The sequence below is a fragment of the Mesoplodon mirus genome (genome assembly GCF_964341445.2).
Source record: "Mesoplodon mirus genome assembly, chromosome: 15".
Lineage (NCBI taxonomy): Eukaryota > Metazoa > Chordata > Mammalia > Artiodactyla > Ziphiidae > Mesoplodon > Mesoplodon mirus.
The window spans coordinates 54,030,547-54,102,635 of NC_138991.1; the positions used below are offsets into that span (position 1 = coordinate 54,030,547).

Here is a 72,089-nt window from a genome sequence, read left to right on the forward strand (position 1 = left end):
CATGCCTCTGTGTCACAGTTTGGTAATTCTGGCAATATTTCGAGATTTTTCATTATTATATTTGTTGTGGTGATCTGTGATCTTTGGTGTTACTGCCATGACTCACCGAAGGCTCAGATGATGGTAAGCATATTTTAGCAAAGTATTCTTTAACTAAAGTATGTACATTGTGTTTTAGACATAATGCTATTTGCACACTTAATAGATGACATTACAGTGTAAACATTACTTTTATAGGCACTGGGAGCCGCCAAAATTTGTGTGACTTGCTTTATTGTGATATTTGCTTTCTTGAGGTGGTCTGGAACCAAACCTGCAGTATCTCCAAGGTGTGCCTGTATAGCAAAAAACAGTCTAAAAAGAATGAATGCATTTATGGGGGGTATGTCAGGTAAATAGATGAAATTTGGGACTGTCTTTGGAAATTAAGGACACAGCTAGTATATGTGAGATCAGCCTCTGTGGCAAGGACATACCTTCAAAGTATATGTAGAATCCAGGGAGTCAGAAAACACACACACACATACACACAAGCACCTCCCCCCGCCACAGATTTAGTAACAGAGAGATGAGATTAAAACAAAGCTCTCCTATATTAATGACCTTGTAAAGATGACAAATTTTCCAAAATCACTTTGTTGTGTCCCTTGAAGTTGTTCACCAAAAGACAGCAGTCGACATACGGAACAATGAAAGAAATAATTAAAACCTTACCCACAAGGTTATCAGCCAGAAGCAGGTATTATCGAGAGAATCTCTCTAGGAGGAAGGAAAAGTCACTTTTCCTGTCCACCACGGGCATGTCATCTGAAAGCAGAAAAATATCACATACTTTTCAGACGAAGATCGTGAGCCAGCCCCTGCATAAACTCATATTCATATTTTCCCAATTGAGGTCGATCACATCTAAAAACAACTGGGCCGCTCCTCCCTTCATTGTGGCTCTTTCTCGATTAGCCCCACCTGCCAAAGCACTTGGTTTTTCTTTTTTTTTTTTGCCATCTAAGCACATATGTGTTCCTTTCCCCCTAAATTAACTTGCTTTCGGGTTTGCTGGCATCCAAGTGTTAAGTCATTTCACATGTGTGGGATCTGTCGGCACCGCCCATCGGCGAAGCTCCTGGGCGCAGTTATGCTGTTGGCTTGCTCTGACTTGTATTTGCTGAAATGGGAAGGCACCCAGGGCATAAACAGACGTCTCCAGTCTCGAGGCTGCTGGGGAGCAGGTGGAGGCAGGTGCATGGCAGGTCCTTCTTTTTGCCTTTGCTACCAAGCATCTACTCCCTCTCCAAATTTGTTGCCAGTCTGTACTTTACCTGTTCGTGCTGTCTTGAGTCAGTAAAAATAAATAACTCACCTACCAACACTACTCTGGGCGTGTGGGATCAGCACACCAGTGTTAGGTGGTATGACATCATCATCCTTTCATGCGTGTACACTTCCTCTGTGTTTGCATCCAAATACAAAGCAACAGATGGGTATGGATGGGGTAGTGAGGGCATACACGGAGAGCTTAAGGATAAATCACCATAAAAATGGGTTGGCCAGGTCTTTTCTTTTTACACCAAACTGTTAACTGTGTTTATTTCTTTAAAAAATCTTTGCGGTGTAATTTACATACAATAAACCGCACATAATTAAAGTGTATACTTTGAATGATAACTGGCATATGTATATGTTGTGACACTGTCACTGCAATATTCCAGACATTTCCATCAACTCCAAATGAGTTTCCTTGTGGAAATGGCCAGTTTTTATCTTCAATTTGGAAGGCTTTTTGGTTTTGAGGGAATCAGATCTCACCTAGGAGCCCAGGGCTTAGCATGGGGTCACTGATAGTATTGAAGAAATTAATAGCAAAAACACAGCACCCCCCCCCCGCCCCTCCACCTCCCCAAATCCACCACTTCCGCAGGGAAAACAATCCCTCTGACCAACAAAAGACTTGGGACTTCCAGTATGACTCACCCTCAGTCCTGGGGCGCATACTCAGGCTCTGATAAGAGGCAGTCAGTCTGTCCTCCGTTTGTTTATGAGTCATGCTGGAAATCAGGCAGCTCGTTTTTTTCTCTCTCCCATGTCACGGTTCTCTCCCATGTCACGGACAAGAATCAGAGGCAGATACACCCCATTCAAAGTGCAGTCCTCCTTAAAGTGTCCGGTGACTCAATGGGGACCCCTACCGGTGAAGACAGAGAGGGCCACGTCGTGGAGTGGAAGTCTGCCTTTCTCCCCACACTTCAAGGCCAGATCTTAGCGACCTGCAGATTTGCAAGAGACTTGGGAAATAGCAGCTGAGTTTTCTGTGCATCCTGTTCACCGATTATTAGTGACAGAGTGGGGCGTGAGTCACAGCTTGCAGCCGGTGCCCACACTGGAGCGATTAACCACATAATTGCTTCAGTGATGAACCTTCCCCCAGCTGCAACCCGCCTCCCCTGGTAGAGCTTTAGGCTGTAAGCCAACAAGTCTCAGTGGCAGGAATAGTGAAGGCCGGGGTTTAAAAAGCCCAAGTTGTGATTCCTTTAGCCAGCGCCTTCTTGGCCCCGATTTAAAATTCCGGCACACAGTCCTGATGGGAGCAGTGGGGATATTTCAACTAGAATTAATGTCATGATCAAGTCAACGTAAAGTAGATTGATCTGCTGTTTCAAGGTATTGCGGCAAAGTGCTCTGTTTGGAGAACAAATCACCATAGCAACTCAGCTGCCCCAGTTACAGTAGGCGCAGGACAACCAAAATAAAAATCCTTACCAAGTCACAGGATTGGCTAGTGAGAGCCGCTGAACAGAATATCAGTTTCCAGACGGCATGAGCCAGCACGTATTTTGGCTTCCTAAATCACTGAAAGGGACGCTTTAAATAATAATAAAACTATCCAGCCAGGTTACAAACAGAGGGGTTCTGGGCCATCCCCCCTCCAGCTTAAACACAAGCACACTTCACTGCCAAACAGCAGCATTTGTCCTTAAAACAGACTTCGGGAAAGGGTTCATTGTTACTTATTGTGGCTTGCCAGTTCCGTTCCGAGTTGGGAGTAGATGGTACTCTAAATGCTGGTTTTTAAGAAGAGCCAGATCTGTATGAAAACAGGTTTTATGTAGGTGTGAAAAGAAGAAAAGCAAAACCACTCTTTCTTCCCTCCACCCCCTGGACCCCCAGCACCGAGTTCTGGTTCCATTAATTATCTGTTCTCTCTCTAGCATCTTCCTTCTCTCACTTGGCTCTGTTCCTTCCTTCTGATCACCTACAAAATCACCTTGGTCGTGGGGCTTGCCCAACATTCTCTTCATCCGCACCGTCCAGGGCTTCCTTTGGCCCCTCGGTCTGGTGTGTGTCCCGGGATGCCCAGAGCTCTCTGCCTTGCTGCAAACTGAGGCCACCAGTGTTCCTACTGTTCCACTCCTGACCCTGTGGGTCACTCCCTTGAAATCCTCTCCTGCTTTTGATTCTGGTTGCTGCATGATTCAGAATCTTCTGTTTATAGCCTGTCTCCTCTATTGTCTCACTTCCTAAATTTAGGCATTTTCTAAAGTCCTGTCTGTTTCATACTTGCTTTAACCATTTATCTGATGTCTTCAATTCTCATTTCTAAGCAGTTGTCTACTATATCTTCAGCTGAGACTGTCCACCTATCGGTTATCTCAAAACCAACTTGGTCAAAACTGAGCTTAATCTCCCCAACACAATAGGATCCTTCTCCAGACTCTTTGTTTCTGTTAATGGCTTCATCATTTCCTGAGGCTTAAAGGCTACGTGTTATTTAGACTCTTCCTAGGCAGATATTTTCTTTGCTACGCTCCATAGACTGTCCTTTGATGCTTCTTCCATTTATGTCCTTCTTCCCATTTCCAAAGCTATCATCTGAGTTCTGGCCATCAGCACCTGTTGCTGAGGTTGTTACAACAGCTTCTGAAATGGTGTTTTCACCTCCAGCCCTTCCTTTGAGGTAGCAAGGTATGGTAGAAGGAAAGCAGGCTTTGAGTTGGAGTCCCATCTCAGCCATTTACTTCCACTGTGACTAATTTCTTAACCCCTGAGTCTTAGTCTTCTCACCAGTAAAGCAGGTATAATCCATATACTTCAGGGTGTGAGGATTTAATGGGGTAACATACGTAAAATACCTGGGGCACTTTAACTGCTCAACTGATGTTAGTTCCTTTCCATTTCAAACTCACTACTGCCAGACTGAAATCTTAAAACAGACTTCTTGGTCACGTCCTTCCCTTACTCAAGCATTCGTTTTTCTACTGAAATGAGGACCAACTCCTTGAGCCTAGCACATGAGAGGCTCCTGCGGTATGGCCTCCGTGTCTTGTTCCAACTCTGCTGTTCACGACTCTTTCTTTAAACACCATTCTATTTCCCATCTGCCTCTTTGCTAGTGCTCTGGACGGGGACTTAAGTGCACTGTCTGCATCTCCGTCTGATGAAATTCTAGCTGTTCTTTAAGAGTCATCTTGAATTCTATCTTCTCTCTGAGGCCATCCCTGCTCCCTACCATTGGATATGACATCTTCCTCTGGCCCCTGGAGCACCCTGTCTTGTGGCATTTTTATTATTCTACTTGCTCATGTTCTTCGTTTGACTTCTCTTTACTGCACGACTGAATGTCCTTGATGGCACGGACTGTTACAGCACTGAACCCAGAGAGTGCCCTCTGCCTTATGCAATACACGCTTTATGCCAAAAACAAACCTGCCTGGTCACGCTTCCCTTGGTCTACTGAGCTTTCTTCTTCCCTAAGCTTCTGCCGGGTGTCACTTTTCCCAGAAACAAAGTTGCACAGGGAAGCAAATCTCTTACTCAGTGAAAGCCATTCTCTCATTGACACCAAAATTATGGAGCTTATCATTACAGGAAAATTGTCCCCAAATATCATTTCAAATATACCGTGTCACCATTTCATCAGACCTAGTTTATTTACTATTTTCATGAACCCCAGGAAATTCCCTTGTTTGAAATCACAAGTTGATTTTGTTTACCTGTCTCCCAGGCCCTCAGGGAGCACTGTTCTTTCCATGTAGAAATACCTGCTTCATGCAAATGGATCCTTGGGAATATCTGAAACTTCTCTTTTTTCTCATTCATGAATCAAGTCTCTTTAACACTGATAATGTGACACAGAAAAGGAATTCAGATTAAAGATTCCATTGAGGTTTTATAAACCTCAATGAGAATGAGAAAGACAGGGCCACTGAACCAGCATCTTAAAATGTGTCTATAGTTCTTAAATATTTAATCAATTTATAGTTTTTAATATTAATGTCTTAGTTCCAAAGTACAGTTCTTAAATATATATATGTATATATATATGTAATAAAATCCACCTTCTAATTTACAAGGTTTCATTTTAGGATGAATGAGGCTGGAAATATGGATTCATCATTACATGGGAGCTCATGTTGGCAACACCATTTGCAAAGTACAATTTCAGAAGGTTAAAAACATGACTCTCATACAAATAGAAAAATAACAGAAGTCAAAGATTTTTTTCAATTCAATTAATGAGGAAACCAGTAAGATGTCAAGACTGATTCAAGAGAAAATTCAAGGACCTGGAAATTTGTAGTTGGTCAAAGGAATGCTGAATAAATTTGCTAGCAAATGCAAAACTGGTTAATGTCCCACCAGGCAATATTCTTTGTGGTGTTACTGTACAAGAATCATTTGTAATGTTATCAGTTTTCTGCAAATTAACCCCTATTCTTATAAGCTTGCAAAATAAGCCTTCCTAATCAGTCAGCAAAACGTTCCCAGCCCTAGAAAATCAGATAATCCCCGGGCAGCAGAGATCACTAGGCAACATCCAGGGCTACAGAGTAAGGGTACTCAGTACTCTCTTGGACCTCTTTCCAAGTTTTGCATACCTGCTCTTGACACTCTTCTCTGACAGGCATGGAAACAAACCAATCTGCTTTTTCTGTATTTGTCATTAGATTTATGAAAGGGGACACAAAGCACAGTCTCCCACTCTTCACCGGCCCTCCTTTGCCTCCGTTTTTCATCATGGGCTGTGGAGTCAAACTGCTTGAGTTCCAATCATGGTTCCACCATTTACTACTGGGTGACCTTGGAAAAATTACTTAACCTCTCTGTGCCTCAGTTTCATCATTGTAAAAGAGGATTTTAAGTAATAGTACCTTTATGGCTTTACCATGAGGATTAAATGAGATAAAGCACAAATGCTAATAAATGTGAGTTATATTACTACTGAGTAAGGGTTCATCATTCTACCAGAGTATTCAGACATTAAAACATTTTGAGAAATAAACTGTCTGACACCTTATGTTAAAGAGGGTTTCGGTTCTACATTTCAAAGCAGAAGCAAAATACTTAAATCATTGAAATGAGTCAATTAGTAAACTAATGATTAACTTGTTTAAGAGGCTACAATAAATTCGCAATGTGTTAAAAGAGTAATTTACTTCTTTTAACTTTAAAAGGAACGTTAAAGGAACAAAAATGTATGAGTCAGGGGTGGCAGGAAATTAATCTTTGTTGAGTTAAGGTGTCCCAGGCATTATACTTGCCGCATATTCATGACATTGACAACAAATGAGTATTTTCAGAAGGAGAATGGATTTCCCCCCGCCTTAAGGACACATGCTACAAAATGAAAAACGGTAAAGGAAAATAACCAAAAGAAAAATACTCCGATGCCTTAGAAACCGGGTTTACCAAGCAAGTCAAATGCCAAAGCAGTGGTTCAAAGCGCATTTCAGCTTTAATCGTTTACTCTGCGTAAAAAAAACCAATTAAATATTCTCTGAATTTTAAATTATATTTACCAACACACTGGTAACTATAATGTACTGGGAATATATTCCCTTTCACTATACATGGTTATTTTTATTTTGCCCACAGAATGCTGAGAATACTGAATAAATACACATTATTAAAACACACACAAACAACTCTGTTACAAATTGATGTAAATGGTTAGGTCTCCCTCCCATACAAATTTTGGCTTATATACCCTTACATCAAAAAAACAACAGTGGTGTAGGCCACCAAATACCCATGGATAAAGATGGTAACTTAAGCACTGAAGTCCAGAATCAGACAGGAAATAGCTATAAACCAAAATAGAAAGCAAAATAATGAAGAGAAGTGACAACTCATGTCAAAGTCTGGGTAAATTTTAATATGCCCAAGCCTGAGAAAAGAATTTTCCTAAAATGTTGGTTCTTAAGGGGACATTTGTAGGTTAAACTGAACAAAAAAGAAAAGGGAATTTCCCTAAAGAAGTTTTCTGAGCCAAAAGAATATCAAATTATGCTTGAAAAACTAAAGCAAAGACTAATAATTCCTGTCTTTCTCCCCTCACCCACTTCTCCAGATTCGCTTCAGTGTAGGTTTTCCTGCTGGAGGCCATTTATTAACTCTGTATTCTGTTATCTCAACACAACTGAATCTAGACTTAACCCTCTTCTGTCTCAGTGGGTTGATAAATGAGACAATTATTTTCAGTCCCTCATGAGCTGGGAAACTGCATTCTGGATGTGCCCAAACATACGTAGACATATAGACATACTAAGCCTCAGATTAAAGAAACAGTAACTACTGCCAAAAGGATATTATTTATGGTCACTATTAAAAATGATTTCTTCTTATATAACTTTAAGAAAGTATCAAGAGAGACACTGTGAGTTAACACTGAAAACGACTTCTCACAATATTTCATATGCTCAAAGTTTTATGCAAAAAACTTGTAACCTAGAGTAATGTTGGTCTCAAGTTTTTAAAAAAGGTTTTTAAAAAGCTAAGCTTGAGTTCATAAGTAAACTGGATGTTCGTGATTTTGAAAGAAAAAGGCAAAGTTAATAAAATGATGCTAGAAAATAAAGTGATATAGTTTTTCCAACTGCATGCATTTCTAGTTCTTTGCCAAATATTCTTAGATTGTAAAAATTTTAAAAGAATTTGGCAAAAGTAAATACATGATGGTTGTATTAAAGGGTTTCCACAACTGGAGACACTAAAATATATTTATTTAGTTGGGAGAGGAAGTGGCAGTGAGAGCCTTTCAACTATAATGACCATTTTAGAGTTCATTAGACACTATCATTCATAATTCAAACACACATGAGCTGGTGCACTGTCTTAAGATGCCTAGTAGGTACAACAGGAGGTAACAGAATTTGGGAGCCAGAAGACACTGGCTCTCTAAATACAACTAAGACTGTTTTCTATGTTGCAGCAGATAACAAGGACTGTTTAAGATGGTAGCTTTGAGAGCTTATTTTTGAAAACTTAACTTGGAGTGAAACCCTTATCAAAGAACGTGCTCTGTTAGGATTTTCCTCTTACGTAATGAAAGAACAATAAAAGGCAGGTGGAATTATACCAGGAGAAAAAAACAGAAATTACATCTCTCAAGCAGAAGTGCTAGGATAGAGTGAAGCAAAATTATAATAACCATTACTATTTGAGGTGGTGTCTATTTTAATGTACTTTTAACTATGACTGAATGCTTAAAGAAAGAAATGTATACAAAAGTGAAAGTTAACATATGAGCCTGACATTTTTGTTTTCCTATTCTCAAGGGTATATTTTTAACCCTGGGACAAAATTAGTAGCCCAAATCTTTATTCTGCCTTAAACTAATTTTTGTTTCTTGTCTTCTTCTCTCCTCTCCAAGTCACTCTACAGAGTTAGATGATAACAAATATGGTTCCTTGATACCCCTTAATTCATTCTTGTGGTATCCTTGTATAGAGTTCAAAAGCCATACACTTCAACATATGTCGACATACCAAGAAATCAAGATGAAAGGTTCGGTTTGGAGATGACAGTTGAAAGACTTCTGTTAAAGTTGAAGACCATTTTGCGTTACATGGTCCACTGTTGACTCTGAGTTCCAACAGTGTAACAAATAAAAACACGGCCGGGCTTCCCTGGTGGCGCAGTGGTTGAGAGTCTGCCTGCCGATGCAGGGGACGTGGGTTCGTGACCCGGTCTGGGAAGATCCCACATGCCGCGGAGCGGCTGGGCCCGTGGGCCATGGCCGCTGAGCCTGCGCGTCCGGAGCCTGTGCTCTGCAACGGAAGAGGCCACAACAGTGAGAGGCCCGCATACCACACACACACAAAAAAAAACACGGCCAACAAAATATGACCCTATGTGATGCGGCCAGCGAAACCGATGTCTACAGCAGCTCTTGAGGTAGAAAACTTACTACTCATCATTAAATATGTGAATAATACCTAAGTTAATAATGTTTCAATATAAAAGTTTAAAAATTGCACAAAGATGTTGTGAATGTCCTGTACGTATACTTCAGTAAGGACCAGAAGGTTTGGAATGAGACTGTTTTCTTTATGGATTTTCAAATATATATATATTTCTTTAGGATTTTTATATATGCTATGCATTGATCTTCCATCTCCTTACAACCCTTCTGACTCAACTCAAGGAAGGAAAATCAAACCTTAAAAGCTGTGGGTCCCTCCTTTGCTTGTGTGCCAGTCCCCACACAGAGGTGCAGGAGGCTGCTCTGGAACAGGGACGTGGGGGGGCGGAGACCCGGGAGAGGACCTGAGCTGGGGGTCCCAGGACAGGTGAGGAGAGGCTGGGAAGGAGGAAGTCTAAGAGACTCTGCTGGGACTTAGGAGGATAAACAGCTATAATAACGGAGCATTTTCAGGGCTCCTTCACCCACGCCATCCAATTCTGTAAATCGGTAATTCATTTTATGTTTTAAAAATACTGGTTTTGAACAATCCAGTTATAGTTATAGTACGTGCTACATATCTTCAGGTGATCAGAAGACCGATCGGCCGGTTTTAGAAGTGGCTGCCTTTCTTAAATTAGCAGTAGGAAGTCCCCATGAATTTATCCCCGAGGCAGACAGGTGGGAGAAGCATGCAGCTGAGGAAAACCTGGAGGGGAGAACAGGTCGGGAATGGCAGAGATGTTCCCTTCTCAGTGTCCTGGGAGCCCCTCTGTAGACAGAGGGTAAGAACACGATGGTGCGTTTTCAGTCTGTGGAGGAAACCTAAGTTTCTGCATGTTTCAGAAATGGCCTTCTATAAACACTGCAGACACTTTCCCTGATCCTGACAACACCTCATGTAAATGGAACATACTGGACCTGGCATGGATGGTGCAGGGAAGGAGGAGAGCAGGCGTGGGAAGTAAAAATGACTCCTGAACGCAAAGTTCAGAGCCCAGCCTTGGCCTCTGGTCCCCTGACCCAGGAAACAGCCTAATCATTCAGACTGGCAGAGAATAAGCTACTGGCCTAATAATTAATAAAGACCTGTGAGGGCAGGCAAGGAGCAGCTGAGAAGCATAGTCACGGGATAAGAAAACAGGCACCACCATTCATTTTCCCATTTTCCCTTTGGAGATGACCTCTGCGTAGGAGGTGTGAATGAAGTCATAGAGCTGCCTGGCGTTTGCCGCGTTCCCCAGCAAGAGCACCAGCTTGTCGAGGGACAGGCTTGCTAATTCGGCGATGTTCTTAATGTTGGTCATCAGGGAGCGACAGTTTTTGGCATTTACCCCTGGCATTTTTAACAAGAAGTCCTGGGGACCGGGATTATACTTCTCTGCCTCGGGGAGGGTCTCGGAATCGGCTGTCACGGCCATGGCCGTCGCCGCGTCCGGCTGTGGCTTGTTCTGCTTCAGCCCCTCAAACAGCTCCGCGGTGGCATGTGGGGAGGGGCACCAGAGGATCCGGAGCCTGGGGAAGTGCAGCGTAAGGAGCGTGAGCTTGGAGCTGATGTCATTGCCGGAGATCTCCTGATGGAAGGCACCTCGGGACATGAGAGAGAAAGGCTTAGTGGGGTCGAACTCGATCAGAAGCACCGGCCGCTTGTAGTAGCGGGACATGGAGATACACTGGCTGTAGAGGCGGCCATTGTTCAAAGAGCCGATCAAATCGCTGACGCTCTTGCGCTCCACGCACATTTCTGGAGTCAGAACGTAGTCTCCGACCTCTAAGGTCACTGGCTCAATGTCGATGCCCCGACGGTGGATCAGAGATGGGAGTTCGCTTCGAAACTCGCGCATGTCCACAACGATACTTTGCTGGGTACCATTCTGTTCCTGGCCGCCTATGAAGAAAAAGAAGCACTTTAAGTAATGTCACTGAGGAGTAACTCTCAAAGATGGAAGAGCACAAAGTTAAAAATCTATGTTTCTGCTGTTAATCTCCGATGCCTGGTTACACAGTATGACATGTTATTCCACACTTTTCCGTATTATAAAAAGGTTTATTTACAGTTTAAGGCTATTTCCCTTAAGCTAAATAGAGCTGGTAGGAAGTTGGGGTCTCTTGGTACTTAGAATTCACAAATACCAGCATTTGCCATCATCTTCCCTCTGTGGTTCCTCTATGGCAGCGGTCCCCAACCTTTCTGGCACCAGGGACTGGTTTCATGGAAGACAGTTTTTCCACGGATGGGGGTGGGGTGTGTGGGTGCTTGGCGGGGCTGGCTCAGGCGGTGATGCGAGCCACGGGGAGCCATGGGGAGCGGCAGAGGAAGCTCCACTCACCTGCCGCTCACCTCCTGCTGTGCGGCCCGGTTCCTAACAGGCTGCAGACCAGTATCGGTCCGTGGCCCAGGGGTTGGGGACCCCTGCTTTACGGTCCCTCACTGTTGCACTGACCACATTTTACTGATCATCGCCGTCCCAATTCCTAGGACATAGTAGATGCTTAGAAATGTTCTCTGAATAAACTGCCTGGTTGACTGCTGTGAAAAAATTTGGAGCTTTTAGTGCTTGTATCAACAAGTCCAGAGATGGGAAAATGGGAGAAGCTGGGAAAAACAAGTGCACAGAGCTTCTCCCACTAACGTGCATATGAATCACCTGGGATGGAGTTAAAGTACCTATTGTTTCTGTAGGTCTGGAATAGGGTCAAAAACCCTGCATTTCTAACAGGCTCCCACGTGATGCCAACACTGCTGGTTGAAGGACTCAAAAGTGCTGTTGTAGGCAGAATAGTGGCCCCCTGATGATGTCCATGTCCTAATCCTTGAAACCTGTAAATATGTTACTTTACACGGCAAAGGTGACTTTGGAAATGTGATTAAATTAAGGCTCTCAAGATTGGGAGATTATTCTGTATTATCCAGGTAGGCCCAAGGGTCCTTATAATGAAAGAGGGAAGCAGGAAGCTCAGAGTTGGAGCTGCTGACCTTGAAGTGGGAGGAAGGAGCCATGGGCCAAGGGATGTAGGTGGCCTGGATAACCTGGAAGAGGAAGGGGTTCTCCCCTGCAGCCTCCAGGGGGATCTCAGCCCTGCACACACCTTCATTTGAGCTCAGTGAAACCCATTTGGACTTTGGATTGTAAGATAATAATTGTTAGATAATAAATGTGTGTTGTTTCCAGACACTAAGTTTGTGGCAATTTGTTACAGCAGCAAAGGAAAGCTAACACAAGCGCTTAGAGGACTGAACTCGAAAGGGCAGATTTCTGTGAACAGCTTTCCGTGTGGTACCTACTTGCTCCAAACTACCTTATTCATATTGCCTGACATCCTGTTGTTCTGCATGACATGTCCCCAACCTATTTGAGTTAATAAGAATCTTCTTCAAAAGATACTCTGAGGCAGTGTTTCCCAATACGGTCCAAGGACCACGTCCATCAGACGCTGACCCCATTTCAGATCTATTGATTTGGAATTTCTATGGACTGGGGTCCGTGAATCTACAGTTTTAACAAGCATCAGAGGCTATTCTTAAGTACGCTAAATTCTGAGACCCACTGCTTTAACTGCGCTAGACCCCACCAAAGGAGAAAAGGGCTCAACTGTATTGTTTTTCCCACGCCTCTTGGCTGAAAGCAGCTGCTGACATGGGGAAACGGGGCCTGGGGCGTGGGACATGGCTAACCCTGTACCATGGTGCACGTGGCATCCAGCAGGTCTTGGTGGAAGCCACTGCTGGGACGCTGCATGGCAGTGAGAATACCACACACCTGGGACCTGGAAAAGCACCAAGAAGCAACCAACAAACACAGATATGGAAGTGGGAACGCACCCCAAACAATCCTGACTCTTTATCTATGGGCAAACTGGCCTCTTCAGGTAAAGGTAAGAACCTAATCACCACTTACAAAAGTTTCTTGGCAAAAGTACATTCTGAATCTCAACCAATGCTGGAGTGTAATTGATTTCCAATGCCGGTGCGTAGATCACAACCCCACTTATCTTACAGGTGAGGAGCCCGAGATCCAGGAAGGACACGTGGCTAGTAAACAGCCAGCTGAGACCAGGGTATGGGAGCAGACAGCCACGTTTAAGAGCTTATTGAGAAAAACCAAGCTTCTGCAGAGAAACTCTGGAATCTCACAGCCTCCTGCACAGGCAGCAGGAGTGTTCGGCAAAGGGCAGGACTCACCGGCTTTGCGTGTGTCGGTGGGAGCACCTGCAGATACACAGCCTCTTACGAGGTCGAGGTTCGATTCATCTCTGCCTTCTCTTTCTTCAGGGACAACCATGCTAGCCTTTTCCCTGTGGGTGGGAGAAAAACATCTTCAACATTTCTGAGCTAATTTCAAAATTCCAGATTTTAATCTCTTGTAAATTATAATATACAAAATGATCTATGTAACTGTAGTGGTAAAAGAGAATACAGGAAACATTAGAATATGCACAGTCAAGTGATGTGTAAAGGAAGCAGAAAGAGTTTCTTGGTTGGGCACTCCTGCTCATCTTCCAGAGTTAAAAAAATACTGTTATTTATTTTCTATTCTGTATGTCCTCTAAACACTTTGCAGCATGAAATAAGCATGTGAAAAATGCCACAGAGAGATTATTGAGACTTTTTATAAAAATGTGCTAGGGCTTCCCTGGTGGCGCAGTGGTTGAGAGTCCGCCTGCCGATGCAGGGGACACGGGTTCGTGCCCTGGTCCGGGAAGATCCCACATGCCGCAGAGCGGCTAGGCCCGTGAGCCATGGCTGCTGAGCCTGCACGTCCGGAGCCTGTGCTCCGCAACGGGAGAGGCCACAACAGTGAGAGGCCCGCGTACCGCAAAAAAAAAAAAAAAAAAAAAAAAAAGTGCTAAATGTGTTACTGAACATTGAAAAGGATTCAAATAATTTATATCCCAATATTTTCAGAGTAATCATAAATAGGATCGTTAAAAATCAATGATTAGGGACTTCCCTGGTGGCTCAGTGGTTAAGAATCTGCCTGCCAATGCAGGGAACACGGGTTTGAGCCCTGGTGCAGGAAGATCCCACATGCCGCAGAGCAACTAAGCCCGTGCACCACAACTACTGAGGCTGTGCTCTAGAGCCCATGAGCCACAACTACTGAGCCCATGTGCCACAACTACTGAAGCCCGTGTGCCTAGAGCCCGTGCTCCGCAACAAGAGAAGCCCCTGCTCGCGGCAACTAGAGAAAGCCCATGCACAGCAATGAAGACCCAACGCAGCCAAAAAAAAAATAATAATAATAATAAAAAAATCAATGATTAAAAAAATGAAAACAATACATGGTTAAGCTTTGATTTAAAAAACTCCAGGTGGGAGGCCCCATTAAACACCCGCGGTTTTAAAGGAAAATCAAGATTAATATTAGAAAGCAAATTCCCAACAAAAGATTTAAACAAAAAAATCAACATCTCAGGTTATGCAGTAGAGCAGCATCAATTCACTCACTTGTGCGTTTACTTAAAACATTTACAGAGGGCTCCCACATGCTATGCGAGGTATTTTGGATACAAATATGGTTACCCGATAATTCCTGTCTTCAAGGAAGCTCAGTATCTTAAACCCGGTAGATTGACAAGCCTGTACAATCCTAACTGAGATTAGTAATCAAGAACCAGAATCATGGCAAGATCCTCAATAACCACAGGAAGAGTAGGCCAGGTGTGCCGTAGTCTTATTTTTCAAAACCAGTAAAAGATGCTATAATCAGTTCAGGAAAGAGCAAGCACTGTGTGTTCCTCTGTGCCAGGCTGACAGAAAAGATGTATAAGGCTGGGTCTCTGCCCTCGCTGGGCTTGCAACTGAGTTTCACGGCAACATGAAAACCGTGGAACTGACTGACTGCAATAAAAGAGGCTGGGGAAGGTGAAACAAGAGGAATCTTCATCAGCAACTAATGATTTCAACAAGGGCTCAAACAAAAAGGATTTTCCAATGAAAGGAAATAAAATCAGATGGAGCAATTCCCCAACCACTCTGGATATGTGATGTTTTAGGGCAGGGTACCATGAAGAGATTCCACCAGAGAACAGAAACTCCAAGTTTAAATTCCTTACTATTTGAAACAACATACAAATGCAAAGTTATTATCAGTATAACATTTTATGGATAGACCGCAAGGAGGCAGGCAATAGTTCCAGTTCCGTGCTCCCTCGTCATTCTCAGTACCGGTGTCAACTGTTGCTGATGAAGGATTCTTTGCAGTGACAATGGCTCTGGCAGCCACTCATTACTGCCCCGTTACACCTACTAGACTCCAGCTGGGGGTAAGGGGCAAACCGTTCAAAAAACTTAATGCTCTTAAATTTCTTTTTCTTTTATATTTGGGATCAACATGGGGGATTTTTTTTCTTCATCTCCACTTAACTTACTGGCTAAGCTATCACACGTGAGGGCATCCTCATTTCCTGATTAAATTGTAACCATGGCTGTAGAGCACAGTGAGTTAGAATGCAGACTCTGGGCCCATGTTTCGTGAATTTGAAACCACTTGCTGGCTGTGTGACTTTAGGCAAGTTGTTTAATGGTTCTGTCCCTCAATTTCATCTGTAAAATGGGGATGATACTAAAATCTAACCTCAAAGAGACTGTTACAAGGATCACATAATATATGTAAGGCACTCAGAAGAGTGCCTGGCACATAGGAAGCACTATATAAATGTCAGCTGTTATTATAACCGTACTTTTCTTACATGTAGTAACCTCATCCCCTAATTATCCACGATTATGCTAAAAAACAGAAGATTTTCTTTCAAATGATTCCACAACTGTTTCAGTTAATACTGTTAAAAAACATCTAGTTTACTATGAAATGTTATAACTGCAAACTGAATCTGAGAAAAAAATATACTCCTGAAATGAAACCAGGGTTGTGAAGAAAATAGTTAAGTCTTCCTAATCAGTAACTCAGATTAATTTAACAGAAATTTGCCATACTTATATTCAGTCTCTTGCTTTCAACATTTGCATAATTTTTCAAGTTACTCTATGTGATAGACACAAAATAATAATTAAACAATTCAGGTCCCTATTTCCACTTCAAGTACTGTGGTTTCTTAATTTTGCTTTAACATCTTCAGTGATATTTGAATAGCTTGTACAACGTGATAACACAGGGAGGAGACACTGGACTAGAAGTCTCTTCAAATGGGCGTTTATTCAAGCCCTCATGCTAACCCATTTTGTGATCATATTTTCTAACTGTAAAACTTCAAATAAGCTAATAACCCTTTTCTTTGAAAGTGGTGACCTCTCCAAAACTATGTATACTCAGAATGTTATTACTAATTTTTTGACGCAAGGAGCATTTTATTAGCAATACTTACAAGTGTAACCTTTTTTCTCTTTACTTGTCATTTGTGATCTACTGATCTCCGGTTTAGTCAAACAGTCCTTTCACTGCCAGTTCGCCTGATTCATCCCTCTCTGGTTATTTTAAATAGTAGCATTGCTTTTGTTCTTACAACATCACTCATGGAGGTCCTGGCAAAAGCACATTCCCTCGGTCTCACATTAAATTTTTCTCTAAGTCCAGGCTTAGTGCAAATGCTCTTTCAGCCATGCACCTCACATATATTTTGCTTTTCAAAACAAACACTTCTCAAATTCCCCAAGTTTTCTGGGAATGTAAATATCTTAAGATTCTGAACGGCATAACTATCTGTGTAATATGGGAAGATCTAATATAATAAGTAGACAATCACCACTGAGAGTTTATAAAATTATGCCAGACCATAGATAAAATGACATCAAAACCTGGTATGGAAATTACTGTAGAGATTGAAACATAGGAGAAAGTCCATATCCCCGGTTCTGCTGAGTGAAGTTTCCAGTATGTGCCAGGCTTACCCGAGCCTTGTCACTGAGCCCTTCGAGTGTAAAATCACTTGTATAAGCCGGGAATGGCATGTGGTCCCCGATACCTGTCTACAGTCCACTGACGGCACTCTTTTTCTAGGCCAGGTTCTGATGCCCCGGAGAAGAGGCAGTCACGGGAAGGAGGCCTGGAGCATAGATCTCACCTACTCCGAGCCTACCAGACCCCCTTGGCTACAACACTGTGCAGGAAACGGTTAAGGGAGCAGGCCTGGGCTGCTCAAACCCTGCACATTCCCAAGAAAGGCCTGTCTCCTCAGCTTGTCTTCCCAGAAGCCCTTGGCCAGCTTCTGGGAGTTGAGGTCTGAGCTCTTGGAATACAACGCCTGATAAGAGGGTTTTTATATGCCTGGGGCGACATGGCACCAGTGTGATCAGATGGTTTATGCCAACAGTGTGATTTCTAGTGAATACCTGTTTTTGCTCCAGGTCTGTCACTTGAGTACTATGTCTATATGACTGACTCCCAATAAAAACGCTGGACGCCAAGTCTCGGGTAAGCCTTCCTGTGGACAACACTGAGCGAGTGCTGTCACACACTGCCACTGGGAGAAGTAAGCACGCTCCTGGGACTTCACTGGGAGAGGACACTCGGCAGCTTATGCTGGATTTTCCTGGACTTGGCCCCATGTGTTCTTTCCTTTTGCTGATTTTACTGTGTCCTTTTCCCTGTAATAAACCGTAACTGTGAGAATACCAGTTTTTCTGACTCCTGTGGGTCCATCTGGTGAATCACTGAGCCTGAGGGTGGTCTTGGGGGCCCTCAACATGAACGCCAACAACTTAATCTGAATATTTTAGCTCCATATGCTCTTTTGTGATTTAGAGACAGTTACTTTAATCAGAGAAGCCTTAGGCAAAGGATATTTTAAAAAGAGTGAAGGAGCAATTAGGAGGTACTGGCCCACATCCAGTAGCACCAATTCTTTGATGCCATTTCCTCAATATCTCTTAAATCTGTCCCCTTCTCTCCGTCAACCTAATCTTGGCTGCCACTGGTTCTTATCAGACAATTGCAACAGCTTTCCTGACTATTTCCCTGTTCCATCCATTCCTCAGTTTGATGCCAGAGACAGCCTTTAAAAAATACTCTATGTCACTTTCCTAATTAGAACTCTTCAGTGCTGTCTTACTGGCTACAGAGTCAAGTTCTAAATCCTTAACAGGCCTTGTGCACCTCGGAGCTTTCACACACACCCTTGTTCAACAGAACCCCTGGCCCACCTTGTCCACTTAGCAACCAGCACACATGCTCCACGGGTCAGCTTAAAGGTCATTCCTTCAGTGATGCCGTCCCAGACATCCCACACTGGGTCAGATCTCTTTGACAGACTCTTATAGGATACCCTTTTCTTTTACCTTGGCAGCCCACCGCCCTCTGCCCATGTCTATTTATGATATTATTCATAATCATTCAATCATTGTCTTTTCCACTAGGAGATAAGCTCTAGGAGGCAGGACAGAGTCTTTTTCTGCACCACTGTAACTCCAGCACTTTAACATTAGCACAGGGCTTGGCTCATAATAGATGCTCAAGAAATATGTTGACTGTTTGAGTCTTGGGAGATGAAGGTCTAGGAGACACAGAGAGGCGCTAAAAGCTCTAGACAAGAAGAGGTAGTCTGCATAACACCTGGTTTGTTATAACACTTTCTGGAATACTTTTTCAAAAAGCATATGTACACACATATAAACTATCCCACAGAACACATTAATAGAAAATACATATCTATGAAATGCAAACAGATTCCCAGACATAGAGAACAGACTTCACAAAGGGGAGGGGGCTAGGGGAGGGAAGGATGGGGAATTTGGGATTAGCAGATGCAAACTAGTATATATATAGGATGGATAAACAACAAAGTCCTACTGTATAGCACAGGGAACTATATTCAATATCCTGTGATAAACTATAATGGAAAAGAATATGAAAAAGAATGTACACATATGTATAACTGATTCACTTGGTGTACAGCAGAAATTAACACAACATTGTAAATCAACTATGCTTCAATCAAAATTGAAAAAAATATATACATATTTTCATAAGCTGAAAGGACTGACCAATAAATGCAGGACCAATAGCTATAAGAATCCATGGCTAAGGCATGCCACAATCACAGAGGATAGAAAGGGAAGGGAACTGCCCACGAACCGTGCTGAGTTTCTTCAAAGGGACTCAATGACACTGATTCAATAAGCACTCCTGTTTCTGGGAACGCATGCCCTGGATGAACTGGGGTATCTGCATATTTTAAGCATATACTGAGAGCCCACAGACAGTGTTGAAGGATGGCCGTCCATTTTGAAATTCTGTCTAGGTCCTGGCTGGCTAACTGCCACTAAAAATGGTTTCTGCCCTCTCGCTGTCACTGATATGTTACCAATGTCTGAGGCTTGAAAGACTGGTCTGGCCCAGTCACTGCCAGGCCAGGCCATGGTCTCCTCCCGTCTAGCCTTTTCTCTGGCTCGGATCAAGGATGCCCTGTCCAGCCCCCGCCCTGGCTTCTGGGGCTCCTTAGAGAGCTTCTGATCCATCTTCTCTCACCAAGCTGCCATTTCCTTGATAACATCCCTTGGGGGAGGCTATTAGATTTCTCAATTGCTTGCAGGAGTAAGATGTAGCCATGTAGTCTGTGAATATCTCAATTAGAAACATTTTCCCTACATTAAACCAAAAGCTTTTTCTATTTGGATTTGGAACATTAAAGGCTACTCATTCTCAAAAAACACACATCTGTTCAGACCAATGTCACACCTTTAAAAAAATATTTTTTCCCAGAGTGATTCTATGGATCTCAACTGACCAGGTCATAAAAATATTTCCCAGTAAACAGTAAAGCAGTCACCCACCCATGGACAATGGAAATTTTACAAGGGAAAAAAAAATCATGATTCCAAGGGAAGGGAGAAATCTTGTACATGGGGGAGGGGGAGAGAGTGTTTCAGTTCTATTGCTGGTGTTTTATGTTATATTTCTTTATTAACATAAAAGCAGTTTTCTTCACATTTCTAATATTCTATTAAACCCCTGAAAAGCACCTGAAGATGGTAGAGAAGCAGGGGAAGAGAAAAGGAAGTGTGGACCGATGTGCATAAACCCTGGAGTGAATCAGACTACAGGTGTATCTTGATGTGACCCTCCCCAGCAGCTTCCTCTCTCCATCTTTCCTGAGGGCTAGTAGATATTCCCCCACTCAGAGAAGCCTCTGGATCTTCAAAGGCCTTTGAGTCCTTCATACTGATCTTCTACGTATTTACCTTATGAGTTTTTCAAAAGCTTCCTTTTCTTTCCGCAAAGCAGTGAGATAGCGCTGTTCCTCGGTTGAACCTCCGTATATAAGAAAGTAAACCCTGCAAGTTAAGACAGAACTCTTTTAGGCTGCAAACACATAATTTTTAATCCCTGGAAGGAAGAGCATGGCATTTGAAATCAGCAACCTAGAGTGTTCAAATAATAAATATTTGACTGAGAAGAAAAGGTTCCATTAATCACACACTTATTAAAATTAAGCAGCCTAAACCCCACCTGTTAAAGCTCTCATTACCACATGGGTTTTTTTTTCCTTCTTCTTTCATCAAAAGGAGGAACAGAGTTTAGGTAAACACTGAAACATAACAAAGAGGGATAGAATAATTCTTTCTTCATAACTATAAACAAATCAGAAAACACAATCTTAGCGGCTTCTCTTTTTTCAATTTTTTCTTTGCATCTCTGCCAAACAATCGTTTAAAAAGTTGGATGGTGGTTATAAAGGCCAGCTTATGAAAGTTCATGTTAGTGAAAAATAAACAAATGAAATCTATATGACCTTTATCTTCCCAAGTAATTTCTCAGTTCCTTTTTATTCATGTCTTAACAGAACCGAGGCATCACACATTTTATATAAACACACACACAGAGAAGACATGGATTATATCAAGCTCCTCAAAAAATAATTTGACATATTCTCTTCTCTTAGAAAAGGCCAGCTTTCCTATCTTGTTGGTTGCTAAGAAGCTGAATGAAGCACCTCCTCTGCCCCTTTTCTTCACCTTCTATCAGAGACATTTTCCCTTTTTAGCCCTCGATTTTTCTTTTGGTCTTCATTTTCCTAGTTTATATTTCTTTGAAGTGCGGGCAGGGAAAAAACCATTGGCCAATGAGTCCAGAGACCTGAGCTCTTCCACGAATGTATCATGTGGCCAAGGGCAAGTCATTCACCATTTCTGGGCCTCAGTTTCCTATTGATGGATCAAGTGGTTGAACTCTGAGGTCCCTTCTTGTTCTGACCTTTTGTTTCTAAATATCACACTATTCCATATTCAGGCAACAGAGAACTTTTGTGCACACAAGCTATCTCCAATGTTGATCAACAGCAAAGTATGAAAAATTTATCAGCCTATAATTATTTCACCAGCTTTGTCTCATCTCTTCATCCTGCGTTATTTCTGGTCCACCTCCTCCATTCACCTCTACTCTGAAAGGTTGCATTCGTAAAACTGGCTAGAAAGGTTTCTTTTGGCTCTGCTTTTGGTTCAGGCTGAGTTCAGGATATTAACTTTGCCATTTATTTCCCTCAGATAATTGGAGAGCCAGAACACTATATTCTTTGGGAGGCATCATTTTCTCATCTGATATTTCTTGAAACTCAAGAATACGTGGTACAATAATTCCCCAAATACTTTAGTTTTATGTGGCTGTAACTTAGAGTCACTTTTTCGGATTTACAAGAAAGACGTTTTAGAATTATGAAATTTAGCTGAGTCATAATTACATTAACATTTGGTAGAAGTTAGGATATTGTAAATTTCCTAGGCTTGTTCAGAGACGGTGCCCCATAGGCTACAACCGATGCATAAAGAATATGGCACAGAACAGCAGAAGGGCAAGTAACAAGAAGGGGGGCATTCCCTCAGATTCCTGGATCCACTACAACATTCGACCTCCTTCCCATGCGTACTTCCCAGACTGATCAGAATGCCAAATAAGGTTTCATAAACTCAACCAACATCATAACAATGTAACGTTAAAGATAAGAAAGCCCATGGGCAACTGGTCTATCTGTGCTAAATCCTAAAGAACTGAAACTGAAGCCCAGAGATCGCAGTTCATATTCCTTACAACTTGCCTCAGGGGTTTCCCGGGCCGACTTGCCCTGTAAATTTCAAGCTGACGCACGAAGGTCAGCTCTGCGTCGTACAGGACCACGTATCTTGGCTCCACCTCATGGAGCACCCGTGTCAGAGCGTAGGGGTCACTGCAGCCCAGGAGTGGGTGGATAATGGTGAGGGGGTCTTTCATGATTCCGTACGCGGCATCTGAGGACACGTTTAAATCAAACTCCTCGTGTTTAATTTCTTCTAAGCAGCTTTCAGGGCTACTGCTTAGGTCTCTCGGACAGCCCTCCTCGACACCCCCCTCCTCCTCCAGTTCTTCCGATTGTTCCATCATCTGAGTTAAAGTCAGCCTTGGTTTCTTCTTTTTGAGAGCCCTCTCTTTGGCAGAAGCCCTGTCTTTGTTTCGGAGGCCTTTGGGCCTTCTGTTGGATTTCATAATTCTCTTTGAGCCATCCTCCTTCCTAAACCTCATCCACACGTCTTCGGCTTTGCTGTCCTTCTCAAAGGTTTTCCTGTAGAGCCTCAACAAGAAGGCCTCTGCTCCGACAGCGATGTACTCTCGCAGCTGGGAACAGGTCCTGTCGTCACTTGCGCAAATGAGAACATGTCCTAAAATTAGAAACAGCGTTATGTCCTGATTACCTCACTTGTCGCCCTACCTTATGCGCCCCCTCGTCCCTTCCCCCAAGAGACACAGCTCACCCCTTGGCGCTAAAGATACTTTACAGTTTGTTTAAAAAGGGTCTCGGATACTCATCAAAGGCTTTCGCCTCTATGGCAGGATTACTTAAATCTTCTGGGTAAAGGTGAAGCCAGAAATACTTAGAGTCTTAAGAAAGTATAGCTGTGGTATAATGGAGGCTTTAAAGAAGCTCTTTTTAATTAATAATTTTCCAGAGGATCTGGAAATAGATCTGGAAATACCAAAATAAATTCCAAATGGATTACAGTCAAATGTTAAATGATACATCATGAAAAAAAAGATGACTATTCTCCACCTCTCCATATGAGGATGATTTTCCAGGCTTACAAGCAATGGAAGAAATCTCAGAGAAGACTGATATCTGTGAGAAGATATCAACTGATCAATGAATTGACTGACTCTATGAGAATAAAAAACTGCATTAAAAAAAGCTAAAGACAGGCTGCTCCCAAGCCTTTTGAGATGGACCACATTTTGTCTATGGAATGTGCATCTCTAAATAAATCCACTTTTTCCTAAAAAAAAAAAAAGCTAAAGACAAAAAAACAACTTTATGTAACTATGATAAATGTTAATATCTTTAATATATAAAAAGCTGATACAAACTGAGGACATAGTCTAAACCAGCAAAGGAAACTAAGACAATTCACAAAAGAAGAAATGCATTGGAGAAAAAACTGAGCTCCCCAAGCATCAAAATTTGAAACAAGATAACATTTTTCTCCAATCAAATGAATAAGATTGTTATACATATGTAATATATGTAGACACACACACAAATATATACAGAATCTCCAGTCATTGCTAGCTGGGTGAAAAAAGATAAGCTCTTATACTTCCAAAAGAAATGAAAATTGATAAAAACTTTCTATAAATCAATGGGGTAATATGTCTTGAGAACTTTAAAAATGTCAGTATCATTTGGCTCATTAATTCTATATCCAGAAATTATATCTACACTATAACTTTAACAATGTGAAACAGAAAATACATGAAAGAAAACCAGGAAGGAAATATGCCAACGTTAACAGTGGCCGCTAGATGCAATTTTTTCCCCTTCTTTATTCTTTATGCTTTTTTTCTAAGTACACATGTATGACTTTGGGTCTTAAATCACAGCACCATAAGTTCTGGGATAATATCACAGCATAATTACTCATATAAGGATTATGTGCTTGCCTTTATTGCTTTAAAGGAGTTCAAAGTCTCAAAAGATTTTTTTTCTTAACATCTTCACTGGAGCACAATTGCCCCACAATAGTATGTCAGTTTCTGCTCCACAATAAAAGTGAATCAGCCACACACACTCACATCCCCTCCCTCCTGCGCCTCCCCACCACCCTCCCCATCCCACCCCTCCCTCCAGCTATCCATCCTACACTTGGTGGTGTGTATACATGTCCATGCCACTCTCTCACCTCGTCCCAGCCCACCCCTCCCCTTCCCCGTGTCCCCAAGTCCACTCTCCATGTCTGCGTCTCCACTCCTGTCCTGTCCCTAGGTTCCTCAGAACCACGCCTTTTTCTTTCTTTTTTCTATATTCCACACACATGCGCCAGCACACGGCACCTGCTCCTCTCCCTCCGACCCACTTCACCCCGCATGACAGACTCCAGGGCCATCCACCCACCACAAACAGCTCAACTTCGTCTCCTCCCGTGGCTGAGCGACACTCCATTGTGTATATGTGCCACATACTCCCCTCAATAGATACTTTTTAAAATTTAGTTTTATTTTCTATCTGGTTTTATTTTTAAAACTTAATTCAGGTTCAGTCTACAGTTCAGGTTCAGTCTACTAGTATACTTGTGTTTGAAGAGAGTAGCCCCAAAACTTGAAATATTTTTAGCACTAAGTCAATGTCATTCCATAATACAGTTGAGGCTTCTTTGAAAAGACACTTGCTAAGAACCTAAAACTTAAGCCCATTAGCTTTCTCCTTGAGGATTCCAAATTTAAAGCCTGGTGAATATATATGCAGAGATTTTGCTGCATCTTTTTTTTTTAATTGAAGTATAGTTGATTTACAATGTTCTGTGAATTTCTGCTGTACAGCAAAGTGATTCAGTTATACACACACACACACACACACACACACACACATATTTTTTTTATCTTCTTTTCCATTACGGTTTATCACAGGATATTGAATATAGTTCCCTGTGCTATACAGTAGGACCTTGTTGTTTTTATCCATTCTATACATAATAGTTGATTAGTTGCATCTTTAAATAGAAGTCCTGAGAACCCAACCAGTAAAACAACCTGCTTTCATGGATATACAGTGATTCAACCTGGAGAAAATCACATCAAATGAACAGATAGGCGCTTGTCACTAAGATTTCAGTGTTCATGTGGCACTTACTCTTCTACATTTGATAAAGAAGATAATAGTATAAATTATTTGTAAAGAGCTAATCAAAAAGACTCATTTGCTAGATTTTGAATGCAAATAGCATCATCTCCTTTTTTCCTACCTGGACCACCAAGGGCTTCACTCTCCTTATTCTCTGCCTCAATTTCTTTCAATACTTCCGAGAGTGCCTCCCATTTTGGGTTGCTTTCTAGGACCAGTTCCTTTCTTGTTTCTGTATAGAAATAAAAGACAACCTCATTCTATGTGATAATATTTATCTATAAAGTATTCCAAAGGCTTTTAAAACAACGGATAACACAGGCATCATTCCATAAACCCACTCCTTTGAGCTTCCTTCATAATACTCTATAGATAGAATCTGCTTCTTTGAGAAAGGTCTCCTTATGGTCTAAATGAAGACGCTTCAAACCAACATTAACACAGGTTCCATAATGCCTTGAGAAAAAGTGATATGAGTGGTCACTAATAAGAGATGATTATGTGTTAGTTGTCAACTATGACATTATATATAAACTGCTACATAAAATAAAGGACTTGGTATTTCTTATTTCTAAAATAACAGTATTTATTATTTCTAAAATCCCCAAGATTTTCACAATCCTGAACATGGGATATAAGCAGACAACAGTAAAACTTTTATTTTTGTAAGTACTCAAACATATTACTAATGTATTTAATTAAGTTTTGAAATAGACCTTTGAACTAGGCAGAAAGTAAACATTAACCCTATCCCATGCTTTAAAAAACCAACGATATTTATTATACCTACTAGATGAGTATGAAATAAAACCCATTATTTGCCTCATTCTAGTATTTATGTCCCTTAAAAGCTAAAAGGGGGCTTCCCTGGTGGCGCAGTGGTTGAGAGTCCGCCTGCCGATGTAGGGGACGCGGGTTCGTGCCCCGGTCCGGGAAGATCCCACATGCCGCGTTGCGGCTGGGCCTGTGAGCCATGGCCGCTGGGCCTGCGCGTCCGGAGCCTGTGCTCCGCAACGGGAGAGGCCACAGCAGTGAGAGGCCCGCGTACCGCAAAAAAAAAAAAAAAAAGCTAAAAGGGATGTTAAAATGACCCACTAAGACTTCAAGTGCCCAAATAGTAATTATTCCAAAGTTAAAAAAAAATCTATAATTCTTATGTAGTAGTAAGAATACTCTTTTTTGCGTTATGTCTTAGTTGTGGCATGCAGGATCTTTCGTTGCAGCACGCAGCTCTTCACAGTGGTGCGCGGGCTTCTCTCTAGTTGTGGTGTGGGGGTTTTCTCTCTCTAGTTGTGGCACATGGGCTCCAGAGCGCTTGGACTCTGTAGTTGGCGGCACACAGGCTCATTAGTTGAGGCGTGCGAGCTCAGTTGTGGCACGCAGGCTTAGTTGCCCCGCGGCATGTGGGAATCTTAGTTCCCTGACCAGGGACTGAACCCTCGTTCCCTGCATTGGAAGGGGGATTCTTTACCACTGGACCACCAGGGAAGTCCTAGCAAGAATACTCTTGATTGATATTTGGCATTTGTTATTTGGAATCCCCTGGCAATGAATCCATACCAAATACTTTTTCCATATGTTATATATGTTACATGTAACATATAATTAACATGCAGTTACACGTTCTTCACACAGCTGAAGGAGATTTAAAGCTATACTGTAACTTGATAAGCATTTCCACACCAAATACTTAAATAAAAGACATGTTTGAAGACTTAAGCATACAAGATACCTTGCTCTTCTTTAATCTCCAGTTTTTCAGGCAGTTTGTCTTTTTTACTCATTTTAGCATCTGGAACATGATAAACCCTTGCTCGAGCATTTACAAACATTGAGGTGCTGGAGTCAAGAAACAGCCAACCTAATAAAAAAAGTTTTAAAAAAAAGCCTTCAATTTACAGTTTACTTCAGAGAATCTCTGAAGGTCATATGACCTGTTTATCAACCGGTCACCAGCTTATTCATCTCCCAACCACACCTTCTCCCTTGTTATGGCCTCTGTCATTGTTTGGCTAGACAGTGGTTTTCAAAGTGCAGCCTATAGACCCCTGGGGGCCCCCAAGATGTTTTTTTGGGGGGATGGGGGTCTGTGACCTCAAAACTACTCTCATAATAATACTAACTCATTATTTGAATTTTTTCCACTGTGTTGACATTTCCAGTAATGGTGCAAAAGCACTGGCGGGTATCACTGCTGGTGTCTAAGCACAGATGAAGGCAGTGGAACCCAAAGCGTACTAGCAGTCAGTATGTTTCTCAATGCTACGCATTTGTAGTTTATTACTCAAGAATATTACTGGTGAAGCCGTTAAGAAACATTATTTGTATTAAATCTTGGCCCCAGGGTCCCTGGACCACACTTTAGAAAACACTGGTTTAGCCAGACAGTAAGAAAGATCACGGTAGTGGGGGAAGGATGTGACTGGTAAAAAAACAAGACGGTGGACAGCCGCGTATGTATGTTTCCCTACAAACCTCTTCTTCTCATTCATCACCACTTCAGCTGATGAAACTCCATATTCCCTTCCTGTTTCTTCAGGGAATATTAATTTTAAGTTCATAACAACTAAACTTCCAGAACACAACCTATTTCTAAGTTGGGGACTGCCTGTGATATATACAGTCTTTTCTAGAAATAAAATTGCTTGGAATGGATATGAATATTTATTATTATACAGAACAGAAGTAGGTAGAAACATTAGCTATCCATAAAACCTACATCCTTGTGCTATGAACATAAAACGTAATTTGAAATCTTAGTATACCATGTAGCTGAATATAGCACTCCTCACACCTGATTCCCCCCAAAAATCCAGTACTTTATTCAAATGAGCTCTTAGGATAAATATTAGTATTTTTATCTCCCACCTGAATTCTGACCAAATGCCTTCTCTGTTGCTCTGAGAGATTCCAGAAGATTAAGAAATGTGATGCAATCATACTGAGAGAGATATTGCAGCAAAGTTCGCAATATCTTCAAATCCTGAACCAAGGATTTAGTCTTGGCTCCAAGCTGGTGCCACAAAGGATCCAGATAATGGCGGATTGTCTAAAACAAGAAAAAAAATAGGACTGCTAAAAGATGTTCAATATAGCTATAATTAATACAAATTATACTTTCAACAAACATTATCCTTTGTATACATAAAAATGGTTAAAATGGTAAACTTTGTTATGTATATTTTGCCACAATAATAAAACATTATCTCCCGAGGAAGTGGATAGAAAATTTAAGTTCATAAGATTCTAATAATAATGTTTAATTTTTCAAGTATAAAGCAGAGTGTCATCACTAGAATCTTTATGATGAGATAGAGTCAATTCATAGTTACCCATATTTAATTAGGAGAAAAAAGGCCTGATAAACATCAGATGATCATTTATTTGCTTTTATGAAGAAGGAAAGCATGTAGCTCAGATACATTCAATTTCTGCCAAGTTTGGTAAAGACCCCATCCTGGGTGGATAGAGATGTGAGATCCAGCTGCACGAGGAAGCAGAGCACATAAACTAGGGAAACTACATGGAATCAAATTAAATAACAGTGGACCCTAGTCTGTTGGTATAATAAAATATTTAGTTTTTTTCTTTAAGTTTGATTCATGTATGGGAAAATATTTGTTAAATTAACAACTAACTAAATTTGAATACTTTTTAAGATCCTGAAAAGTTGCCTAAAACACAGAACAGCTTTATGTATATACTATGTAGGTATCTACATATCCACAGTTATATATATGCACGTTTCCTTCACAAGCTGATTCTGTAACTAAAAGGGATAATGTAGCATGATTTGGAAGCAGTTTTACTACATGGCATCTTATCTAACATATTTAATACTGAGCAGGAGTAATATATATTTGGATGACCAAATAATCTATTGTCCAAACTGGAACTCTTGTGAAAATGAAATTGATACTATTAATAATTACTCCAGGATAACAGGCAGATACTGGGACTGTCCTAGATAAACTGGGACATATAACTCTTTTGTATATCATCTTTTGTAAAAATCATCTACATGCCCCTTTTGTAAAATCATCTACAAATTTTCTAACAAGTGCAAATTATGTCTATATTTTATTTTGGTTACTAAAAGAACACCTAAAACAATACTTTGACTTTCACTGGCCAGGTGATGATAAACAGAAGTTTAGTGCAAAACATATCTGGTTATATTTTGGTTTTCTAGGGACATATACATTCTACTAAAAGAATGTGAGAGATATTTTTTTTGGTATACCATGCACTAAATTATAATAAACTCTACTTTAAAAACAGAGGCACACAACACATGGAATTACTTTCATGTATCATTATTTCACAGTAAAATGACTTTGGAAGAATCAGAAAAATGAGGACTTAAATTTTCCTTTTTAAAAATCAATATGCATTACTTCCAGTGACAAAGAGGTTGATTCAGAGTTTGAAAGAAAAGAACTTGTTCTACCAAAATATGAAAAAAAAGCTGCCTGGAATTTTTTAAAAGTCAGCATTTTCTGTACGTACAATTCAATCTTAGACATTTACATATCGGAATTAATATTGATCTATGATGAAAAAATTAGTTAGATAAAAATTCCTTGCACTAAAGTCTTACCATTTTCTCAATTCAGAATGTAATTTTAAGACAGAGCAAGTTTCACATTCCTCAGTAATCAAAACTCATCCAAATTATTTTTATTCCAAATAAGAGATCATAAATTTTGAAGGATTCTTGTGTAAACTCTTCTATCTGTAGCTATCCAAATGTTGCCGTTTCAGAGCAAAAGGTTATTCATCATCCTCTTACATATACTTAAAATAAGAGATAATCACCATATAACTGCAAAAATCAGAGTTGTGCTTATATGCCAATCAATGTATTCTACTACAAATTACTTTCCAGTAAACCAAAGAAACTATACTTTAAATCACCTCCAATTTAATTTTAAAATAACAGCAAATTCCTATTAAGAACATTGTAAATATTAAAATAACTTGCATTCTTAAAAATTACAACATAACAAATGGTGCTTAAAAAGGAAAAGAAATAAGAGTACCTTGTCAAAAGGTTTTCCAATAGCATTTTCTAAAGATAAATCTTCAACTTCAAGTGACGGGTTATGGCATTTCAGTTCCTTTAGACATGCATTTAGAATGTCCAGAACAGCAGTCTGTATAGCAAGCATGGCAGGTGTCATAGAAACATGAATTTCTACGACTTCGGGTTTATGCTGTTCTAAAAATGAGTTTACTGCTACATGGAACCTAAAGAGACAAACATTTTTCAAATATTTTCTAGAGTTGCAAGAGCTATGTGTTTCTGGTCTCAGCTTAATACTCTAATAGCTTTTTGTAACTGCAATTAAGAAACAAAACGGAAAGCCAAATGACAGTGTTTTCAGGAATACTTTCAACCTCTATGAATGGGAAGTATTACTCAAATAAGGCAGGGATCAGCAAATAAAGGTCTGCGCTAAACCCAGTGCCTGTTTCTACAAATAGTCTTATTGGCACGTAGCCACGCCCATTGTTTATGTATTGTCTATGGCTGCTTTCACACTGTCACAGCAGAGTTGAATAACTGTGACAGGTGCATGGCCTGCAAAGCCTAAAATATTTACTCTCTGGCCCTTTACAGGAAAAGTATGTCAATCCCTGAAGTAAGGTATAATCAAAAAAGGAAAAACACTGCAATAACTACTCTCAAATACCATACAGTATAACCAAAATACATATTAGCATAGGTTGCAAAATGTTTTGAAAATTGATACCTTATGTTTTTCCTAGAAATTTACATAATTTTTTCAAAATCTTGGTGCTTTATTTCCCTCAAAGTGGAAGTTGGAATCTTAGCCAGTAAATCTGCAGTTCACCTAAAGCTGTTGTGTATGTGAGCCTCTAGATCCCTGGGCGGTTTCACTAAATGTACAAGAAAGTGATAGCCCTGGGCTACCAGAAAAATAACTATCAAACCTCTCTCTCCTGTTAAAAGAATCACAAATGTGGTGACCATTTATTTTTATTTGGATGTACTTGTTATGAACCTGACTAGCGTGTATCAAGTGCAATGACAGTAAATTTTACATTATAGTGCAAAATTAAATTATGGCAGGTTCTCTCGCAGAAACTGGTCACATAATGCTATTTACCTTGGCCACAGATACAGCTTCCTTACGAAAAGATTTCTCATCACTCTCTCCACATGACAAAAGCCGGTGTCAAAGGCAACAGCGTTGTCTGTGAAAGCTTTAATAAAACCACGTTTGTTTTTCTGTCGGAAGAGGCGCAAGATGAATGCTTCTTGACAAGACTCGATTATTCTGTGAGCTCTGTACACCAAGATGCCTGGGCAGGGGGTGGGTGGGGAGGAGGGCGGGAATCAAAATTTAAAGTACAGAAAAGACATGTCATTTTCATGCTCGCTTTCATTGATTCATCACAGTTTTCTTGAATGCCTACTTGAGCATGGGCAAGCTCTGTTCGAGGTTGGGGATACAACCATGAACAAAACACGTAAAGCTGTCCTGTGGCATTTACAATAAACAATACAAATAAGTAAAATATTTAGTAGGTTAGAAGGGATAAGTGCTGAGGAGAAAAAACGATCAGAGGAAGAAGAGAGGGAGTATGTGCGAGGGGTGGTAGTTTGCAATTTTCTTATTTAATCTTTTTAAAAATTGAAGTACAGTTGACGTACAATATAAGTTACAGATGTACGATATAGTGATTCACAATTTTTAAAGGTTATACTTCATTTATAGTTATTATAAAATATTGGCTATACTCCCCGTGTTGTACAATATAGCCTTGCGGCTTATAATAGTTTGTACCTCTTACTTCCCTACTCCTATCTGGCCCCTCCCCTTCCCTCTCCCCACTGGTAACCACTCATTTGTTCTCTGTATCTGTGGGTCTGCTTCTTTTTTGTTATATTCACTAGTTTGTTGTATTTTTTAGGGTTTGCAATTTTAGATAGGGTGACCTCACTGAGGTCTTAAGTGAGTAAAGCCTGGATGGAGACGAGGAGGTGAGCCTTGTGACCATGTGGGCCAAGGGAGTTCCAGGCAACGGAATGTTAAGAGCAAAGGCCCTGGGGTGGGGCATGTCTGGCCTGGTGGAGGAAGAATTTCTGAAAGCAAAGCAGGTCACTCATTCTTTTAATATATGAATCAGATGTGAACTATGCAAAATAGCTGCCTTTCAGAAGTTTGGGCAACATCTCCATCACTTATTAGAAGAATTGAACTTTCAGAATCAGAGTATACTCAATTGAAAGGTAAATTAGTCCATCTGAAATAAAAATCTTTAATGAATATGCTTAAACATCTGTTTTGTGGGGTGGATGTGATAATGACACCCCTGAACCACAAAAACAAGGACAATCATACGTCTTTCCTTAATTATAAAATTAGAGTACTGGACCAGACGATCTCTCATACGTATGTATGATATACACATGCCATTGTGGTGCAGTGGGATTCATGGAAAATTAGGGAGAGACATGAGATAACGTAAGAGTGCACAGGTGTCATTTCTGGATCAAAACCTCAATTATTCTATGACAACTCTCAGTCTTTTAGACCTAAACCACGCCAGTTACCATATACATTTGCTATAAATGCACTCACATGTTTTTGCTCCCATGCTCGTCGCTCCTAGGATCTGGAAAATGACACCAATAGTGACCCAAGACTCCTAGTAGTTCAATAGACTCAATTCAGATTCTACTACTTTGGTGTTTAAATTTTAGATTGAGGTGGATGGAGCTAAAATTTATTCTAGCTAAGCAAAATTGTTTTTCAAATATGGTAAAAATTAACAGTGCTGTTTAGGACTTTGTAGACAAAAGATTTTCAATAACACCAGTATGGGTACATAACTAATCTACTGCTCATAAAATATTCCGTACCTAGCAGGTAGGTTTTTCCAAGTACTCTATTGGGCCAGAGTTCCTGGACTGAAATACGACAAAGTTAGAAATAATAAAAATGGACTTCTAAAGAAAAGGTGAATCTCAAGTTAAGAAAATGGTGTGCTCCAAAAGGTTGTCATTTCTTTTGGAATCTAGAAGAAGGAGGAGAAGAGAACTAACATTCTATCCCGGGCACTGGGGTTAGGTACTTTTATAGACTTTTATTTCATTGAATCCTCACAATAACTCCATGGGATAGGTATTACTATGAGACCAGGAAAGGGAAGCAACTTGACCAAGGTCACTTCGCAAGTAAATGGCAGACCAAAGGTTCCAAATCATGAGTGTCTGAGAACAAAGCCATGTCCTTCCTGTTAAGTGACATCATCCGAGGACCACACTGCCCCCTTTAAAAAAATACAAGCAGGTTAGGTTTCTGGGGCAATTCTAGTCCCACATTTTTATGCTCCCACCACACTTTGTATCTCATGCTGCACTGTAATTACTTCTTTACACCTGTCTCCTCCACTAAATTGCTTGAGGACCAGAACATAAGTAGTCATCAGAGAATGTTTACTATGTGCCATGCGTGATGCTAAGAATTTTACATACATTATCTCAGTTCATCCTCACAATAGTCCTAGGAGGAAGGTACTATTACTGTCTCCAATTTCACAGGTGTGAAAACCGAGTCATACAGAAATGAAGGAACTTGCCCAAGGTCACACAGCTGGTAGCTGGTGAAGGTGAGCTCAAACCCAGAAGTCACCTAACTCAGGAGAGCACCCTACCGTCCTGTCATCTTTCTGTCTTCAGCACCTACCTCATTCCTGCCAAATAAGGGACGGTTAGTAAACGAAATGTTTACTAACATTTAATGTTAATAATGTTGAATGAATATAAAGCTGAATTACAGCACTGGGTACACAAATCTAACATGTAACTTTTTTTTTAAAGTTTCCCATGGAAAGTGTGTTCTGAGTTCTATTTAGAGATGTCAGGATCTGTTCTAACAATGAAAGCATCCTCCTGCCCCATTCTTTTGAAAGTACAATCTGGGGAGATATTTTCACAGTTCTCCCACTATTGAGGAGTTGTGTTGGCAGGGACGCCTAGGGTGGGGTATGGTAGTGACATTGGGTAGTGACAGGGGAACAAGTTAGGGCTGGTACATTCAAGATTTTCTAGAGGGTTACATGCTTCTGGGACACTCTGGTCCATAAGAGCTACGGTGAAAGTTCCTACAGGGGCTGGGGGGTTGAGGGGATAGAGGATGATCCCAGGGGGTGTAGCATTTGAAGAAATTCCTTTCTGCCACTCATTTACATTCCATTCAGCCAAGCAGAAATAACAGCTCCAGCTTCATTACTGGCTGGGACTTGATCAGAAACAGGAATGGCATTTTGCACTTTTTAATTAGGAACTACCTATAAACTATACTTCGGATATTTCTTTGATTCAGATTGCTCTCTGCCTAATTAGGTTGAAGTGTTACTGGGGGACACAGAGTAATACTGACATCTAGTGGTCATTTCAATACTTTTTTTCATTTTATCAACTGAAAAAATAAGGAAACATAAAGCTAAATTTATAAGAAAGCAGTCAACAGTAAAAGACTTTACAATGTATTAAGATTTCTGGTTATAAAGAGCCAATTTTTTGCTATTATTTATGATTTACTATGTACCAGGCAGTATACTAAGCAATTATTTATTTTACCTCATTTAATCCTTGATAACTTTACAAGGCACTATTTTCTCAATTTAAGCAATGAGAAAACTGAGGTTTGTGAAAATTAAGTACAGTAGCTTGCTTGTAAGCAGTGGCATTATCCTTCAAAGTCAAGGGAGTCTGACCTCAGCTGTACAGCCCTGCCAGTGCTTATAACAATGATAAATACAAAAGTATAACAAAACTTTCCAATTATCAGTTCACCATGAACCATATAAAACATTCATTCACACATTTATGCATTAAATATTTCTTGAGGGTCTTCTAGGTTCAGGGCAATGTGATAGATATGGTAGGAAGGACAATTATGAATTCCAGAACCTCTCTGCCCTTCGAAAGTTCATTAAAAATTGTCGTACATACATGCATCACTCACCCAATATATATGTGTTTGGTACCTACTACGTACCAGTTAATTGTCCTGGGATGAACAAGTTGTTCCTTACTCTTAGGAAGCTTGTCATCTCATGAGCGAGACAGACAAATAAATAGGCAAATACAGTGTGGTGTTCTGAAGTGCTCTGACTGGGGAGAAGCATGGGGAAATCAGAAAAGGTTTCCAAAAGGACAAATAATAATGAAATATGACTCCTTTTCTTTATTAATTCTGGCTAAAATTAAATCATTCTTCTCAAAATAATTAAGCAACTAATTGGTTTAATTTCAATCATGGGAGAGAGGGGGGATCAAGATGGTGGAGCAGGAAGACCCTGAGCTCACCACCCCCCACGAACACATCAAAACTACAACCACATACGGAGTAACTCTCTCCAAGAACGACCTGAAGCCTAGTAGAATGGCTCTTTTACAACAAAGGCTGTGAAGAAAGAACCCCATGGAGTCTGGTAGGAGGGGAGGAAAAGAGATCTAGTTGGGACCCACGCCCCTGGTGGGCGACCCAGTAAAGGAAGGGGATGTCACAAGCTCAGGATCCTCCCTAAAGAGTGAGGGGTTTGAGCCCCACATCGATACCCCAGCCTGGGGTCCAGCACTGGGAAGACAGGCCCCCTTGGCTGGTTTGGAAGCCAGTGGGGCTAACCAGTGGGCTGTAGGAAACCAAGATTCCACTCTTGAAGAGAGTGAGTAAGCACAGACTTGTTTGCTCCCAGTCTCAGCAGAGGCAGCAGACTGAAAACTGCCTGGTGCTCTGGCGGCCCTGCCTGACCACCCCAGCCTGCACCAAGCTCTTGCTCCAGCCCTATCCCCCACCAAGGAAGCTCTGCCAGTGGACCCTGGGAGAAGACGCGGCCTGTGCCCTCTTCAGATTCAGCTCTCCCACCAAAACCACTGGGCACACGCAGACTGCACAGGGACACTCCCACACAGGGACATGGATTCAAGACTGGGATAGGTAACTGTTTTGCCTAACTTCATAGGGACAAACAGAGAAAGTCAAATAAGATGAGAAGACAGAAGAATATGTTCCAAACAAAAGAACAAGATAAAATCCTGAGAAAAAACCCTAATGAACAGACATAAGTAATTTACATGATAAAGAGTTTAAAGCAAGAGTCATAAAAATGCTCACTGAACTTGGGAAAATAGAGGGATATAGTGAGAGCTTCAACAAAGAACTAGAAAAATTAAAAAAAAAAACAATCAGAACTGAAGAATACAATAACTAAAATGAAAAATACACTAGAAAGACTTAAGTCCTTACTTAAGTAAATTTAAGAACACTGCAATTATATCAAGGATATTTTCCAACCACAACAGTATGAAATTACAAATCAATTTTGGGAAGAAAAATGGAAAAATACAAACACATGAAGACTAAATAAGATGCTACTAAAAAGCCAATGGGTCAACAAATAAATCAAATAGGAAATTAAAAGATACATTGAGAGGAATGAAAACATAAACATAACTTTCCAGAATCTATCTGATGCAGTAAAAGCAGTTCTAAGAGGGAAGTTTACAGTGATACAGGCCTACCTCAAGAAACAAGAAAAAACTCAAATAAACAACCTAATTTTCTATTTAAAGGAATTGATCCTTTAGCCAGACTCATCAAGAAAAAAAGAGGAAGGGCCCAAATAAATAAATCAGAATTGAAAGAGACAAACTTACAACTGATATCACAGAAATACAAATAATCATAAGAGAATATACTAAGAGTTATATGCCAACGAATTGGACAACCTATAAGCAATGTATAAACCCCTATAAACACACAATCTTCTAATACTGAATCAGGAAGAAATAAAATATCTAAAGAGACCAATTACTAGTAATAAATTGAATCACTAACAAAAAATCCCAACAAAGAAAAGTCCAGGACCAGATGACTTCACAGGAGAATTCCACCAAACACTTTTTAGGAGAGTTAATACCTATCCTTCTCAAACTATCCAAAAAATTGAAGAGGATAGAACACTTCCCAACTCATTCTATGAGCCCAGCATTATCCTGATACCAAAACCAGACAAAGATACTACAAAAAAAAGAAAATTAAGGGCCAATATCCCTGATGAACATAGATGTAAAATCCTCAACAAAATATTAGCAAACTGAATTCAACAATATATAAAAGGATCATACATCATGACCAAGTGGGATTTATTCCAGGGATGCAAGGATAGTTCAATATTGAACCTTGATTTGTGGATATTGAACCATTAACAAAATGAAGGATATAAATCACATAATCATTTCAACAGATACAGAAAAAGCATTTGACAAAATTCAACATCCATTCATGATAAAAACTCTCAACAAAGTTGGTATAGAGGGAACATATCTCAACATAATAAAAGCCATTTATGACAAACCCACAGCTAATGTTATACTCAATGGTGAAAGCTAAAACCTTTTCCTCTAAGATCAGGGACACAACAAGGATGTCCACTCTCACCACTTCTATTTAACATAATATTGAAAGGCCTAGCCTCAGCAATCAGACAAGAAAAAGAAATAAAAGGCATCCAAATTGGAAGTGAAGAAGTAAAACTCACTGTTTGCAGATGACATACTATATATAGAAAACCCTTAAGACTCCGCCAAAAAACGATTAGAATATATAAATTCAGTAAACTCAGTAAAGTTGTAGAATATAAGATTAATATAGAAATCTGCTGTATTTCTATACACTAAGAATGAGGTATCAGAAACAGAAATCAAGAAACAATCCCATTTACAACTGAATGAAAAAGAATAAAATACCTAAGAATAAATTTAGGTATTAAATTAAATAAATTAAACTATTTATAAATTTAATAAGGAGGTGAAAGATCTGTACTCTGAAAACTATAAGACATTGATCAAAGAAATTGAGGACAATACAAATAAATGGAAATATATCCCTTGTTCATGAATTGGAAGAATATTGTTAAAATGTCCATATTACCCAAAGCAATCTACAGATTTAAGGCAATCCTCATCAAAATAACTATGACATTTTTCATAGAACTAGAACAAATAATCCTAAATTTTGATTGGAATCACAAAAGACTCTAAATAGCCAAAGCAATCTTGAGAAAAAAGAACAACACTGCAGGTATCATGTTCCCTGACTTGAGACTATACTACAAAGTTACAGTAATCAAAACAGCATGTATTGCCCCCAAACCAGACACAGAGATCAATGGAACAGAATAGAAAGCTCCCAAATAAACTCATGCACATGATCAATTAATCTACGACAGAGTAGTCAAGAATATACAATGGGGACTTCCCTGGTGGCACAGTGGTTGCGAGTCCGCCTGCCGATGCAGGGGACGCGGGTTCATGCCCCGGTCTGGGAAGATCCCACATGCCGCGGAGCGGCTGGGCCCGTGAGCCATGGCCGCTGAGCCTGCGCGTCCGGAGCCTGTGCTCCACAATGGGAGAGGCCACAGCAGTGAGAAGCCCGCGTACCGCAAAAAAAAAAAAAAAAAAAAAAAAAAAAAGAATATACAATGGGGAAAAGACAGTCTCTTCAATAACTGGTGTTGGGAAATCTGGACAACTACATGTACAAGAAAGAAATTAAAACATTTTTCTCACACAATATACAAAAATAAAGTCAAAATGGATTAGAGACCTAACTGTAAGACTTGAAACCGTAAAACTCCTAGGAGAAAACATAGGCAGTATGCTCTCTGACATCTGTCTTAGCAATAATTTTTGGATCTGTCTCCTTAGGCAAGGGAAACAAAAACAAAAATAATCAAACTAAAAAGCTTTTGCACAGCGAAGGAAACCAACCAACAAAATGAAATAGCAACCTACTGAATGGGAGAAGATATTTGCAAACAATGTGTTCAATAAGAGATTAATATCTAAAATATACCAAAAACTCATACAACTCAACATCAAAAAACCAAAGAACCTGATTAAAACATGGGCAGAGGATCTGAATAGGCATTTTTCCAAAGAAGACACACAGATGGCCAACAGACACGGACAATGAGATATCACCTCGCACCTCTCAGAATGTCTCTCATGAAAAAGACAAGAGATAACAAGTGTTTTTGGAGGGTGTGGAGAAAAAGGAACCCTCGTGTACTCTTGGTGGGAATGTAAATTGGTGTAGCCACTATGGAAGACAGTATGGAGGTTCCTCAGAAAACTAAAAAGAGAAGTACCATATGATTCAGCAATTCCACTCCTGGGTATTTATTTGAAGAAAACAAAAACATTAACTTAAAAAGATATATGCACCCCAATGTTCACAGAAGCATTATTTATAACAGCCAAGATATGGAAGCAACTAAAGTATCCATGGATAGATGAATGGATAAAGAAGATGTGGAATATATATACAATGGAACATCACTCAGCCATAAAAAAGAATGAAATTTTGCCATGTGCCACAACATGGACGGACCTGGAGGGTATTTTGCTAAATGAAGTAGTCAGACAGAGAAAGACAAATACTGTGTTTTCACTTTTATGTGGAATCTAAAAAATAAAACAAAGGAAGAAATACAACAAAACAGAAACAGACAACGAACTAGTGGTTACCAGTGAGGAGAGGGATGGGGCGAGAGGCAAAAGAGGTGAAGGGGAGTAAGAGGTACAAACTATTAGGTATAAAATAAACAAGTTAAGGATGTAATGTACAGCACAGGGAATATAGTCAATATTTATAATAAATTTGTATGGCGCATAATCCATAAAAATACTGAATTACTATACACCTGAAACCAATATAATATTGTATGTTAACTATACTGAAAAAAATTGTTTTGAAAATTTCAAATCATGGGAAAAAATATTCTTTAAAGAGGAAAACCAAACTCTTTTAGGAAATATATAAAGAATATTTATAAACATTTCAAATCTGAGTAGTTTCTAAAAGCAAATGCCTGTCAATTACTAAGTATTGACTGAATATGAGCTTAGAAAACAAGGAAACGTCAATCTTACATTTAGTTTCTTACTCAGGCCATAAATATTTACTCAGCATCCAAAATGTGTCAGGTATTGTGTTAACATCTGGAAGCACAATGTTGAACAAAAACATCCAATGCTGTTCATAAGAAGGTTCTAGTTTAGAGTTTAGCAGAGGGAACAGACACATACAGAAAAAAAGAAAGTGCAAACGTATATACAAATAACAATAAGGCTTCAAATTCTTACCGGTAATTAAATCTGAAGGTATTCTATCAGTCAAGAAATCAACCACAAGTATTCGGCTCGTTGCAAATATCACACCGCCTTGTGTGTACACCTCATAGCGATTGCTACTTGTGATTTCATTTGTTACTCGGCGAGGGAGATGTTCAACTCCTTCTAACTTCAGCTGATTGATAAAATATTCCTAAATTAAATCAAACTTGATTAGTAGACCGTTTAATAGAGGGCAGTTTTTATTAGGTTACCAGTATTTGTATTTAAAATGATATGCTGCCTTTTTCAGAGATCATGAACTTAATAATGAACATACAAACTAAATTACTACGTTACGCTGATCAACCAAACAATCGACATTTATCTAGGGTTTTGTTTTTGTTTTGGGGTTTGCACTAAGGACTCATTGCACTTGAGATGTTATTAGCAGTTTAACGACAACAAAAGACTTTTAAAATCCTGAGTTAAAAGACTTCTGCTACCTAGAAAATACTGCCCACCAGAGGCAACTCTGCAAGCAAGTGTAAATACCATGTGAGAAGATAATAAGGGAATCCTTTCCCCAGGTGGTGCTTTAGACTATTAGTTCTGTCCTGGTCCACCCTAGAGGGGATTTCATCATGTCAATGGGACCCTTGGTCCTTTAAGTTTGATACCACCTTTCCTGGGGGGCCCCGTGTTGTGCTAAGCTCTAGTCAAGCACTAGGGATACCTAGATGTATCAGTCAAGGAGTGTGTGGTCACTCTTCTCAGCTGGCATTTTCCTTCTGGCCATCTGCTCTAGATATCTAAGGGCTCATCAGAGTTGTCAGATCAAGCTGTGTCGCCTGTCACTACCCCTCAGCAAAGGTGTATCCCCCTTCTATCTTCCTCAGTGTTTTCCACTCTCCCTAACCCAGGTACCCTTCCCCAATACTCTCAGCTTCCAGCTCTCTTCCCTTCTGACCCTATGCCCCTCTTCCCACAGCCTGGGTGAACCCCCAGTCCCTCCTCTTCCCTTCAGGGTTCTCCCCAGCCTCAGCGTCTCCTTTCAGAAACGTCTCCCCATTCCCTTCAGAGATTCCTCCATCCCCATCACTGTTCCCTTTTAGGGACCTCACTCCTCTACCTCCAGCCAGTCCCTTAGTACCCAACTTTAGGACTGCCTCGTTATTCCCTTCCACATCCTCCACCAGACAACTCCCCACCCTCTTCAGAGGCCTCCAATCCTTCCCACCTCCACGCTTCTCAAATGACTCCCCTACTCCTCTGAGACCCTCCAACCCTTTCAGGTCCTCGAACCCTTGTCAGGGTCCTGCCTCCTCCGTGGGACCCCGCCCACCGTCTCAGCGTCCCCGCACCCGCGTCAGGGGCCTGCATCTGTCTCAGGGACCCCTATTCAACGCCTTCCAGCCCGCGTCAGGGACCCGCATCGCCCTCAGAAGCCTGGCCTCCGCGCCGAGGCCTGCGTCTGCTCCGGAGGCCCCCAGCGTTCCCAGGGTCCCCTCCCCCAGCGCGGGCGGCCGCACCTCCTCGGCTGGCTGCGTGTTGAGCACCAGCACCAGGCACGCCGGGTGGCAGTGCAGCCGGAGGAAGTGGTAGAGGAGCCGGTCCGCGCCGAGCCCGCGGGCGCACACCACCAGCCCGTCCGCCTCCAGTAGTTCCAGCACCAGCTGCCGCTCATACTCCAGCAGCGGCGCCATAGCTGTCTCTCGAGCCGGCAAGCCCGGTTCCATGGGCGCCCTTCAGGGCCGCGGCCGAACGTAGCCGAAGAGAGCCGAGTCCGAGACGAGAGCGGGCAGAACGCGGCCGAAGAGAGCCGAGCCCGAGAGGACGAGAGCCGGCCGAACGCAGCCGAAGAGAGCTGAGCCATAGAAGACGAGCGAGACCGAACTTTGCCGAAGAGGAGCCGAGATGAGCCGAGAGGAACCGAAGATTCGTAGAGTCGCGGGGAGGTGCTAGCGCTCCCAGCAGGTGTCTCTTCCAGGCTTCAGGCTGCGCCCCAGAGTCTTCAGTTATTTCACCTTGTCTGTACCTTCGATTTGAGAGTCAGGCGGCCTAGACCTAGACCTAGACCTGGACCTAGAACACAAGCTACCACAAAGCGAGAGAGGAGAATTAAACCCAAGGAGCTTGGTTCCCCGACCTTGACAATTGAAAAAGTTAATTGTCAATCTAAGGATTGCGCCTAGAATTGGTAGCACCTGCTTCCCAGGGTGAGGTTTGCTCCTTTCTTTTGCAATGGGCACCTCTTTTTAAAAAATTTTGAATAAGCAGCATAGCTTACTAACTTTAGGCTCTTGTTTCTCTCGGAAAGTCTTGAATACAATTAGCTATGTGAAAAGTCGTAATCAGGTATTCCAGCGGCCGCCGCGTCCCGTCTTCCACTAGGGGGACACCTTCGGTAGTATCGGTTCTATACCTAGAAACGCATGTTAATTTCACTAGAGGAATTGTTCTGCGTCGACGTCCCTTTTCCCCAATCCTCATTGTTAGAAAATTAAAAATACTGTATAAGTAAGCAAAAATAAAAACCACTTCTTATTCCATTACCCAGAAATAACCACTGTAACATCATGATATCTACACTTTTAGACTTTTTTTTTTTTTTTTGGTATATAAAATCTCTTCCACCACACAGAATTCTTATGCTGATGTAATAAGCAACCCTGACTTAAATCCCGGGTTTGTCACTCATTTGACAAGCCTCTGAACATGGTATTTAATATTCTTTTACAAAATCCTTTTATATGGCTGATGAGATTTCTGCAATGAGGATGTACCATACTTATTTACCCAGCTCCTTATTAGTGGACATTTAGTCTGTTTCCGTTCCCCCTGTCATATTATAAGTATTTCACTGAGTATCTTTGGACACAAATTCAACCATGCCCCTAAGATGCACTTTAGAAGTGGATACTTACTAAGATAAAGAGAACAAACATATATAAGGCTTTTCATTATATTCATAGTGCCACATTACCCTCTAGAAAGCCTGTACCAATTTGCATTCACATCAGAAGTTTACAAGAAGATCTGTTTCTCTACCTCTTACTGCTTAATCCAGTGTTTTACATTTACATTTTGTCAAGATTAAAACAATATATAGTAATTCCTAAATGCTGGTCAAACGGAAAACACTGTCTGGAGACATTCTCCATACAGCAGTTCCTATGAGACAGATATGAATCCCTCCACTTTTGCAACTGAGAAATGGAGGCTCAGGGAGGTTATGTGACTTGGGCAAGACCACCGAGCTAGTTAGTGTATTTCTTAGATTTAGTTCAGGACATGATAACATACATAGGGTATGCATGTTGAAGTGACAACGCTGAAATTCAAACATGATTCCGCAGCTGTGATATGCAAAGTAATGGCTCTCCAACGGTGTCCATGTCCTAATCCCTGGAACCTGTGAATATATTACCTTATGTGGCAAACAGGACCTTGCAGATGTGATTAAGTTAGAGATTTCAAGATGGGGAGATTATCTTGGATTATCAAGGTGGGCCCAATGTAATTACAACCGTCCATATAAGGGAAGAAGAGAGACAAGAGCGTCAGAGTCAGAGAAGGAGATGTGACAAGAAGCAGTGGTTGGAATGATGTGGAAGAGGCCACAAGCCAAAGAATGCAGCCTTTAGTAGCTGAAAAAGGCAAGGAAATGAATTCTCCTGTAAAGCCCCCAGAAGGAACACATCCCTGCCAACCCATTTGGGACTTCTGACCCCCAGAATTGGAAGATAATGAACTGTTTTAAGCCACGACATTTGTGGTAATTTGTTACAGCAGCAACAGGAAACTAATACACAAACATTCACTATTTCTACTACACTGAGCTCTAAAGATGAAGTTCCCAGCTGGTGAAAACAAAACAAAACAAAGGAAAATAAAACAAAGCATATGGGAGTATATAATGAAACAATAATTTTGGAGGGTGCTTGGTCAATATTCATAGAAATTAAAATATCTATATAGATCCATATACACATGATATTTACCCCACAAATATTTATTTGGCACCCACTATGTGTCACTAAACAAAACAGGTAAAATCTGTGCCACCATAGAACTTATATTCTAATGGGGAACTTGTGTATGAAGGTGTTTATTCATCATATAATTTTGTGAACTATCATTATTTCTCAGGCATTTCTCCTGAATTTCCAATACTAGGAGACTAGTCAGAACTTCTTCCTGCATCCCATAAGTGGGATATCATACAACAATTATAAGCTGTAGGTGACAAGATACCCAATCCATGCTATTACATACTAAAAAAGTAATTTCAAAACAATGATGTATAGGATGGTCCCATTTGTTTAAAAAAAACAGCCAACAAACATTATTTCCTTATGACTGCATAGAAAAACTCTTAACAAAAGGAATTGCTTCTGGGGAGTTGAAATGGGTGGTTTGTGTAGGGTGAGACCTTTACATTTCAGTTTAATCCCTTCCGCTCTGTTTGACTTTCTTACCATGAACTTATATTGCTTTTATAATGAAAACAAAAGAAAAAACTTCCCAGGTACTAAATAAATACTTCATCAGCACTGCATAGTATTACCTCGTGAATTCTAGATTTAATATGTGTGTGCTGGCCCACAATGTCAAAAGTTGGTATCTGGGGAAACAGACTTTTGTAAATTCTAACAGGTATCTAGACATTGTAGTTTTGTCTGTGGGCAAAAGTTTTCCACTTAAGGTAAAGGGTTCTTTTTTTTTCCCTATGTCACTGTCACAACAATTCTTCAAACATTTCCTTATTTTTAGATTGTTCTGATCATCAGAGCCATCTCCCCTCCAGATCACTTCGCAAGTTTCAGTTTTGCCCACAAGGACACACAGCTCAGGCAGCGGTCCTTTGGTCTTTGGCACTGGGCTGGGAGTGAGATTAAGCATCATTTTCCTCCTGACCGGAGGTAGAAACCAACACACCTCAGTTAACCCTATCTTGACTGCTGTACGTAGGCCACTGTAATTTCTCTTAGCAACCTGAGTCTTTCACATACATATGGGGAATGCCTACTAAATCTAGAGGCTGGGGAAAAGATAAAGAGAACTTTTCCTAGATTTAGTTCCTCTGCTAGGCCCAGATCACCACTGGGCCTCTTAGAGCTTACTTGTGTGGTCTAAGCGTTCAGGCTGTAAGTCAGAAATGAGACAGGCCTGGGACCTTGTCCCAGGTGCCTTTGCTGCAGTGTTGCAATGCTTGCACCTGGACATACCTCTCCTCCAGCAACAAAATACAAAGAAACTATATGGGACTAAAAATAACTGCATGTATGCACAGTTGGGGCAAATTCTGAACAAAGGATACAAAGAGACCAAAAAACCCAACTGCCACTTCTGAAGAGCCTGGAGCAAAAACAGGGTGTTGGGAGCAAAAGTAGGGTACTGAGCATGCCCCCTGCACTCAGCATCACCAGAGGGGTGGGCAAAACACCTAAGGCAGCCCTCCTGCCCAATCCCTGGACACACCCCCACCCTCACCTCATATAAGGATCCAGCTCCCCCCACCCCCTTGGGGAGCAGCAAGTAAGGGAACCCGTTGCTTGTTCTTGCTCCCCGCTGTTGCAGCAGGGGCCCCAGTAAAGCCTTGCCTGAATTTCTTGTCTGGCCTCTGGTCAATTTCTATTGATTGGGGAAGGCCAAGAACCCTGGTCTGGATCAGAAAGACCTGGGCTTGAAAACCAGCACAGCTACCTACCAGCTGTGTGAACTATGTAAGTTATTTAACCTCTCTGTGCCTGAGTTGCCTCATCTTTAAAATGGGGCTGATGTAAAAAAGAATGAAATAATGCTATTTGCAGCAACATGATGGACCTAGAGATTATTATACTAAGTGAAGTAACTCAGACAGAGAAATATAAATACCATACGATATTACTTATATGTGGAATCTAAAATATGACACAAATGAAGTTATTTACAAGACAGAAGCAGACTCACAGACATAGAAAACAAACATGGTTATCAAAGGGGAAAGAGGGTAAGGGATAAATTAGGAGTTTGGGATTAGCAGATACAAACCACTATATATAAAATAGATAAGCAACAAGGCCCTACTGTACAGCATGGGGACCTATTGGGTTGGCCAAAAAGTTCATTTGGGATTTTCTGTAAGATGTTATGAAAACGAACTTTTTGGTCAACCCAATATATTCAATATCCTGTAATAAACCATAATGGAAAATAATCTGAAAAAGAATATCTATATCTATATCTGAATCACTTTGCTGTATACCAGCAACTAACATAACATTGTAATCATTGTAAATCAACTATACAAAAAATAAATAAATAAAATAAAATAAAATGGGGCTGATAATACAACCTACCTCATGGGGTTGTTGTAGAAATTAATTGAGCCAAAGAATATAACAGGATATGAATATTCAACCAATTTAAAATCAGAAACTTAATGACAACTGCTTTAAGTGATCCAACCCATCTTAGGACCTGAGGCACATGTACTCTAAGGATGGAAACCAAACGTTCTGAGGCTCCTCCCTGCCCTTCAATAAGGGGAAAGTAACTTGTGGTTGCTAATCTTTTGGGTTCTGGCTTTAAAACACCTTAAGGGCTTCCCTGGTGGCGCAGTGGTTGAGAGTCCACCTGCCGATGCAGGGGACACGGGTTCGTGCCCCGGTCTGGGAAGATCCCACATGCCGCGGAGTGGCTGGGCCCGTGAGCCATGGTCGCTGAGCCTGTGTGTCCGGAGCCTGTGCTCCACAACGGGAGAGGCCACAACAGTGAGAGGCCCGCGTACCACACACACACACACAAACACCTTAAGGATGATTGTGAGAGGAAAAGAAGATATTTACATGGAGGAATGAAGAGGGTGCAGGCTCAGAACTTGAGGGAAGACTGACTGGGGGTGTGGGGAATGAGGGACAATCAAGGAGGTTTCTAGGTGGGGCCTGAAATCCTGGGACTGACTCTCAGAAAAGATGTCCAGCCCACTGCCTGGAAGGACAGGACTAAAGGAAAAGGCCCACGAGGCCATGAGTCACAGGAACCTCCCACCCAGAGCCTACAGCCTTCCACTCACCACTCAGTCTATATGTCAAGGATGGGGTTTGCAATCCCAGCATCCTGTCCATGGCTCAGCCAAGCTGGCTCATGAAATTAATCCTCATAAATAGAATTACAATATATCTGTGGTATTAAAATATCATGGGGAAGTCAATTAGGAAAAGTAATGTCTTAAAAGGTAATGAACAAAAAGATTGAGAATCACTGCTCTAGAAGGTGCTTTTAATCATCACACAGGTTAGGACAGCCAATCAGCTAGAGAAGGCAGGCAAGTGACTTAACCATTGTAAAAATAACTAAGTGACACTTATTGTAGGCTTGCTACATGCAGACACTATGGTCAGACTATTACATGCCTGTGCAGGGCATATCACTAAGCACCGTCCCAGCCCCAACTCGCTCTGTTCTGCTCCTTCCTCCCCTTAGATGGGAGTGGGGGCTCCCTCCACCAACACGATCCCCCCCCTTTGAGATCAAGGTGTCCTGGGGTGGTGTCCACTGAGATAACAAGGTAGGTACTGCTATGTTCACCTTATTTTACAGGTGAGGAGAAGAAGACATAGAAGTTAACTAGCTTGTCCAAGGCTACCCAGCTAATCGTGGAGCATGGAACACAGTCCACCTGACTTCTAAACCTGTGTTCTTCACACCTACTGCCTCCTTAGATGCTTGACACTGGAAGGCCTTGAATGCCGTCCTGAGTTGTTTAGATTTGAACACATGGCTCAGATGGTTCCCATCCTTTCCACACTTAAGCATCCCTTTAACATAAACTCAAAATACTCTTGGATCGAACCTTCAGGAAGGCAGTCAGATTTTTTATGTCTGTTGCTTGGGACAATGCATTTAAAAAGTTACTATGAATTCAGCAATGCTTTCATATGACATTATTTCATATAGATTTTTGACTTATTAATTCCAACAGCATCTACAAACATTTGAAAAACTTTAGTATATGACCTCTATTACTGATTCTGTCTGTGGGCAATTGTTGGTACACACAGGACTGGGGAAGCAGTTGCAAAACCTGTAGAGTTCTGCTCACGACTTAAGGTCCGTGGGAGATCCATTGGTGTGTATCACACATATCAATTGTCTGAAAATGAAGTCACCTGCATACTAATGCTGTATTGTTAAGTCCACTAAAAGAAGACAGTATTTGGTTGACTAATTTTTACTCATAGAAGCAGAGGGAGTTTAATCATTAAACTAATCTTTTCTCTTGGAAATAAGGACTTTCAATGGCTTGTAATTAAAATAAAAATATTATTGCTGCTTTGACAAGCCATTCATCATTAACAGAAAAGGAAAAAAAAAAAGTAAGAATGATGTGGAACACAAAAAGCAATTTCCTGCCCCTCTTTGCAACAAGTAGCCTTTTGTGAAAATGATAGTGGTTCCTATGGATTAGCAATTAACCTTTTGTAGGGATTTAGGAGGAACCCCATGGAGGCTTTCCCACAGGGAGAATAATACTTAAATCCTGCAAGTTTTGTGGAGTGTGTTTTTCCTTATTTTTGGAGACATTCTTTTTCCCTTACTGCACCCTCTGTCTTAGAATGCATTCTGAGAAGAAGCAGAGGACAGTGCAAAATAAAAATTCAGGGCATCTTGTTAAAAAATTGAGAATTTCAGGGTGGTGACAACAGAGCATTCCACCAAGCATGGGGCCTTCCTGAGCCTGTGTGACTGTACAGGCCTTGGAACTGGCTCTGGCAAAGAGGTTTGACCTTGCAAATGACAATATTCTAAGAGTTATCTGGCTTTGTTAGTAGGCACTGATGACTCTGCTGTTGTAATTCGTTTGCCTGATTTGGAGTTAGTCTTGTAGGGAAAAGTTGGGCTAGTGATGGGAGGGGCCATTTCCCTGGGGACCTATTCACAAGGGTCTTAAATGTAGACTTTTGATTTTTTTTCTCCAAATGTGGTTCTACCTGCAGTCTTGTAGAAGAGGGCAAGGATGATAGAAGAAGACATTACATTTGGGTCTGATTATTGGACCACATTGCTTGTAGCGACCTTTGACTTAATATTAAAAGGAAATAAATCATGTAATTTTATTGTAGGATCTTGCCATTGGGGTGAGACATGTATACAGACTTAATTTTGTAATTTATAAGTAATACATAGCTATCATTTTAAGCATACTTGCAAAAACACTATGATTATCCAAAAATCCCAAATAATAATATTTTACTGTAAAACATCCCCCCCAAACCCTGTGGTTTTTTATTAATCAAAAACAATTGATTTTGTTGAGTGTAAAAAGCAAGGTGCAGAACAATGTATAAAATATGCTACCTTTTGTGTAAGATAATTTTTGTGAATATAGATTTATGCTTGAATATACATAAAAAAATCTGGCAAGATATAAGAAACTAAGGTAGTTGGTTTTCTGTTAAAGGAAATTGGACAGATTGGATTCAGGATGAGAGGAAGATTTTTGTTTTTCATTGTTTATCTTTTAATTCTTTTTGCTATTTTGAACCATATAGTTTAAAAAAGTATAAAAAATAAATAAAATTAACAAATAAAAATGTAATTCAATAAAAGATAAATCAGTTATTATACTTTGAACTAAAGTTTGGGGTTAAAAGCATTAATTTAGTAAATAAATGAATCTAAATTATAGCCATTTGAAAAAAATCCCATTTTGTCATTTCTTCATGGCCTGGTCCTTTCTTGACCTCTGAGATGCTTGATTTGGAGTTTGCTTCTTATATTTTTCTAAGAAATGCCATCGGGTGAAGGTACTTTCCCAATAAAAAATAGGTTTAGGGAATTCAAAGCTGGCTCATTTCAAAAGTAGAATTGATTGTTATTTAACATAAATCTAATCAGGCCTAGTTTTGCCTCCACAGGGAGATATGATATACAGCATTGACATTTGGAGTGAGAATGATGTTTAGAAGTCAAGACAAGTGCTTGGAATAACAGAAAGGAGGAAATAGTATGATAGTTTGTGTATCATTTTGGTGGGAGAAATGAGATTGTGAATAGCTTATTCATGGAGATTATTCTTTAGGACTAATAAATCAAAAGGTTGGTTCTTTACCCAATCTTGAAAAAAGAATAAATGGCATTCTTTCTCTTTCCTCTCCTATGCCACTTCCAGATAAATCCTTGAATTTTTTAACCATATCAAAGTTTATCATACACTATAGTCGGTGCAGTGGATGCTGTGGTGTGCTTCCTCATACTCCATTCAAAGTAGAAATATTTATTTCCTCATCTGCTGGAAATGTTGGAGGCCAACAGTTCTCATCTGAGTCTCTAAGTCTTGCTCTCAGCTGAAGTGAGCTGCCTCATCCCTTCTCCTTCCTGGGGTTAGCCAGGTATGATTGGAATGGATATATTAGGTGTTTGCAAGAGCCCCACATTGGTTCCCTGGCCTGTGGAGTAAAAGCTACCATAGTGGGAGCAGGCCAACAGCAAGTGTCTAAAATGACCCTTCTCTCTCACTTCAGCCAGAATAGTATATAAAAAACAATATTGCAAGGATAGCAATCCCCATCATATCTTCATTTAATTCACTGGTCTCTCCCCTACAAAAGTCAGATGAATCCTGTTAGGCGAGAGTGGATACTGCAAACTCAACAAAGTAGCAGCCCCAGTTGCAGTGTGGGATGTTTTTGAAACCTACCTGCAAATTCTTTGACACTCTTCCATCAAGAGGTGCTGTTCAGATCCCCTTTCCTTGAATCTAGAGGGGGCTTTGTGACTATCTTGATGATTAAAATGTGGCAGAAGTGATTCTGCTGCTTGACTTCCAAGGTTAGTTTAGTAAAGGCCATGTTGGTTTCTTTTGGGACACTCACTCTGGGAGCCTTCAGTTGTCATGTAACCAGTCTGGCTACCCTTGAGTCCACCATGTCAAAACACTACTTCGAGAGATGAGTGAGAGAGAGGGAGGAGAGGGGAAGAGAGAGAGAGAGAGAAGAGAGAGAGAGAGAGAGAGAGAGAAGAGAGGAGAGAGAGAGAGAGAGAGAGATTGAGACTTGCCTGAGCAACCTTGGATGTTTCAACCTGTAGCTATTTGAGTTATCCCAGCCCAGGGACCAGACATATGAGTGAAAAAGGCTTTGTGATGACCTTGACCCCAGGCACTGACTAACTGTAACCACATGAGAGACCCTGATTGAGAACTGCCCTCCTGAGCTGAGCTGATCTCCAGAATTAGAGCAAAATAAATGCTTGTTATTGTTTTAAGGCATTGAATGGTTTGTTACAAGTAGGTAACTAGAACATAGCTGCTGTGCCAGATATGTTATCTTTTGCTGGAGGAGATCAATATGCCCTCAGGTACATGGCATGTGACTACTGATGGAAGAAATGTGCTGATTTTCACCCCTATTAGAAAGGAGGACCAGAAACAGTTTGTATTTACTTAGGATGGACAACAGTATACATTTATTTTCTTGCCCCAGTCTTATTAACTTTCCTTCTCTTTGTCAAAATATAGTCCCAAAGGTCCTTGGTCATCTGGACATCCCATAGAACATCTTATTGGCTCACTCTACTGATGACGTCATTGACATACCAAATGGGCAAGAAGTGGCAAGTACTTTGGAGGTGGTGGTATGATATCTATGTGTTGTAGCCTGTTTGGGCTGCTATAACGAGATACCACAGATTTGGTAGCTTATAAACAACAGAAATGTATTTCTCACTGAAGAAATCCTTGGGTGTCTTTTGATACTCATTGGCCCAATTTTGATGGCAATTTTGGTTGGCCTGAGAAACACATGTGACCAGGTGCTCAGACTCCTCAGATAAGAGGGTCTAGATTGCTCCACCAGATAAGCCACCTTGACCTGCAGAGCTGCTAGCCATGGGTGAGGGGAATCTAGAATGGCTGGTTGGAGGAGGGGGCATAAAGAGAAGCAGTTTTGGCACTGGGACCTGCTTTAGTGTTGGGGGCTATAGTTCATCACATTAATTATCCTGTGGAAATTTGCCCCAGGAAAAGAGACCCAACAGAATCCTGGAGAAGCTGCTCACAGACTTAATAATGTGAAACACATGGATCTGACAAGGGGTAGACTGTAGTGGATACTTTAATGTGCTGACCAGATCACTCCCTTCCAGGACTGAAACATTCATTCTCTCAGCTGCTGGGAATATTGGCAGTTGTAAGTTCTTGGCCGAGTTCCTTTCTAAGAATTGCCTTCAGCTAAAAAGAGGTGCTTTGCTCAAGATTACTCCATGGCTCTTTACAGGGGTGGCCACAACTAAGGACTGGTTGATGCAAGGGTCGCAAGTTCTCTTGCCCCAATTCAGGCCAACCCAGCTCCAGAACACCTTATAGGATCAGCTGAGGGTTTTGATGTGACCGCATCACAATTCAACTTCTCCTTTTGATCAGTCTTGCTTTCTTTACTTCCTTATAGGTGTTGAGAACACCCCAATGAATTTCCTGTATGGAAATCTTTTTCTCAAAGTCTGCTTCCTGGAGAACCTGACTTGTGACAGACAGGAAATGCATTTACCAATTATTAAGCACATTTTAACATTATTATACATATGTTTAGTGTACAAAAATGGGAAAATACAGAACAGTAAAAGGAAGAAGAGAAAAATTAACCATAACTATCTTTTTGTAGATAGCTTTTGCTTTTATTTAAATGATATTATACTTATCATATTGCTTTTCACCTAACAATATAATTTGGAGATCAGTGCTTGATCAGTGCTTAAGATAGGTGCTTGAGGGTGAGCAATTGAAATTGATTCTGTTTATTAAAAAGCAGAAAGCTTTTTGTTGAAAGCTATTCCGTGGTTCACAGAATTGCCAAGAAGGCTAGAGAATCAGGTTACTAAGAACAGAAACCAGGGAAATTAGGGACCAAGACCATAGGTAGAGCTACTCCCCAGGAGGAGTATGAGCCACTGTGTCCACCACTGGATGGTGGACACACTCTCCTCTGTCTCTGTTTCTTTGTATCACTTGTTTCACATCCAAAGCCCAAAATGGAGATGTCTGTCCATATCCCCAGCTGCTAGGATGTGGCAAAAGTGTGTAAATGGCCTTTTCATGGTCTGTAAAGAGATGTGACAGCCAGTCTCTGTCTCCTAGAAGTTCCTTTTCCTGCTTCCATCCTGTCTGTTAGAGGCTGTCCTCACGTGCTTGGTGATCACTGGCTCGCTGTTAATATTAAAGAGTGGGGCACCAAAGGGATGACTGAAAGCTCTGTGTGTGTGAGTGGGGCTGGTGGACTAATTGGTTTCATTGAGGGATCTCCGTACTTCACCTTCTCTAGGTCTTTCCTCTTGGGAAGTGTTGTTTCTTGGGAGAAGAATCCACCAGGTTTCTACCTGGGGACACATGAGTCTGGTTTCCAGAGCTCTGGGACTTGGCTGGGAGATTTCTGCAGAACAAAGTTTAATAATGGTCATGCCTTGCCTTTGGCTTTAGTGGAACTGTTTGTTTCCATTTTTTTCTTTTCTGTTTTTTTTTTTTTTTTTTTTTCCTTGCTCTACGCGGGCCACTCACTGTTGTGGCCTCTCCCGCTGCGGAGCACAGGCTCCAGACAGGCAGGCCCCGCGGCCATGGCTCACAAGCCCAGCCGCTCCGCGGCATGTGGGATCCCCCCAGACCGGGGCACGAACCCGCGTCCCCTGCATCGGCAGGCGGACTCTCAACCACTGCGCCACCAGGGAAGCCCTGTTTGTTTCCATTTTAAGATGTTTCTTCTGGTCTGGGGTAGTTTTCATATATGTTATTTCTCCTTTTTAGTAGTTTATTTAAATTCTGGAATGGACGTTGGATTTTATCAAATATTCTTAAGCGTCTATTGATATGATCATATAATTTTTTTCCTTGATTTATTGAAAAATGTTGAAATTTATATTTCCTAGTAACAATCCATTCTTGATTTCCATAAGCATTTTAGCTAACTGGATAACAGCACTTTTGGAAAGTCTATAACAATGTATCTGTGTAACCATGGTAGCCAAAAAGAAGCCTCATTCCAGGAGGTTCAGCCCAATGTACTGGCAAAAGCACAGGCCCTGGAACCAGACAGCCGTATCTTTGAGTCCTGCTTCTGCATCTTACTAATTATATGGCTGTGGCAAATTTCTGATCCTCAGACTTTTCACCTGTGAAATGGGTATACAGAAATGAAAGTTAACTCATGGAAATGTTTTGAGGATTAACTGAGTTAATCTGCTACATAGACAGAGCTCAGTAAATATTAGGGAAAAGACATTTTTGAATGAAGTGTATACCTGCAAGAACAGAGCAACTTGGTAACCATAGATGTCAAAAGACACTATGGAGGTAGTTTTGTTAGTGTGAGCTGAAGCTTCAAAGAGCTATATTTCATATCAAATTGTTAGCACTCTGAGAAAATACACATTTCTCCCCCAATCATTTTATTCACCACACATTTTATTCCTAACACCAGTTGCATATTAGAATATATTATTAAAATTAAATAAAGAAATTATATTTAGATGAAACTTTTCCTTGTGTCTTCCTCCAGAAAAATTACTATCATTCCAAGAAAGAAGATTTCAAATAAATGGAAATTGAATATTAACTTTTTGGGTGAATTTATTTTGAGTAAGCATTAAATCCAAGGGAAGGAACTGAAAAACAGACTTATGGATTCAATTCAGTTTAAATATAGATGCATTTTAGATTATATGTGTATGTATGTATATATATTGTATTGATCTATATGTAATATAGATTATGTATTATATATATTACAGATCTATATAGATCAATATATAATATCTATATAATATATACTGTAGATCAATGAGTTTGAGCTTTGTCAATATGTAGCACATACAGCATGTGTGAATATAGCTACAAAAACTTATTCTTGATCTGTGTGCATATAATAATTAGTATGCTTTATTATTTTTGTTCTAATTGACTTGTGTAAATACAGATTTCCACCTTGATGAAATCAACAATAAGTTACGCAGGCTTTCTCATCTTTTCATATCCTATTCCCAAATATAACTCTACAAATATAGATAGTGTTTACTATCTTTTGGGATGTGAGCAATTGCTTGTCTATTTTGATGAAGGAAATAAATTACCTTCCCATAATATTAGTGTGAGTCCCTAATCTCATTAGGTAAAGAATTTAAAAGACTCCAAAATGATTCAAGACTAGTTAATAGCATCTTAATTATCTCACATCATTTTAGGAAATACAAAATGTCCCTCTGGGGTGTACTTTGCCTTGGTAGGAATAATGACGGATGAGGGTTTAGAGAATGGCTGTGCAGTTATGTAGCAAATTCTTCAAAAAGAAATACATGTGACGACTAAAGTCAGATCTGTTGACTGGACCCTGGAAAAGTGGCTTGTTGGAGGCGAGAGGGGAAAACCCTGGTTACCAGGAGGAAGAGGGATAGATGTTAGGGACAGGGTGGAGAGGGCCAGATGAACTGGCTTTCTCTTTAATAAAGCCACATTGGCCAGTTCCATTCTCTGGGAGGAATTTCGCTTACAGGATGAGGAGAAGGAAGAGTGGGGGAAAGGCTGCCTAAAGTTGAATGTGGCGGAGGTGAACCATGTTTTACTCAAACTCTGAGCCAGACAGACACACCACTGACACCAGACACAATGGCTTTGACATCGCTGCTCATCACCACAGATGTGCAAGCACATAAGAAAAACCAACTGGTATATGAAAGAATATCAGATTTCAAAAGAGGGGGATCAAACTCAACAATCAGAACAAAAATTGCCTGGTGAGCTAGAGGTGCTGCAAGAAATGGGAGAATACTCAATTTTTAGAATTTTTCTAAATTATGTTTTAACACAATTCTTTGGAGCATTGCATTGTAAACATTATATTTGCGGGTGATCTTACAGAGGAAAGAGGTGGAGATTGGGAAGGGTTGTATGGAGAAAACATACACAATGGATAAATTAAAATCTGTGATGACAGAATCATGTATTTATAGGTTGTCTGTTGCAGAAAATGGAATCAGTGAAGGGGGAGACATGCTCTAAAATTTCTCCCAAAACTCAGAAGAAGAAGATAAAGACATGGACATTGACTTAAGAAAAGATAAAGGAAATGTAGGACAGAGGGAGAAGAATGAGAAGAATTCCAGAAGGAACAAACAGTAAATAGAGAAGGAATATTTTAAATAAATAATAGAAGATACTTTGATTTTTAGCTGAATAAAGATTTAGGTATTAAATTTATGGTTTACTAAGCATGGGCAAAAATTGACTAATGAAAATAGACTAACAAAGAGTATAACCCATACAGTATTCAGTCTAAGAGGGTTTCATGCTTGATATTTTTCAGAGGTGTTGATAGAAGGGTTTGCAGAATGATGACACTACTGCCATATGGTAGACAGAAACTGTAAGGTGTATCTTGATTCCAGAGGGTATAAAAATGCAAAAAAAATCATCTTTAATCAATGAAATAAGCTAACCTAGTGAAATGTTTGCATTTTAAGGAGAAGAAAAAGAATATGAAGAGCACTACTTATTAAGGAAAAAAGATAAGGTTAAGATTTTTCTTATCTGCAAACCAATGATCAAAGACAATGGAGCAACTTGCACAGAACTTGGAGAGGATAAGATATTGCATTAAGATCGTGATACCTGCCTCCTCTGCTGTTCATGTGAGAATGCAACAGAAAGACATTCTCAGACATGCTCAAGATGTATACCCTTAACATACACTTCCTGAAAATAATTACCTGACATCATATTTCAGACAACCAAAAAATGAATCAAATTAAAGAAACCAAATATGTGGAATTCATGGTATAAAACAATTGGTGGCAAATAATTAAATTACTAATGCTTACGTTAAATCTAAATAATTATTGCCCATATTACAACACAAATATTTTTTAAAAATCTTTAAAGTGAAGCATGTAATGTATAAGTGTATTAATCAGAGCTCTTCAGAGAAACAGAACCAATAGGATATGTGTGTGTATGGGTGTGTATATATATATATTTATTTATTATAATGAATTGGCTCACCTGATTATGGATTCTGGCCAGGTTCAAATCTGTAGTGTGGGCCAGCAGGCTGAAGATCCAGGAAAACGAATGGTGCAGTTCCAGTTTGAAAGCAAGCAATCTGGAGATCTGGAAGAATCGATGGTCCAAATGAAGTCCAGAGGCAGTCTGCTGGAGAATTCCCTCTTACTAGGGGGAAGGTTGTTCTTTGTTTTCTAGTCAAGCCTTCAGTTGATTGGATAGGGCTCACCTACATTATGGAGGGCAATCTCTATTGATTAAAATGTTAATTTTGTCCAAAAACAACCTCACAGAAACACCCAGAATAATGTTTGTCCAAATGTCTGGGTACCCAGGCTAAGTGAAGTTGACACATAGATATTAACCATCACAATAAATGAAAGTTCTATAATGATCATAACCAAGAGCTAAAAGGAGAAGTTGTATCCTTAAAACTGGGAAATGTTAAGGAGTAGACTGAAGGAAAGAAGTGTATACAGTGGTATGCTGGCAAACCAGATCTCCAAAGGTAGAGGTAAGAAGAGGTGTGTCCACTCAGCTCTATGAGCCGGTAGAGGATGCCTCCAGCACAACCTGTCTATGCATGTGTGCTTACGTGCTGAATTCTCACCTACTCTATCTCTCATCCATGCTTCATTTTTTTTTTTTTTTCTTTTTGCGGTATGTGGGCCTCTCACTGTTGTGGCCTCTCCCGTTGCGGAGCACAGGCTCCGGATGCACAGGCCCAGCGGCCGTGGCTCACGGGCCCAGCCGCTCTGCGGCATATGGGATCCTCCCAGACCGGGGCACGAACCCGTATCCCCTGCATCGGCAGGCGGACTCTCAACCACTGCGCCACGAGGGAGGCCCCATGCTTCATTTTTGTTTGCATTTTCCTGATAGGTCTTCCTCAGTTACTTTACTCTTCCTTTCCAATATATATATATATATATATATATATATTTTTTTTTTTTTTAAAGCAAAATAGAGGTTTTTTTAAAGCAAAATAGCGTTTTAGTTTTTAAAACCTTATTTGAAATTCCTAACCATTTGACAGGGAAATTTAACCCATTTACTGTCACAATAAACATGTTTGGTCTTATATCTGATATTTTGTTTTATGGTTATTGCTTTTGTACTTCTATCTTTCAGAAATATGGATTTTCATTGCTTTTTTTTCTTCTTCTATATTCTTGAGCATTTTCCAAATTTGTTCTTTATAGCACAGTTTTCTAGTGTCCTTTATGTTTTAAGTTATCTTCAGTGTGGATTTTAATTCTTCTACTAGAGTTTAGATTTCTTTGAGTTCTTTTTTAAAAATTTCATCTGGCTTTTTTTCTTTTGAGGCTCCCTACTTTTGTTTTATTGAGGATTTTTGATTCCTTATCTATCTATCTATCTATCTATCTATCTATCTATCTACGTATCAGCTAAGTATAAATGTAAACTTACTTGCTATTTACCAACAAGTATTTTAAAAAATTCTTTCCGTTTCTTTTAGAAAATCACTTTTAAGTTATGCTTTTTCCTCTGAGCCTTTAGGGTAATATTATCTTTCCTTACGTTTCAGTGCCTTTCTATAGGCCTCAAATGTGAATCATAATTTTTTTTTTGTGTGTGTGCGGTACGCGGGTCTCTCACTGTTGTGGCCTCTCCCGTTGCAGAGCACAGGCTCCGGACATGCAGGCTCAGCGGCCATGGCTCACGGGCCCAGCCGCTCCGTGGCATGTGGGATCTTCCCGGACCGGGGCACGAACCCGTGTCCCCTGCATTGGCAGGCGGACTCTCAACCACTGCGCCACCAGGGAAGCCCTGAATCATAATTTTAAGGAAGCAAATCCTTGCATCATTTAACTAACTATTCCACCAAAATATTGCTTAGGAATAATAAGATCTGTGATATTTTATGGCAATGGATTATGGGTCCCAAGTTACAGAGAACTCACAAGAAAGTATATTCCATGTGTTTTTTGACGTCCCAGAATAAAAGTAGTTTTGTTTTGTTTTTTTTTTTTGCGGTACGCAGGCCTCTCACTGTTGTGGCCTCTCCCATTGCAGAGCGCAGGCTCCGGACGTGCAGGCCCAGCAGCCATGGCTCACAGGCCTAGCCACTCCGCAGCATGTGGGATCTTCCCGGACCGGGGCACGAACCCATGTCCCCTGCATCGGCAGGCGGACTCTCAACCACTGTGCCACCAGGGAAGCCCTAAAAGTAGTTTTAAAATAACTTATGATCTCTAGAACTTATTCTCATCTACTGAGAAGAAAGTATAGACATAAGAGGGATTATTAGAAATTTATGTAGATGGAAAATATTTGGTATAAAAATTACCTCATTTTGGTAGTGATGTTTTATTAAGTTAGAAAAATAAAATTTTATTTGAGGCTTCCCAATACCCTACTGAAAGTTTGATATTTTAATCTTAATTCATAACACTTTGGGTTTTAATGACATAAAGAAATTTGGATATTTACAAATTTGTTTCTTGGAGAACTCTCAAAAAAAGCCATGCTTTTTCATAGTTGTCCTGCCTCTTCCTGCCTTTCTCAGGAACAGTGAATTTTAAGTGAATCAGTACCAGAAATTTATGAATATACAAATATCTATGCTCACACATCAGACTTAGCAAATCCTTTGTAAAAGCGGAACAACTTCATATGATATATGCAGTTTTCCAAATGTTGTTTGCTTCTAACACTTAGAAACAGTCTTAGAAGGCATATAGAAACAGTCTTAGAAGGCACATACATTTCAGGCACCAGGAGTGAGAAACACCTGCTGGTGTAGGAAGAGCCAGAGATACTTTATTTTGACTTTAGACCAGCTATCAATATTCGACAAGAGCACCTGTGCTGAGAATTAGTCAGATTCTGCTCTCAGGCACCGTGATGCGTGAGTCTGCGATGGTAACTCCTTCTGGTGAAAGTGTGCAGGCAAGGCGTGCTTGATTAATGGGCTTAAATATCATTCTTATATATCTGGAAGAATTTCTGCCAATATGATCTAGGTGAATGTGACCTAGAAGTTCCTCTTAATTTGCTGCTTTGGGGTAGCTCAGTGTCTAAAGTGGCAGTGTGCTCTGGGGACAGAACATGGACTTCAGTCATGTAGATCTGGACGGAGGTCCAGCATTGCCTTAATTAACCACGTGACCTTGAAAGGTCACGTAGCCATAATTTATTAAGCACTTTGCCTTCAGTCAGATTTCCCAGAAGCAGACCCTGGGATGAAGATCGCTGTGTGCATCAGCAAGAATTCAATCAGAGAGGCAGAACTACAGAGAGTAATATGGGAAAAAGAATTTATTATAGGGTTGCAAAGTGGGACAACTGAGAAATTATAACCAGGAGCAATTTCTTCTCAGTCGCTGTGGCCTTATCTGTAAATTTGGGATAATAAAACCTTCCTCTTTGTTGTTGTGAGGGATGAATGAAGAAACATGTTAAACAGTGCAGAGTGGGTGCTCAAAAACAGCTAAAGCAAGTTCTAGGCAAAACCATTAACTAGATCAGTGGCTCCCAGAATCTCATTTTACAGACTGACACAGTAACTCTAAAAAATGGGAAAAGTTATGAGCAGGGGCCAATTTTTAATTTTGCCAGCTTATGACATTAAATAAGCACTTACTATGATCACCATAATTTCATAAAAGACATTTTAAAACCAAAAAATGTAAAGCCATTGATTATTGTCAACCTAGCAATAATGATGGACCATACTGTCAATTTAGCTTTACTGTGACATGTTCCTTATTTTTTCCCTTATACCACACAGGCCAGTGGACAGTGTCATGGACAGGCTGGTGCACAGGTGCATTTTGAGGAACAACTGAACTGAACAGCAACCGCATATAGTCTCCTCTCCACTTGCCTGCATCCTTTATTCCTCTCTGCTTCCTCCTCATTGGTTTTCAAGAAATCTATTGCCTTCCCTCCACCCACCAAAGGTATTCCATTGTGATAGGCACTATTTCCCATCCTCCTTCTCTTCCTGGGCAACTAAAAGACTACATTTCCTAGCCTCCTCTGGTTGACAAACATGTGACTAATTCTGACCAGTGGGCTGGAAGTATACATATCATCTGTCACTCCTAGGTGAAAGCATTTAAGAGCCACTGTGTGATTCTCCATCTTCTTTCTCCCTCTGTAGTGAAATGTCTGTTGAAGTGGAAGTGCCACAGATGGAAGCAGCTACCACATGGAGGGTGGCTTCCCTGGAAAGCTGCCTAGACACAGAGAGCTTTGCAGGAGCAAGAAATAAACTTGTGTAAAACCCCTGAGATGTTGGTATTTCCTCTTACTGCAGCATAACTTGGTCTGCTCTACCCAACACAAGCACAGCACCAAGACCTGTTTGACCCAAGCAAGCTCACATCTGATTTTGTTAATAATTACTGCATAGAAATAAATATCAGTCTGAAAAGAAAATAATTCCTGACTTTCAATTTTTTATTTTTTAAAACTCCAATACTTTCTTCCATCTGACCCACACTGGGAAACTATGTTGAATTCTCCTGTTAATGATCTAAATTAAAATATCATAACTTAGAGGAAAAAAATTCAGCCAGCCGTGAATTTCCTTTATTATTGACCAGATGTTTTGTAAAGCTGCTTTGTTTGTGGGCACTTTCAGAGAACCTGAATAAATGACTTCTCTTTTGCATTTCCCTCAGGGAATTGTTATTCTTTTAAAGCTCCTGTTACATAAGGTTTAAGATAAATACAGCATGATATGTTACTTCAGGTTGTTTTCAAACAGTGCAATTGACAGTTTGCTAATTAACTAGATCCATGTAAGCAGCCAAGACCATTAATTTGGATATTAAAAAATTAATTTGTTGATTACTACTCATTTGTTTTTTAGGCATTTGTATGTACATACTGAATTCTGGCCTCTGGTAAAAACAGTTGAAAAATGGCAAGTATGTGCCTGAAGTTTAGGATGCCTTGGATCCATATGAAGGGTTTTATTCTGAAAACAACTGTTGCATCCTCACATCCTCCTAATTATAGTCCAGTGGAAAGAGAATGTCTTTTTCCCATGAGCTTGGAGCAAATTCCAAGAGTCGCCCTAATTGGTCACTGAAACATTCTGGCTAGAAGAATGGACCCATGCTGATTGGCCAGGTCTCAGTCACATGCTTACTCCTGAATCAATCATCTAGAGCAGGAGGCAATAAATCACAGTCCAAGTTAATAAAGTTTTATTGGAACACAACCACATCTATCCATTTAGAGTGTTTTCTATAGCTGCTTTGATGCTTCAATGGCAGAACTGAGGAGTTGCAACAGAAACCATATGGTCCACAAAGTCCGAAATATCTATTGTCCAGCCCTTTACAGAAAAAGTTTGCCAACTCCAGGTCTAGGAGTGTATTAGTTTGCTTGGTCTGCCATACAAAGACACAGACTGGGTAGATCAAACTACAGAAATTTCTTCTCTCAAATTCTGGGGACTAGAAGTCTAAGAACAAGATGTCAGCAGGGTTGGTTTCTTCTGAGGCTTCTCTCCTTGGCACGTGGAGGGTTGTCTTCTCCCTGTGTCCTCAGATGGTCTTCCCCTTGTATGTGTCTGTGTCCAACTTTCTTCTTCCTTTTTTTTTTTTTTTTTGCGGTATGCAGGCCTCTCACTGTTGTGGCCTCTCCTGTTGCGGAGCACAGGCTCCAGACGCGCAGGCTCAGCGGCCATGGCTCACGGGCCCAGTCGCTCCGTGGCATGTGAGATCTTCCCAGACCGGGGCACAAACCCACGTCCCCTGCATCGGTAGGCGGACTCTCAACCACTGCGCCACCAGGGAAGCCCCCAACTTTCTTCTTTTTATAGGGATACCAGTCACATTGGATTAGAGCCAATGCTTATGAACTCATTTTAAACTAATTGTCTCTTTAAAGACCCCCATCTCCAAATCTAGTCACATTCTGAGGTCCTAGGGATTAGGACTCCAACATATGAATTTTTTTTGCAGGGTGGGCGGGGAACACAATTCAGTCCATGACAAGAAAAATATGGGCTCTGATAGGTCATGACTTGGGTCACATGTTCTACAGTGGGGGGAAGGCTAAGAGTGAGGGGAGGTAGTTTTTACGTGGAAACCAGGATGTTATCACCAAAATACAGGAGAATGGGTGCTGGGTGGTAAACAAATTGTTCAGTGATATATTATCATTGCTTTGAATCCTCTAGAAGAGGAAAATGTATGGATCGATTGGAAAGAACCCTGAAGAAAAAATTCATGTTGGGCGATGGGGTGACCTGACCTTCTGTAGAGATAATGAATCAAAACAATACGTTAGAGTAAAAAATATGTTTCTCTTCAAGTGCAAAATAAAACAGCAAACCAAAAGCTGTAAACACAACCCTCCACTCCCCTTTTTTTTTTGCTACACAATTTTGAGCTATTGTCTCTGGCATTAAAGATCAAGGGAAAATAGAAAATGCACAAGATAAAGTGCTTACAAATGGTGGATTTACATTAGTTACATGGATCTCTGCCAGCACCCAAAGTCCATGTTAGCAAGTTGGCAAGGATTCTGATAATGGTAGACATGGAGGAGCAGGCTGACAAAAAAGAAAAAAAATCAGGCAAAAGGTACAGTTTGCTATGTCTGGGGAAAGAATTCTTGGCCCAAAAAGCCAGAAAGGGAAAAACAAGAATGACTCAGTCCCCAGTGGCTTGTTTTCTTCACAGTCTCGAAGGAGAAAATTATCCACATAAATTAGGAATGAACCATTGTAGTGGTTCTCAAAGTCTGGTAGCCAAAGCATCAGCATCAGCTCTACCTGGGACTTTTTAGGAATGCAGATCCTCAGGCTTTACCCCAGAATAACCAAATCAGGAGCTCTGGGGAAGGGCCCCAGCACTCTGTGTTTTAAAAAAACCCCTGGTGATTCTGATGCATGCCAAAGTTTAAGAACCACTGTGATAGTGAATTAATTTATATTCATAATAAAATCTTTATGCTAAGGATTGCTTTACCAGTTAGGATAAGGTTCAGCAGTTGAATGTAAAAGAAAACCAAAATAACAGTGGCTTAAATAAGGTAGGTGTTTATTTTTCTTGTACATAGAAGAAGTGCAGAGGTAGGAGTTTAGAACTGGTCGTGTGGCTTCATGGTCATCAAGGACCTATGGTTCTTACATTTTTTTTCTCTACTAAAATGTCAGCTTTCATAGTCAAAGTGATTCATGGTTCAAAATGGCTGCTGGAACTCCTGCAATTACATCAGCTTTTCCAGGCAGGAGGTAGGAAGCAAGGGAGGAGAGAAAAAGGTACAGCTCCTAGATGAATCAGCCTTCTTTAAGAAGCCTTTCTGGAAACTCCACCCAACAAGTTATTCTTGTATAATATTCACTAACTCTGGTGGTTAAGAGAGGCCTGGAAATCTTCCTCCTGCTGGTTGCATTGGTCCCTGAAATAAAATTGAGGTTCTGTCCGTAGAGAAGAGAGGAAGCGAAAATTGGAAGAAGATAGTGGCTGTCTTTCTCCTTCCTTTTCTAGAAAGGTGATAAAGATTTGAACAGAGATTTGGAGAAGTTTTGGGGGAGAATTGCAGACCTGAGTTTGGGCAAGCCAGATCAGAAGCAGGGAGTATAACACCTGAAGGATTTTGCTACTTGTGAAGGGTTCATGTCTTTAGATGGCTTCCTTTTGCAACTCAAAGGAAAGCTCTAGCAGTGAGAACTTTAAACATTTCCTTCCTATATTAAAGTTTCCTTCTGCAACTGACCCAGGTCTTCAATAAAGAATGACGACAATACTGTATCTGCACATTTTGTGTTGGTGGCCTTGGGGAGAATGAAGGACACTGCAATAAGGGAAAGAGAAGTATTTCAATGCAGACAGACTTGAGAGTGACCATTATGCACCCAACTACTTGTGGGCAAAGTATGTAACACATTCTTCCCGAGGTATATGAGATGATTTTAGATAGTACACAAAAATAACATCAATAGCACCTAAAAATACTTAACTCAGTTGAATGAGTTGAAAAGCACACCCATTGCCCTTCCACCTTTCCTCCTTTTTTTTCTGCCTGATACATGAATGTGATATCTGGAGCTCTAGCAGCCATTTTTTGACCATTTTTCCACAACACTGATGATGGAAGCCATATGCTAAGGACAGCAGTGTAAAAAGAAAGCAGGAGCTTACTTTCATAATGTACATCTACTTCTAGCCTTAGTCTGTCTACCTCTGAATTTCTTCTATGTGTGAGAAAAATAAACCCCAAATTTGTTTAAGCCACTGTTATCTTTTAGAGATTTGTCTCTAGCTGCTGAATGCAATTCCTAACTGATGTAGAACCATCTTTTGCTATTTAGGAGTGTTATGTGCTTGTAGGCACATTAATCACTGTTGTAATTAATGTGAAAAACTGCAGTGCATTTATTAAGGGGAATTAGACTCTAACATTAAGCTGGTAATATCAATAATAGGCATTTGTAGTATGCTCTGAAGACAGCTGCAATCTGTCATTCCCCTAATAGGAGATGACATTTCCAGTCACAGCCAGGATCTTGGTGGCAGCTGTAGGATCTGTGTGCTGTTAGAGAGGCCATACGAACTTGGATGAATTGGTAATAACACTCACACTGCATCTGAGAGGTTTTCGTGCGTAAAATAGGGTGATTCGTTTAAATAAAAATGGTGCATGCCAAAGTGAGAAGCAGGCCACGGGGGCACTTTGAGTAGAGATATACAACCAACTGACTGGGAGTAAAAATGTAATGGGAGAAATCGTTGTATGTATCCAACCTGTGGCCAGGTTTCTTCTCATAAAGCAGAGGAGATGTACTCAAACTGCAACAGCAGGTGAAGAGGGATGAGTGGACCTTGCTTCTACTTCTCATAAAGTGCATCTCATGGTTGCTCTTGCCTCCAGGGGGGCAAAACCTGGTTCTTGAGTGGGGTGTGTAAACAAATCTTACTTTCCACATATGAGGCACAGATATAGTACACAAACTGATATATGTTATATGGGTGCTCATAACACCCATATATATATATATATATATATATATATATATATATATATATATATATGTTATGAGCTCATAACATTTCATGGCAAGAGGGGAGATCAGAAAAAGAAATTCTAAATGGCTGCCTGGGAGTGACAATGAATACAAGATTGAAAAACACTGGTGTATCTAGTGTGCTAGGTTACATCATTGGTCCCATTTCTTCACTCCATGATCTCATTTCTTGACTTTGGGTTCAGCAGTGTCATTTGCTTTGGCCAATGGGATTTCAGAGTTTGGGAAGTGAGCAGAGGCTTGCAGTGTGCTTGCATAGTTAGACTTGTCCTCTTGCATCCTGGTGACCATGAAACCACTGTCTTTTTAGTTTGGGCCCCTGTAACAAACCTGAACGGAACCTACCACCTGGAGGCATCCAGCCAGCTGCAGCCTAGATCATCCAAACCACACCCAATCTGAAGACCCATGAACATGAAAAGAAATGCTTATTTTTGTAAGCCACTGAAATATTTTTTGGGGTGGGATTTGTTCTGCAGCATTATTATGGTAATAATTACCAGATACATATGGGGGTCCCCCCAGTGGAGTCCTGATCCTTGAAATAATCAGTTCCACTTTTAAAATTTGGGGCTCATCGCAACAGAATTTACCAAGCACTACTTTAAACTAGACAGAATCACCACCTCTGATGTAAAATCTGCCTTGCAGTATTTTTGCCTCTATTTCTAGCTCTGGTCTGGATTCCATTGGTGGCTGCCGCTAATTAGATTGAAGTGAACTATAATTTCATCAGGATGTTTGGAAGCTTTGTGGCTTTTGCTGGCTTCCTATTTATCTTTTGATGTTTTAATTCCTGCTTTGTCCTAGCATTCCTTTAAAGACATGATTTAGTTATGTTTTCATTCCATCCTCTCTGAAATTGGAAGGTTTTCTGGCTGGTGTGGGAAACTACAGGCTTTGGGTTAATAGGGCTGTCCAGTAATGCTTGTAAGTCAGATATGAGCTTTTACTTTAATTAATTAAGCATTATTTGGTCTAAGCTCCTTTTTTCCTTGTTGTGAGCAGGATGTGAGGTGAAAATCAGTTATTTGCCAGGATTCTTTTTCCTCTGTGTCTTCAAATATATGTAAATATCCCAAGACTTGGCTCAGTATAGACAAAACAGTTTTGCTTCAGATGTTTTTGGATGTCACATAGACACAACCCCATTATAGCATCTTTGAAGAGTCAATTTCAAGAAATTTTTCAAAGAAATTGCTGATGCATTGGCTTCTAAGAGGAGTTACTATTTATCACAAAATTTTATGGCCTTAAAATATTTTGTGTGCAATAGAGAAAAATATCATTAAGATAGATTATATTTAAAAATGCAATCAGTGAGTAGTCAAATGAACAAATGTATTTAAACCCTAGCCAATAAAACACAAGAGCATGATATATTGATTTTGCATTTCCTTCTAAGCACAATTATAACATAAAAGAAAATTCTCAATTAAATTCAAAATCACAATAACTATAATTTATGACTGGATTCATGTCATGGAAATGAAAGTATGGAGTCATAGAAGGAAAGGATGGTATTTGTATACTACCAATAATTTTTAAAGATAGAAGTATAAGAGCACAAATAAGCTTTGCTTTATCTTCTTGCAGTTTTTATATTAAGAAGCCAAACTTTTCTCATTTCCTAAATGCTTCTCTTGCAATGAGATGTTAGAAAACCTCATTTGTTTTTAAAGTTATTAGATTGGAGCTTTCTACCCTGCAGTTCAGTATTTCCTCAGCCTCCCAGCCTGCAGTCTCACTACTGTCCAATATTTTACTATTAAAAGTGTGGCCCACGGACCTGCAGCACTGGACTCACTTGGAAGCTTGATAGAAATGCAGAATCTCAGGCCCTGCCCTTGACATACTGTATCAGAATTTGCATTTTAACACAGTCCCCAGGGGATTTGTATGCACATTAAGTGAGAAGGACCAGAATCTATCTTTAGCTGGGTTGCCAGAACTAAGGCTGGGGCATCAACCACATCACCCGTTTGGTTCCTTCTATGCTCCTGGGCCCACCCATCCTTACATAAGGATACCTTTAAATGACAAGTGCTCTAAAACAAAAGCTCAGCCACATCCTTTGATTTGCATGGTCCTTAAACAGAGAGGAAGAGAACTTGGACTTGGCTCCAGTTCCCTGAAGGAGGTCTGCTAGGTGGGAGAGAGAATGGCCCCCTTACTACAAATTACTTTGTGTAGAGGAAAACTTGGCCTGAGTGGGCCTAGCTTGGGGTGCAGAGATCTGTATGGCAGCTGCCCCATGGTACTGTCCTGATCATCTTGGGGCCCAACATCCCCTGCAGTGTTGGCTGTCCAGAGGAGGAGTTGGCAGGGGAGACATCCAGGGTCTCTAGGGGCTGAGGAGCTCTTAAAGGGCTGAACTTAAGACACAGGCTGAACTTGAACCTTTTGGCTCAAGTCACCATGAAACAAGACTCATGTCTCATTTATTGAGCACCTACTATGTACCAGGCACCAATCAAGCTGCCTATGTACATCATCCCCTTTGGTTTGAATCCTTCTGAGAGGTAGCTTTTACTATTACCATTTTATAGACAAGGAAACTGAGGCTCAGAGAGCTTGAGTGGTTGTTCAAGAGTCATTGGCCCATAAGTGGAGGAGTGGGATTTGAATTCAGGATTGCCTGACACCAAACCCAGGCTCTTCTTATACCATAAAGAACTAAGTACCTGCTGTTTTCAGAGCAATGAACTAGGGGTTAGGGCTTCAGGCTTTGTGGATAAGGTTGTCCCGCCATACAAGGATGATAGTCAAGAGAGATGTGAAATGCAGGTTGCATTAATGGTAAACACTGTGCCCGATGCCTTCTCTCCTCTGTCCTCAGGACTGGACTTCCCTTGTATGTGTGTCTGGGTGAGAAAGTTCAAGAGGGCTTCCTGGACCATCCTCCCTAGAATTCATAGTGTCTGCTGTGTGAGCCACTCTGGGTCCACAGACCCCAACAGCCACTGGAGAAGGAGCCAGGTGCTGTTTTGACTTCTTGTCTCACGACATGGAAAGAGACGTAGGAAGTGGGAAGGGGCCCATCATGCGTGGGCACAGAGGAAAAAGAGCAGGGGTCTGGCTGGTTCCTACCTTTATCACAGCATCTTGCTGACTTGTAAAATGTGACTGTAGACTGTCTCAAGCTGTCACCATCCAATCAGCAAGTCCTCCTCCCATAGGGTTGGCATGAACAGAAGGGACAGAATTGTTGCGGAGAGAGTCAAGTGTCCTACTCTCTTAAGGCTTGAGGCATAAACATTCCCTCCTCCCCAAACAGGGCCCTTGGGGGCAATGACAAAGATGCTGAAGACATATGCTCTACCCTGAGAAATGTTGGCTCCAGTTGGAAAGCAGGCCACGGGGTGCTGCAACCTGCTGGTGCCAGCTTGTGAGAACCAATGTATTTGCCTTTTCTCAACTCTGCATCTGTTGATGTCGTGATGGTAGTGTTTACACCACAGAAACTGGCAAATGCTACACACCGGGGCATCCTCTCCCCAGAGAGCCAGTTGTTAAACATTTACCAGCGCCCCTCTGAGAGTAGGTATGTACAAACACAAAAGATCCAGAGTAGAGCTAGAGTAATTCATCAATAAGTTATATCTAGTATTCAAGTGAAATCCTCTCACAACCCATATGTAGCAAGAGAAATTTCTCAAACAGATTTCTAAACTCTGGCAACTGGTCTTCCGTGTTTTTCAAAAATAATTCCAGTGAATTCAGGGTTTGTGGTGATGGAAATTGACATGGGTGATCCATCAGACATTGAAAGGGGTTAGAATAGGGGTTATCACCCTGGAGCCCACCTCAGAATCCCCCGGGGGGCTTGTTAAAACTCAGATGGCTAGTCTTCACCTCCAGAGTTTCAGATGCAGTAGCTCTGAGCTGAGGCCTGCAATTTTGAATTTCTAACATGTTCTCAAGTGATGCTGCTGCGGCTGGTCTGGGGACCGCTCTTCGGGCTTTGATAATGGCTAAGTTAGAGGCAGGGATCAATTCCGAAGCATCTCAGCGAGAATGTGAGTGAGGCCAGGGTTAGAAGGAGGGGAGTGGTCTGAAGGCAAAATGAAGGAGTGAAGGAAGCACTCCATTTATTAAGCACCTATAATGCGCTGGACATTAAGTGTAAAGTATTTTATATATATTGTTTCCTTCAGCAGCCTCTCTCATGAGTAAATGCATTCAGAGAGGATGTCATGGAAACAAACACAAAGATCTGGGGAAGTGACTTCCCTGGCGGTCCAGTGGTTAAAACTCCGCGTTTCCACTGCAGGGGTCGCGGGTTCGATCCCTGGTTGGGAAAATAAGATCCCACAAGCCACAAGGCAAGGCCAAAAAAAAAAAAAAAAGATCTGGGCGAATGACCGTTTTACTCCACTGCGGACAACTGAAGATGGCAGAGCTAAGGAAGGAGAAATTAGAGTTTCATTTTCCTCCTGATGCCTGAGCTTGGATAATTATGTCATAATCTGTTTGAGATGGGCAAAACACAAAGCAGAAGCTGATGAAATGTGCCCTGTCTTGAATGTCCGCCAAAAGAAGGGAGGTAGTTTCAATTTCCCAGTGCCTGGTCCCAAGGCGCCCGCGTCCGGGCAGAGCAGGTGCCGCTCGAAGGAAAGGGAGGGTGGGCTGGGAAGAGCTGCAAATCTGGCACCTGATGAGCATCCTTTTCAATCACCACTGCACTCAAGCTTTATGCTATTCCTTTTAATTTTCTCAGTACTGTAATTGTAAATGAAAAGCAATATTGCACCACATCCAATTATAACCAGATTCCTGTCCCCTAGGACTCATCAAGGAGAAAAAAGTGTATTTATGGCTATGAGGAGCCATTAATCTCTGCACTTATGGCTCTACACACGGTTATACAGCAGCTGCAGGACTGGGACTCTTTCCCTCTCTTTTCTTTCTCCAGCGAGATGCACTTTATCGAGTCCCAGCTGGGTGTTTTATTATAAATTAGGCCCTGAAATATTGGCTTCATAAGTACCTTGGTTAGAAGCCACTAAATAAGATTTCTTCTTTGGTCTCCTACCCTGGGATCATCCATCCTTTCCAGTGGGATGTCTCATTTTCATGAAACTTCTCTTTTTTTTTTTTTGCGGTATGCGGGCCTCTCACTGTTGTGGCCTCTCCCGTTGCGGAGCACAGGCTCCGGATGCGCAGGCCCAGCGGCCATGGCTCACGGGCCCAGCCGCTCCGCGGCATATGGGATCCTCCCAGACCGGGGCACGAACCCGTATCCCCTGCATCGGCAGGCGGACTCTCAACCACTGCGCCACCAGGGAGGCCCGAAACTTCTCTTTGACAGTCAAAAGCAGTGCTTATTTGGGGGGAAGCAGAAAGGAGGCAAAGTGTCCTTGGAAAATGGGGAAATGAAACATTTTGTGGTTTTATATGTGACTAATCGCTCTTCTGGATTTATTAGGAATCAACTACAAGTCACATTTCTCTTCCTTCTTATCTAGATCATTACTTCTATACTCTTTCTGCTACTTAATGTAAGTTAATACTTATACATGAATACTTAATGTATTACCACTTCAATACTTAATGTAGTAATACTTAGTATATTAATATTTAATGTATTAGTTATCCTTCACTGCATAGCAATAATACCAAGAACTAAGGAGCTTAAAACAACTCACATTTACTATCTTACAGTGTCTCTGGCTGAGGA

The 72,089-nt window shown here is 40.8% G+C and overlaps 1 protein-coding gene across 2 annotated transcripts; it reads right to left on the reverse strand.

Moving 5' to 3' along the window:
• Window positions 1-6,704: 6,704 nt before the first annotated feature.
• Window positions 6,705-42,150, reverse strand: ERCC4 (ERCC excision repair 4, endonuclease catalytic subunit). 2 transcript variants are annotated; one of them, XR_014296095.1, is made up of 12 exons: window positions 41,900-42,150; window positions 40,401-40,581; window positions 31,345-31,540; window positions 30,253-30,460; window positions 28,079-28,259; window positions 26,943-27,071; window positions 25,332-25,442; window positions 22,163-22,760; window positions 20,313-20,405; window positions 13,359-13,471; window positions 9,112-11,063; window positions 6,705-8,895 (listed from the first exon to the last, which is right to left on the reverse strand). XR_014296095.1 is itself a non-coding variant. In XM_082645215.1 (11 exons), exons 1-11 carry the CDS (start codon window positions 42,104-42,106, stop codon window positions 10,330-10,332), a joined length of 2,751 nt encoding a protein of 916 aa, XP_082501341.1. In that variant the 5' UTR covers window positions 42,107-42,150; the 3' UTR covers window positions 6,705-10,329. The 2 variants fall into 2 exon arrangements, 1 of the variants encoding a protein (XP_082501341.1); XM_082645215.1 differs by having other exon boundaries at window positions 6,705-11,063.
• Between the last annotated feature and the right edge of the window lie 29,939 nt (window positions 42,151-72,089).

Excerpts from the sequence above, each read along its gene's own strand:
- ERCC4 (XM_082645215.1), bottom strand. The coding sequence starts at position 42,106 with ATGGAACCGGGCTTGCCGGCTCGAGAGACAGCTATGGCGCCGCTGCTG. Across the intron at positions 40,582-41,899 it reads ACACGCAGCCAGCCGAGGAG|GAATATTTTATCAATCAGCT; the intron begins GTGCGGCCGCCC and ends GATTTAATTTAG. Across the intron at positions 22,761-25,331 it reads TGAAGCCCTTGGTGGTCCAG|GACATGTTCTCATTTGCGCA; the intron begins GTAGGAAAAAAG and ends TTCTAATTTTAG.